General features: G+C 43.0%; 3 protein-coding genes across 3 annotated transcripts in view; all 3 read left to right on the top strand.

Moving 5' to 3' along the window:
* LOC124647971 (F-box/FBD/LRR-repeat protein At1g51370-like) overlaps window positions 1-3,476 on the top strand; it is a 24,630-nt gene extending 21,154 nt beyond the window's left edge. Inside the window, exons 4-8 of the mRNA XM_047187808.1 lie at window positions 628-963; window positions 1,512-2,477; window positions 2,557-2,691; window positions 2,859-3,035; window positions 3,220-3,476. Of these exons, the coding sequence (XP_047043764.1) occupies window positions 628-963; window positions 1,512-2,477; window positions 2,557-2,691; window positions 2,859-3,035; window positions 3,220-3,294 (1,689 nt within the window). The 3' untranslated portion in view covers window positions 3,295-3,476. The remainder of the gene's footprint in view (window positions 1-627; window positions 964-1,511; window positions 2,478-2,556; window positions 2,692-2,858; window positions 3,036-3,219) is intronic.
* Window positions 3,477-17,983: 14,507 nt separating this feature from the next.
* On the top strand, window positions 17,984-21,335 carry LOC124647969 (F-box/FBD/LRR-repeat protein At3g26920-like). The gene is made up of 7 exons (XM_047187807.1): window positions 17,984-18,029; window positions 18,188-18,243; window positions 18,884-19,219; window positions 19,292-19,369; window positions 19,458-20,417; window positions 20,497-20,631; window positions 20,779-21,335. The coding sequence occupies exons 1-7, from the start codon at window positions 17,984-17,986 to the stop codon at window positions 21,241-21,243; spliced, it is 2,076 nt and encodes a 691-aa protein (XP_047043763.1). The 3' UTR covers window positions 21,244-21,335.
* Window positions 21,336-29,543: 8,208 nt separating this feature from the next.
* LOC124706745 (serine/threonine-protein kinase TOR-like) lies at window positions 29,544-55,627 on the top strand. The gene is given in 60 exon segments (XM_047238413.1): window positions 29,544-29,653; window positions 29,782-29,837; window positions 30,432-30,770; window positions 30,845-30,919; window positions 31,731-31,903; window positions 32,388-32,486; window positions 32,727-32,886; window positions 33,038-33,181; window positions 33,257-33,429; window positions 33,507-33,702; window positions 33,772-33,912; window positions 33,914-33,970; window positions 35,467-35,619; window positions 35,959-36,080; window positions 36,184-36,283; window positions 36,360-36,455; window positions 36,624-36,754; window positions 38,059-38,161; window positions 38,244-38,426; window positions 38,505-38,597; window positions 38,698-38,712; window positions 38,714-38,734; window positions 39,354-39,455; window positions 39,561-39,671; window positions 41,011-41,173; window positions 41,259-41,380; window positions 41,500-41,552; window positions 41,765-41,888; window positions 41,963-42,145; window positions 42,996-43,148; window positions 43,218-43,370; window positions 43,458-43,529; window positions 43,626-43,760; window positions 43,837-43,898; window positions 44,129-44,226; window positions 44,527-44,636; window positions 44,714-44,887; window positions 44,972-45,037; window positions 46,657-46,725; window positions 46,798-46,908; window positions 46,995-47,135; window positions 47,234-47,362; window positions 47,457-47,622; window positions 47,696-47,910; window positions 48,232-48,438; window positions 49,205-49,318; window positions 49,395-49,586; window positions 49,835-49,915; window positions 50,104-50,178; window positions 50,256-50,322; window positions 50,780-50,940; window positions 51,498-51,671; window positions 51,768-51,896; window positions 51,999-52,082; window positions 52,162-52,223; window positions 52,314-52,386; window positions 52,542-52,676; window positions 54,587-54,760; window positions 54,844-55,109; window positions 55,434-55,627. Coding segments are annotated over 60 exon segments (7,401 nt in total). The 5' UTR covers window positions 29,544-29,607; the 3' UTR covers window positions 55,453-55,627.
* Window positions 55,628-72,089: the final 16,462 nt, after the last annotated feature.

Here is a 72,089-nt window from a genome sequence, read left to right as displayed (position 1 = left end):
CTCGTGTCGTCCTTGTGCTGCGGTAAAAGGGTGGATTTTTGTGTTGGGGTTGGATGTATGTACGCGATGCCAATCTTGTTGGTTTTCTGTGCGAGTTTAGTCTAATCAGACGAGTGTGGATTTAAAATAGTTGGTTGTTTCTCACTAGGGCACTGCATCATTATGGAATGATGGATGCCGATCAATTGCTTAAGTATACGCTTGCGTTGGTGCTTTTTTTTATACTGGGAACTGGGGTTTGCGAGCTTTATCATGTGTTTTGTTCGTGTCGGTACAAGTACACGAATCAGTACGTTTCGGGTCTGGACTTCTGTAGTTCTCCATCTTCCCGCGCACTATATGTTAGGTTGAACCAGTTCTTGAGTTACTGTTACTGGCTAGCATTAAATGTCTAGGTACAGATGCTCATCTTATGAAGTTGTTACGGGGGAAATAATGTGGAGTGGATATATACTTCACATGTATGCCTTGTGTGTTGATAGTAATTCAGCATAAATGGAAATTATAATTCAGTACATTTGCGGTTTATTGAGAGGTTTAGCTTCCTGGGATGTTAGGCCCCGAACTTTCTAGATTAGCTGCACCTTCGTTTATATTGAACAATATTATTTTCTCGGTTGATAATAGGATGTTATTGCTGCTGCCCTGCGGAAACATGTTGAGGATGAAGCTCGTGATCTCGGCAGTGAAGATCTCCCAAGGGTTATGGATCAGCTCTATGAGCAAATATCTTGTTTACTGCAAAGCAATGATGCTGCTGTAATTTTACTGGCTCTCCATGCTATCGATGCTTTGATTGACTTACCCTTTGGAGGTGCCTCAAATGTTGCCAAGCTCGCTAATTTCTTAAGAAATGTGTTTGAAGTCAAGCGTGACCCTGAAATCCTAGTTTCAGCTAGCACAGTGCTTAGTCATTTAGCAATTGTTGGGGGAGCACTAACTGCACACGAAGTTGAGCGACAGGTATGTTATAATTGGTTCCAGTATACTGGGATGAACATGTGTTTTTCAGTTTTCTAACATGCACTTCTTCTAGATTATTACAACTGCGTTAGGGTGGCTTCATGAGGATCAAGTGGAATATTGTCGCTTTGCAGCTCTCCTCATTCTCAAAGTAAGTTAAACCGATCAGCTTCTGGAGTGTTTAATCAACAATCAAGATTATGATGCTACCGCTTGTTCTCTGCATAGTGTTTGTAGCAAATGTAATGGTAAACTATTAATCGACGACTAATTATGACTGGTCGTGACTGATCTGGTGAGTTGAGTTGAGTTGAGTGTACAACTTAAATAATACTCCTTAGCGCTGGCTGTCTTTTTAGGCCATGATCGAATACCATTTCCTGCACTCCAAGATGCGATGAAAAGAACCCTGTGTGCAACTAGCATCCTGACATTTTGCAGTTTACAAGTTAGTTTATTATGGCATTAGTTTAATTCTATGCCAATATTTTTTTCCATATGAACTGTACTCTATGATTTGTATTAAATTTCACCTTTTCTTGATGTAGGAGATGGCTGAAAATGCATTCACAGTTTTGAAGAACTATATCCCTGAATTTGTTGATGCTATACTGATAGCATCGAGGGACCCCAAATTGGTTATTCGTGAACGTGCAGTTGAAGCCTTGCGTGCTTTTTCACATTCCAACATGAAGGCGGCGGCAGTTTGCACAGCCAAGGAGGCGAAACTGGAGGGAATCGATCTGTTCAGCTTCCTTCCAGATGATATGATCAGCACCATCATCTCCTTCCTCCGTACCGATGATGCTGTGCGCACGTCCGCCCTCTCTCGCCGCTGGCGTCACCTATGGCGCTCTGCCCCGCTCAACCTCGACACTGACCATATCCCTGGCTACTGCCCTGAGCAGATTAAGGTTGTAACCAAGATTCTCTCCCAGCACCGGGGTCCCATACGCCGCCTAAAACTCCACAGCCTCTACTTTGCTGACCTTGATAGCTGGTTCAGGTCCCCGGCCCTTGATACTCTTCAGGAGATCGATATCTATGTCGCTAAATTTGATGATGTACTGCCGCTGTCCGTACTCCGCTTCGCGTCGACCCTCCGTGTGGCTCACTTTGCCCACTGCAGCCTCTTTGAGGATGAGGACCCAGTATTCAGTTTCCCACACCTGAAAACACTCGCCTTGGGCGTACTTTCCATACGGGGAGACACTCTCCACAGCATTCTCTCAGGATGCCCTGTCCTTGAGTGCCTGCTGCTTGACGGTTGCGATGTTTTCGGTCGCTTGGTGATTAACTCACCGACACTTCGAAACCTCGGTGTCTGTAATGTGGACTACATGAAGGAAATAGTCATCCAAAATGCCCCTTGCCTGGAAAGATGCGTCAGGTATAATTTGTCTCATGCTCGTACTGTACCAGTCATCCAGGTAATCAGGGCACCGAAACTGGAGATCTTGGGCTCACTAACAGATAACTTCGATAAACTCAAGCTTGGAACCAGAGTTTCACAGGTAGCTGCGTCTGGTTATCTCAGATTTGGCATTCCACACAGCTTGCACTTATCTTTTCTAATGCTTTTTCTATTAGCAGGAAATGGTTGTTGGAAACTTGAAAATATTAATGCAGAGTGTGAAGATTTTACATCTCACGTCTAGTGGCCCTAATCTTGATGCAGTTGTTGCCTTCCTCAAAGTCTTTCCTTGCTTGGAGAAGCTGTACATCATGGTGAGTTGGTGAATCTCTTCTTCGACAACTTGTATTGTTAAAATCAATTTCACTTCTTTCATCTTTTTTTGCGGTACACTTCTTTCTTTCATCCTTTTACTTGATGTAAACGTTTTTACTATATTGCCTGGCAATACATGTTTTTGAACTGTTTATACTATTTTCAGTCATCTCTACAGAACGATATGAAAAATGTGCACCATCTAGACCCAACAGATCCAATTGAATGTCTTGACCATCTCAGATATGTGGAGTTGAAGTGTTACATGGGAAAGAAGCCAGATGTCGATTTTGCCAGGTTCTTTGTTCTTAATGCTAAGGTACTCGAGTTAATGAAATTCATTGTTAAGGACAGTTGCACTCAGAAATGGAGAACTAATCAGTACAAGCAGCTACAGTTTGATAGCAGGGCTTCTCAAAATGCTCAATTTGAGTTTGGATCTTACTCTGGCACTGCATACCCTACCGGCTGTTTCCGAAGCAGAGGCTTTGAGTTTGGATCTGGTCACATTGGCAAGCGAAGAGTAGTCCATCACCATGATGATCATGTCTTGTCCATGGCTGATCCCTTCGATAGCTCTTCTTGTGGATTGTGCAGAATAGTCCTTCACCATGATGATAACGTCCTATGAATGTTTTTGAAGATCTTGACACCTGTTAATGACCAATCTTAAGAGTTTTGTGTCAGTACTTAAGTTATAGCCAGTTTGGTGTCATGTTTAATGCTACGTACGTCCCTTTGTTATTTATTTAACTTGCATGATGTTATGTTACCAACACACAGAACGTGGGCTGATGGATGTTGAAATGCATGCATTTTTTTTGCTTGTCTCGTTCGGTAACATCTGGAAATCCTCTTGTTAGACTTTTTGCAGCGACCGATTTTTGTTGATTACATGGGTTTGTTCTTGGCATTGATAAAAGGCTACTGCTTTTCTCTGTGATACTTACACTTGTGATCTTTCATTCACTGGTAGTACCGTGTTGGGCCTGGTGCCTCTGGGTAGGCCAAGTGTGTGCTTGATCTGGCTGGTTAGAGCGGTGCATAAACCACTCCTCTCTTTCTCCCATGCGTTGGTATGAGATGACTAGGTTCCAGAACCCTTCCTCTGAAATTGAGTTGGTCTTGCATTTTCTTTTGAATCCGCAATAGAGCCAGTCCTCTGAAAATGATGTCACAAAGAGGGCCTGGTGGAAGGTCAGATGGTATCACATTCCATTCTACACTAGACCATGAAAGCGTGCTTTGCTGCACCCGTTCATCTTATCGAAAGAACAATATAAATATTTTAGAATATTCGAGAGAAATGAATCTTTGAGAAGACATCAGATTACACTTCTTGTTTAGAATGGTTTTAAGTTAGGATTGCATGTATTTGTAAGCGCATGACTATATATAAATTACAACCAATATATACAGGGATGAGCTGATAGAATTCTTTTATTAGAATGACATCAAGAATAATCTATGATAGCAGTGAAGGCATGCGTGAATGTATATTGTCTGAATATCGATGTAACTGAAGTTGGTCAATGATGAAGCGCTGGAAATACCAGCAAAGGGTGGCTTAGTTCTTAGTACCGAAAGTAACATGATTTCAAGTAGAAGGATTTAGGCACTTCAAACTATGATTTTCGGCCCAACAATGACGGCATAGCATCTCTGCTTCTTTATCATTTGGCAATTAATTTACAAGGACCTAGAACTGAAAATTTCTTCATAACCTCTATGTTCTGCTTCAAATGTGATTTTGGGACTGCTTGGAGATTTCGGGAAGCAAGTCCAGCTGATCACACACAACACAAGACCAAGCTATAGTTAAATCTCCAGGGAGAAAGTAGACATAAAGGCTATTTCCGAAATTATTCAAGCAAATAAGCAATGTTCCTTTAACTTTTGGTTCATTAGGAATCTTTGCAAAGCTCCAAAATCCCTCCAACTTCTGGAAGTTTATAACTATCAATATGGCAGATGTATTATGTATATGTCATATGAACTTAGTAGTAGCAAGAAGCAATTCCTCTCTAAGAAAGAATTAAGAATATGCAATTCAGAAATCTAAAAAAAAAAGTTGTCATGCAAGACTTGTTAAACCCTGAAGTGTCAACAAGTCAGACAAGGCAGGTTGATGCAACTGACATTAGTACATATCGGGCCTTCACACATGGTTGAAATGGTCCGTCGCACACGGTAAACCTAACCGTCACAAGGCGAGAGTGGGCGATACGCCAAAACAAAGCACACAGTTTCCAAAACCGTGTGCGAGGGGGTCCAATGTCGAACATGGTTCATTACGTGAAATCATGTGCAATAGGCTGGTCCGTGACACATGGTTCTCCCTATTCGAACGTCAACAGACTGGAAGATCGCAACCGTTATTAATAATTTAGGCGTATGTGTTCCACCGAGATGGCACAGGAGAATTTTTTTAACCATCCATTTTAATTTCTGCCAGAATCGGTGACGTTTTATATATGCAATAGCACATAACTCAATATTCCATTCACAATAAAGTAGCAAAAATCATTTATATTTGATTGTACATTCCATACACCATGTGTACACATGTATTTCGACATAGATTAACTGCTAGCTATAGAAACGAGAGTTCTACAGAATAGTTCTTGTTTATGTTTGTTATCTCCATGCAACAGAAGGTTACAAATGATCAATCTTCATTGAGAACCTTCAGTGTTCTTCTCGTCACCTTTGTGATATTCTGTCAACACTACATAAAACACTTTTAACCAAAAAGGTGTCTTATGTAGTGCATCAAAAAAATGTCAATAGTGACGGTTTGCGATCCTTATGACAAGTGTCCAAAATAAATTGCGCAAATAAATCTTTGGAGTTACAATATAAACATACCAAACACATGATAGCTAGATTTAAAATGGTTAAGAAGAAATGATTTGTTATCATACTGATTCAGACTGAAAAAGGAGACACCATTTTCCCTAATCAGCCAATCAACTTCTTATGTAGTGTCACTAAAATACAATCCCTGTTATAAGATGATAGCTATAGTTAACTATAGGAAACAGATTGAGAAAATAGTAATGTTTAGATCTAACACATGAAATTGTGCTTACACAATGGATCCGGTTAAGCTATACACATGAACATATAGATCAAACAATACATAATAAAATAAGTGGGGAAAATGCTACTATTTAACAAAGTATTTTAATCCAGTTAAAACATGGTGCATCCCCTAGCTAAGAGTAGACCTGGCAATGTATACAACATAACATATAGAACATGGTACCTTGCACATCAGATGACACAACATCCATGCTTAACAATATTCTAATGAAACCGACCTGGCTAACTGTGGCGTGATTAAAAAACCAAAACTCGCTGATCCTAACACAATATTCTAATGGATCTGGCCTTGCTAACTGTGTTATGCATTAGATCCGTGGTCAACTTAAACAAAAAAAAAGCATGAGAAAGAACCTATAGCTCTTTGAGACGATGGAGCTCGCGGGGACGAGACAGCTTGATCGTCGGTATCGGAGTTCAAAGGTGAGGTTCAGCCGGCGCGACCAATGAGGAAGCCCCAGCGACGTCAACTCCATTCCCGCGAGGTAGGATTGCAAAAGCTAGGTGGCAGCTTCCTCCACGCCAACCAGGTGCTCAAGGGTAGCAAGGGGACATGCGTTTTCGTAAATCTGGAGTGGCGGCTGACGTGGAGTCTGTCCGAATGGGAACCCTAGTGGTCCTTATATATCCCAAAAGATGGTAGGGTTTGATGTCTACGTTCCCCCTCCTTTCCTGTAGACAGTGTTGGGCCTCCAAGAGCAGAGGTTTGTAGAACAGCAGCAAGTTTCCCTTAAGTGGATACCCAAGGTTTATCGAACTCAGGGAGGAAGAGGTCAAAGATATCCCTCTCATGCAACCCCGCAACCACAAAGCAAGAAGTCTCTTGTGTCCCCAACACACCTAATAGGTGCACTAGTTCGGCGAAGAGATAGTGAAATACAGGTGGTATGAATAAGTATGAGCAGTAGCAACGGTGCCGTAAAAGTGCTTGGCGTGTAGTTGATGGTGGTGGTATTGCAGACAGTAGTAACGCGGTAAAACAAGAAACAGAGCAGTAGTAACTCAGCGAGTAGTAACGCAGCGAGTAGTAAACAAGCAGTAGTAACTCAGCAGTATTTAGGAACAAGGCCTAGGGATTACACTTTCACTAGTGGACACTCTCAACATCGATCACATAAAAGAACAGATAGATGCATACTCTACACTTTTGTTGGATGATGAACACATTGCGTAGGATTACACGAACCCTCAATGCCGGAGTTAACAAGCTCCACAATAATGCTCATGTTTAAGTAACCTTTAGTGTAAGATAGATCAACGCTACTAAACCAAGTACTAGCATAGCATGCACACTCGTCACCTTCATGCATATGTAGGAGGAATAGATCACATCAATATTATCATAGCAATAGTTAACTCCATAATCTACAAGAGATCATGATCATAGCATAAACCAAGTACTAACACGGTGCACGCACTGTCACCTTTGCACACATGCAGGAGGAATAAACTACTTTAATAACAAATTGCTAGAGTAGCACATAGATAAATTGTGATACAACATCATATGAATCTCAATCATGTAAAGCAGCTCATGAGATTATTGTATTGAACTACATAGGAGAGAGATGAACCACATAGCTACCGGTACAGCCCCGAGCCTCGATGGAGAACTACTCCCTCCTCATGGGAGCGAGCGGCGGTGATGAAGATGGCGGTGGAGATGGCAGCGGTGTCGATGGAGAAGCCTTCCGGGGCACTTCCTGCTCCCGGCGGGTGCCGGAACGGAGATCCCGTCCCCGGATCTTGGCTTCGCGATGGCGGCGGCTCGGCGGGTTCTCGTGGGTTTCGTCAATTCGTTATCGGGTTTTCTGATCCAGGGGCTTTATATAGGCGAAGAGGCGGCGCAGGAAGGTCGAAGGGGGGCCCACACCCTAGGGGGCGCGCCCCCTGGCCGCGCCGGGCTAGGGTTTGGTGGCCCTGGCTCCCTTCTCCGGCGGTTCTCGTGTGTTCGGAGGCTTCCGGTAAAATAGGAACCCGGGCGTTGATTTCGTCCGATTCCGAGAATATTTCGTTACTAGGATTTCGAAACCAAAAACAGCGAGAAACAGAACCGGCACTTCGGCATCTTGTTAATAGGTTAGTTCCGGAAAATGCACGAATATGACATAAAGTGTGCATATAACATGTAGATAACATCAATAATGTGGCATGGAACACAAGAAATTATCGATACGTTGGAGACGTATCGGCATCCCTAAGCTTAGTTCCGCTCGTCCCGAGCGAGGTAAAACGATAACAAAGATAATTTCTGGAGTGACATGCCATCATAAACTTGATCATACTATTTGTAAAGCATATGTAGTGAATGCAGCGATCAAAACAATGTATATGACATGTGTAAACAATCGAATCATAAAGCAAAGACTTTTCATGAATAGCACTTCAAGACAAGCATCAATAAGTCTTGCATAAGAGTTAACTCATAAAGCAATAATTCAAAGTAAAGACATTGAAGCAACACAAAGGAAGATGAAGTTTCAGCGGTTGCTTTCAACTTATAACATGTATATCTCATGGATAATTGTCAATGCAAAGCAATATAACAAATGCAATATGCAAATATGTAAGAATCAATGCACAGTTCACACAAGTGTTTGCTTCTTGAGGTGGAGAGAAATAGGTGAACCGACTCAACAATAAAAGTAAAAGAATGGTCCTTCAAAGAGGAAAGTATCGATTGCTATATTTGTGCTAGAGCTTTGATTTTGAAAACATAAAGAGAGCATAAAAGTAAAGTTTTGAGAGGTGTTTGTTGTTGTCAACGAATGGTAGCGGGTACTCTAACCCCCTTGCCAGACAAACCTTCAAAGAGCGGCTCCCATTTTATTTTATTTTTGGATGGCACTCCTTCCAACCTTTCTTTCACAAACCATGGCTAACCGAATCCTCGGGTGCTCGCCAACAATCTCATACCATGAAGGAGTGCCTTTTTATTTTAGTTTTATTATGATGACACTCCTCCCAACCTTTGCTTACACAAGCCATGGCTAACCGAATCCTTCGGGTGCCGTCCAACAATCACATACCATGGAGGAGTGTCTATTTTTAGTTTGTTAATTTGGGATCGGGAATCCCATTGCCAGCTCTTTTTGCAAAATTATTGGATAAGCGGATGAAGCCACTAGTCCATTGGTGAAAGTTGCCCAACAAGATTGAAAGATAAACACCACATACTTCCTCATGAGCTATAAAACATTGACACAAATAAGAGGTAATAAATTTTGAATTGTTTAAAGGTAGCACTCAAGCAATTTACTTTGGAATGGCGGAGAAATACCATGTAGTAGGTAGGTATGGTGGACACAAATGGCATAGTGTTGGCTCAAGTATTTGGATGCATGAGAAGTATTCCCTCTCGATACAAGGTTTAGGCTAGCAAGGTTGTTTGAGGCAAACACAAGGATGAACTAGTACAGCAAAACTCACATAAAAGACATATTACAAGTATTATAAGACTATACATCGTCTTCCTTGTTGTTCAAACACCTTACTAGAAATTATCTAGACCTTAGAGAGACCAATTATGCAAACCAAATTTTAGCATGCTCTATGTATTTCTTCACTAATGGGTGCAAAGTATATGATGCAAGAGCTTAAACATGAGCACAACAATTGCCAAGTATCACATTACCCAAAACATTTATAGCAATTACTACATGTATCATTTTCCAATTCCAACCATATAACAATTTAACGAAGAGGAAACTTCGCCATGAATATTATGAGCTAAGAACACATGTGTTCATACGAACCAGCGGAGCGTGTCTCTCTCCCACACAAGCATGATGTAATCCAATTTATTCAAACACAAACAAAAACAAAAGCAAACAAACAGACGCTCCAAGAAAAAGCACATAAGATGTGGCCGAATAAAAATGTAGTTTCAAGAGAAGGAACCCGATAATTTGTCGATGAAGAAGGGGATGCCTTGGGCATCCCCAAGCTTAGACGCTTGAGTCTTCTTGATATATGCAGGGGTGAACCACCGGGTGCATCCCCAAGCTTAGAGCTTTCACTCTCCTTGATCGTAGTATATCATCCTCCTCTCTTGACCCTTGAAAACTTCCTCCACACCAAACTCGAAACAACTCATTAGAGGGTTAGTGCACAATTTAAATTGACATATTCAGAGGTGACACAATCATTCTTAACACTTCTGGACATTGCATAATGCTACTGGACATTAGTGGATCAAAGAAATTCATCCAACATAGCGAAAGAGGCAATGCGAAATAAAAGGCAGAATCTGTCAAAACAGAACAGTTCGTATTGACGAATTTTAAAATGGCACCAGACTTGCTCAAATGAAAATGCTCAAATTGAATGAAAGTTGCGTACATATCTGAGGATCATGCTCGTAAATTGGCATAATTTTCTGAGCTTCCTGCAGGGCAGTGGGATCAGATTCGTGACAGAAAAGAAATCTGGAACTGCGCAGTAATCCAAATCTAGTACTTACTTTTCTATCAACGGCTTAACTTGGCACAACAAAACTCAAAACTAAGATAAGGAGAGGTTGCTACAGTAGTAAACAACTTCCAAGACACAAAATAAAAACAAAGTACTGTAGCAAAATAACACATGGGTTATCTCCCAAGAAGTTCTTTCTTTATAGCCGTTAAGATGGGCTCAGCAGTTTTAATGATGCACTCGCAAGAAATAGTATTTGAAGCAAAAGAGAGCATCAAGAGGCAAATTCAAAACACATTTAAGTCTAACATGCTTCCTATGCATAGGAATCTTGTAAATAAACAAGTTCATGAAGAGCAAAGTAACAAGCATAGGAAGATAAAACAAGTGTAGCATCAAAAATTTCAGCACGTAGAGAGGTGTTTTAGTAACATGAAAATTTCTACAACCATATTTTCCTCTCTCATAATAACTTTCAGTAGCATCATGAGCAAACTCAACAATATAACTATCAAATGAAACATTCTTATCATGAGTCTCATGCATAAAATTATTACTACTCCCAACATAAGCATAATCAATTTTATTAGTTGTAGTGGGAGCAAATTCAACAAAGTAGCTATCATTATTATTCTCATCAAGTGTAGGAGGCATAGTATAATCACAACAAAATTTACTCTCCATAGTAGGTGGCACCAAGAGACCACTATCATTATAATCATCATAAATAGGAGGCAAAGTATCATCAAAGAAAATTTTCTCCTCAATGCTTGGGGGACTAAAAATATCATGCAAACCAGACTTCCCCAAGCTTAGAACTTTCTATATCATTATCAACAATGGTGTTCAAAGCGTTCATACTAATATCACTACCGAGCATGCAAATAAGATTTCATAGGTTTTTTAAGTTTCGCATCAAACAATCCATGTTTTAAATCAGGAAATAGAATAAGAAGCTCACTCTTGTACATTATGCCAAACTAGTGTAAACAAGAAACAACAAGATGCAATTGCGGGATCTAAAGGAAATAGCTTTGAGCACACACACGACGGCGCCGGAAAAATACTTTACCCGAGACCGTAGTATGAGAGCCTTTTACCTTTCCTCCCCGACAACGGCGCCGGAAAAGTGCTTGATGTCTACGTTCCCCCTCCTTTCCCGTAGACAGTGTTGGGCCTCCAAGAGCGAGAGGTTTGTAGAACAGCAGCAAGTTTCCCTTAAGTGGATACCCAAGGTTTATCGAACTCGGGGAGGAAGAGGTCAAAGATATCCCTCTCATGCAACCCCTGCAACCACAAAGCAAGAAGTCTCTTGTGTCCCCAACACACCTAATAGGTGCACTAGTTCGGCGAAGAGATAGTGAAATACAGGTGGTATGAATAAGTATGAGCAGTAGCAACGGTGCCAGAAAAGTGCTTGGCGTGTAGTTGATGGTGGTGGTATTGCAGCAGTAGTAACGCGGTAAAACAGTAAACATGCAGTAGTAACTCAGCAGTAGTAACGCAGCAGTAGTAAACAAGCAGTAGTAACTCAGCAGTATTTAGGAACAAGGCCTAGGGATTACACTTTCACTAGTGGACACTCTCAACATCGATCACATAAAAGAACAGATAGATGCATACTCTACACTTTTGTTGGATGATGAACACATTGCGTAGGATTACACGAACCCTCAATGCCGGAGTTAACAAGCTCCACAATAATGCTCATGTTTAAGTAACCTTTAGTGTAAGATAGATCAACGCTACTAAACCAAGTACTAGCATAGCATGCACACTCGTCACCTTCATGCATATGTAGGAGGAATAGATCACATCAATATTATCATAGCAATAGTTAACTCCATAATCTACAAGAGATCATGATCATAGCATAAACCAAGTACTAACACGGTGCACGCACTGTCACCTTTGCACACATGCAGGAGGAATAAACTACTTTAATAACAAATTGCTAGAGTAGCACATAGATAAATTGTGATACAACATCATATGAATCTCAATCATGTAAAGCAGCTCATGAGATTATTGTATTGAACTACATAGGAGAGAGATGAACCACATAGCTACCGGTACAGCCCCGAGCCTCGATGGAGAACTACTCCCTCCTCATGGGAGCAGCAGCGGTGATGAAGATGGCGGTGGAGATGGCAGCGGTGTCGATGGAGAAGCCTTCCGGGGGCACTTCCCTGCTCCGGCGAGGTGCCGGAACAGAGATCCTGTCCCCCGGATCTTGGCTTCGCGATGGCGGCGGCTCGGCGGGTTTACGTGGGTTTCGTCAATTCGTTATCGGGTTTTCTGATCCAGGGGCTTTATATAGGCGAAGAGGCGGCGCAGGAAGGTCGAAGGGGGGCCCACACCCTAGGGGGGCGCGCCCCCCCCCTTGGCCGCGCCGGGCTAGGGTTTGGTGGCCCTGGCTCCCTTCTCTGGCGGTTCTCGTGTGTTCTGGATGCTTCCGGGTAAAATAGGAACTTTGGCGTTGATTTCGTCCGATTCCGAGAATATTTCGTTACTAGGATTTCTGAAACCAAAAACAGCAGAAAACGAGGAACTGGCACTTCGGCATCTTGTTAATAGGTTAGTTCCAGAAAATGCACGAATATGACATAAAGTGTGCATATAACATGTAGATAACATCAATAATGTGGCATGGAACACAAGAAATTATCGATACGTTGGAGACGTATCAGGGTTGCGTTTGATGGGCCCAAATAGGCACCTAATCGCACACGGTTTGCGCAAGAAAAGTCGTGTGCGCTATGCACCTTCGCACACGGCCATATTGTGCAAGGTCATATGGGTTCTTCGCACACGATCGCTTTACACCTACACCTCCACATGCTTCACGCATGATTTATTTAAAGCCCTTCATCTTCAACCTCAAGACCGTGTCGACGGCGTGCCGCCGCTGCCGCTCCTCCCTGAGTCAGCCTGACGTTGTTGGTTGCAGACGGGAAGTCGCCAAACGGGTAAAAAAGACCACATCCTTCCCAGAGATGAAAAAAAACTGCCGATGAAGCTCCTTGAAGATCCGAAGATCCCCACACCCAGACGAAATCCTCAAAGATCACACCACCCCCACAAGCCTCTCGATGTTGCCGCCGAGATGGGGTTGAAGCCGGGAAGATCTTATTGCACGATACGCTGCCCCTACAAACCTTGACCCTAAAAACGAAGAACAAAGCCCTCAAAATAGGGGCGGAGCCCTCCCACCGACGAGGGCCGAGATCCATCGCGCCTCCATGGCCCAAAGGCTACAGAGACGAGGCGATCAGCGGCGGCGCCGGCAGGAGGCAGGAGGCCGAGATCCAATGGCATGCTGCATGTCTTGGGTCTTGTGCATGAGATTTACTTTCAGCCACTAATTAACCGTCCACAACATCACACATTCGTTGGTAGAGGCACTCCCGTGCAGTTATTGTTCATAATATATTTGGGCTTAAACCGTAGGGGAACCAATTAATGAAACATGGTGTCCCTTCCTTTTACAAAAGAACATCAATAATACTTGGACATTGGTTCAGAAGAGGACTAATCAAATATGGTTGCCCTCGATGTTACAAAAAGACCGGCGTTAACTTCACAATACATACATATATAGGGCCTAATAAATCTGGTAATAACTATGTCATGTAATAAACGTCCTCCTCGTCACCAGAGAAGACGTTGAAGATGTCGGTGTCGGCATACTTGCCGCTAGTGCCGAATGCTTCTTCTTCAAAGGCGTCCATAATCCTTGCCAGTGCGGTCATCCACAACTTAGCAAGTTCGTCGGCGGGAAATTACGGAACACGCGCTGCGCGGCCGGCCTTCTTACCTTTCTTCTTGGCGCGCAGCCATGCACGCAGCCGGTCCTCGCGGAGAGTCTTGAAGAAGTCCTCCACCACACGAGGCACAACTTCTTCCTCATGCCGCGCTGACTCGATGGACTGCTCCAGCACAATCTGCTCGAAGACGCGGAGTATGTTTCAATGCATGTTGTTGCAATCGTTCTTCATTGGCTTGGTAAGTAAACTCACAACATACAAATAAAACAAACAAGCATGATAACAATTACGAAAGCGCAATCAAACGAGACAATGAGGAGGAGGTCAAGGCTGGCCTCCCCTAGCTCACCGGCATGGCCAAGGACAGGCCACACGCCGAAGCTGCTGGTGATGGATGTTTGGACAACGACGAGGACGTGCAAGGTGACGACGTCCTGGACATGGCCGGATGCTAGGAGGAGCTCGCCCAGACCGATTTCGACCACCATGATTCCCACCAACCTGAAGGTCCTCTCTTTCCCCCCCTTTTCACACAGTACTATATCCTAGATTTTTTTGCCACGATTGATTACATAGTATCTTTAGTTGACAACTCATCCTTATTGCTAGCCTGAAAAAACAACTCTACCAACATGGCGATCATGTGTTGGTGGGCAAAAATGTTTGAACCAAAATCCTAAAAAACTGAATAAACCCAACGAGAGTTGGTTATTATTATGTTGAGCCATGAAGTGCTAAATAAAGTGAAGTTGAAAAGGTGATTCATAAGTTTGAATTACTGTTAAGGGGCAAAAATCCTGCAGCTTATCCAAGACATGAATCTTAGAACCAAGTGTCTTTCCTATTTCCTTCCTACCTTAAAGTTGTTAACTAAATATACTAGCTACTTACTCATGTACGGATCTGCCATGAGTGTTTAAATGTTGAAAGACTGGAAGAGTACAACATTACTGAGTATTTAGTTTGCAATGCAAGCATGTTAAATATATTGTAAAGAATTGAAAGAATCAAAGGCCTCGAAAACCTTACATATTGTTCAATTAAAAGCGATGTGAGAACTTTGTATGTTGCCGCTATCAAATAGTGCCGCCATATAGTATCTTCCTTGCAACATGTATAAACATTAGAACACCTACATAATGAACATTTGCTATCACGTTGCTACTCATTAAGGAAGCCATGTTGTGGATAATTGTTCTTATTAAACTACCATGCATGCATAGATCGAAGTTCTTGTCAAAGTCTTTTATCTCTTTTGCATTGTGTTTGAGTTGTTTGAGGACAAACAAAGAGCTAAGCTTGGGGAGCTGATACATCCCAAATGTATCCACCTTTTCAATTACTTTGCTCAATGATTTCTCCAGAATCTCACCATATTTGATTAAAATTGTTGAATCTGACGCTATTTTTTTAGCAAAAGTCTTCTTTCTATCTCTTTTCGCAGGAAATAAAATTGGGAAAACTACCGTGCATTTTTTTCACTGGAATAAGGATATTGGGTTTTGGAACGTCACGAGAAGAGCCACGAGGCTCAAAAGATAACAGGTGGTGCGACCAAAGGTGGGGTCCGCACCACCCATGCCAATTTGGCCCTCGGACGTCGTCTCACCGCCTCCTTTTGCGTACCCTTTTATATACACCGAAAACCTATCCTCCCAGGAGTACGGAGATTTTCACGAAATAGAGCATCGCCACCACCACAATCTTTGTTTCAGGGGTTAATGGTCCTGCTCTCCATGCCAGAGAGGGGGATTTCGACGCCATCTTCACCACCATCCCCATCAACACAGTCTCCATCAACCATGTGCGTACTCTCCATCACTATGAGTGAGTAGTTCTCTATATGCATGTGAGGTTGATGGGGATTGGATGAGATTGATCATGTAATAATGCATATGTATCGAGATTTGAGCTGTTTAACTTGAGGATATTCTTGTGTGGTGTTGATACACCTTTTCTATGCTTAATGACTGTTGCTAGGGCCCGAGTGATATGATTTCAGTACTAAAATTTTATTGCCCCATCATATATATGAGTTTGGTGTGTATCTGCAAAGTTTATTGCCTATTATTATGTGGAACCTGAGCCCTAAGGTGATAGTTAGGGAAAAAAGGGGAATATGTTGTAGTTTGGAGATATTGTGTGTTCATGTAGTGCTAATGCATTGTTCCAAGCTACTCAAAAGGATAGAACTTAATTACATGTAATTTCAAGTTGGCCCCGGTGAAATGGACAGGTAGGACAATAGATGTCATGCAAATTCTTTTGGTTAGTACGCATAACTATATTTAGAACACATACCTACACACAACAGAGTTAGCGATGAATACTATGCTATTTGTACTATATTATATGATCAATCTTATTCATGCAACACCCCGCTATCACCTTATGCCTACACTTTTACAGATTCACTACTTCCGCTGAAAGCTAGAAATCTGCTACTATTATTTACTGTTTTGTTTTACTGCTTTGATTCAACTGCTACAATCACCACTTCATTTTTGAAAATATTGATGCATAGGTGTGGTTGAGAGTGGCGCCTCAATTGCTAAAGTCTTACTGGTATCGTCGTGTTCCCCTTGAGTCGAACTATAAATTTAGCTAATACTTCCCATCGAAGATTTCAGCGATCCCCTATACTTGTGGACATCAGCGGCACTCTCCGCTCGATGATCCAGCTTCGTGGTCGTGCTTCATCTTTCCGCACAACCACTACTTTCCCATGGCAGCGCTAGCTCTGAGGTCTATGGAGATGGGCAAGGGGAATGGCAATGGCAATGGCGTGGGTAGAAAATGGGTGTAGCCACACCCCTTAATAAGCATGGGCGCACCTCCCCATCAATGCCTATTATGGAAGCCCAGCGCTTCCCACGCCATCACTGGCGCGCAAAAGGCAAAGCGGTGCCATTAACGCGACGTAGAAGACCAAAAGGACGCGCAGAAGTCAAAGGCCGGAAGTAGTCGATACCAGCTGGGCCCGAGGAAGCAGGGCGTGGATCGCATTGTGTCCGCGGTGACGCATTGCCAACCTAAATTTAGATCGCGAATGGATCACCGCGAATTATTCGTCCCTTTGCGTCGTGCCGTTGGGTAGGGGTTTTGCTCTCCACGTGTCCGAGCATACCAAAACGAACCTCCTAGGTCTGTTTCCATGGGGCCACTAGAGATTCCCTTACCGTAGTGCATGTTGTGCATACAATCAAACAACAGTCTACATTTGCCTTTCATATGAGGTGCAAACCATGTAACCAAACAGTCGCACATGCAGTCTCCCAAGGGCCAAAAATAGTTGCATGCATCCAAATAAACATGACAACATGGTACAGAAACCATTTTTTTGTGTGTCCATACCCGATACATTGCCCCGGAGCCCAAATTTAGCTACAAGCTACTAACCACGCCATTTATCTCCATTCCATGAAAAAACATGCATCTCGGTTCCAATTTTCGCACTCCGGGTGTGCCCCCCTTATCTTCGTCGTCGGTGTGCCACCGCTCCTGCCGTCGTCCGGTCGTTGGTCGTTGGTTCGCATGAGGGTGGTGGTTGCCTCCCCCTGTCTATATATATTCGAATTTGTCACGGTGGCGGGTATCTAGACGTCTTTTAGTGCATAGGTATATGTGAATCTAGATAAATCTTGGACAAATATTTCTAAACGGAGGGAGTAGTTTTTCAAACGAACTTCTATCATCTTAGTGTTGTGTGCAAAACAATTACCCCAAATCGTTGTGGTTTGGGCAAAAAGATGGCAGAGTTGTTGCTCTTGTGAAAAAAGGCCTGCCCAACAAGTAAGTGCGAGAATCTCGGAGGTGGCCAACAGATCGTACGGATTTTATGGCTGGCCCAGGGAATATACCTCCATTCCCTCGGAAATAAAAGATCTCCATTCCAATTTCCACACCACTCCGAGTCGCCGTGCAACTGTGCAAGGGCTTTGCGGGGCAGCCAAACCGCCTCCCGCCGTTCCGCCGGGCGCCGGCTCTGGAGGAGATCGACGTCGACATGAAGCCATCGGCGCTCTCCCCGGAGATCGCGAGGAACGTTGAAGGTACGCCTCCCTTCCTCTGATCCCGCCGCCGGCCCTCGTTTCCTCCCTCGCGTCTCGCGCAGTCGCGCGCGCCCCCCGGGTTGTTAATTTCCCGCCAACTTCACACGGGATCTCTCTTCTACTGGTGGCTAAATTCTTGAATTTGCTTTGCGGCGCAGATTTGGTGGCCAAGGACCAGCCGTTCAGCATCGCCGACTACATCTCATCAGGACCGGTACGTGGCTCTCGTTCCGTTGCTGTCCAGATTGTGAGGTCTCTCTTCGTCGTCGTACCTCGTACGTTGTGGTGCGGTAAGGATGGAGTCTGGATTCAGGTTGGATTTATGTGCGCGATGCTGATTTGGCTGATAAATAGTTGGTTGTTCTTATTAAGTAGTTGTGCATGGGATCAATTGCTTAAGTAGTTGCTTACGCTGGTGCTTTTTGTGTGTATTGGTTATCGGGGCTTGCGATCTTTATCATGTGGTTTGCTTGTGTCAGTACAAGACTACAAGACTACAAGTACACGATCAGTACGTTTGGGGCCTGGAGTTCTGTAGTTCTGTATCTTTGTGCGAACTATATGTTCGGTTGAAGTTGATCTTGAGGTACATGTACGGTAGATAGCATTAATGTCTAGGAACAGATGATGTTCTTATGAAGTTACTGTGAAGTGGATAGTTCACATGTATGCCTTGTGTGTTGATGGTTATTCAGAATCAATGGCATTTATAATTTATGTACATTTGCTGTTTATTGGGAGGTTTAGCTTCCTGGGATGTGATGACCCCCACACTTTCTAGGTTAACTGCACCTTCGTTTATATTGAACAATATTGTCTTCTTGGCTGGTACATTTTGATGCCGTGTATAATAGGATATTCTTGCTGCTGCCCTGCGGAAACATGTTGAGGAGGAAGCTCATGATCTCGGCGGCAAAGATCTCCCAAGGGTTATGGATCAGCTCTATGAGCAGATATCTCGTTTATTGCAAAGCAGTGATTCTACTAAAATTTTGCTGGCCCTTCATGCTATCGTTGCTTTGATTGATTTACCCTTTGGAGGTCCTTCAAAGTTTACCAAGCTCGCTAATTTCTTAAGAAATGTGTTTGAAGTCAAGCGTGACCCTGAAATCCTAGTTCCAGCTAGCACGGTGCTTGGTCATCTTGCAAATGTTGGGGGAGCACTAACTGCACGCCAAGTTGAGCAACAGGTAAGTTATAATAATTGGTTCCAGTTTTTATCAACATATAATTTCCAGTTTTCTAATAAGCACTTCTTTTAGATTATTACAACTGCGTTAGGGTGGCTTGGTGAGGATCGAGTGGAATATCGTCGCTTCGCAGGTCTCCTTATTCTCAAAGTAAGTTGAACCAATCAGCTTCTGGAGCGTTTGATCAATTATATACTCTATGATTTGTATTAAGTCTGTCTTTCTTTTTGCTGTATAGGAGATGGCTGAAAATGCATTCACGGTTTTGAAGAATTATGTCCCTGAATTTTTTGACGCTATGCTGATTGCATCAAGGGACCCAAAATTGGTTATTCGGGAACGAGGAGCTGAAGCCTTGCGTGCTTTTGCGCATTCCAACATGAAGGCGGCGGCGGTTTGCACGTCAAAGAAGGCGAAACTGGATGGAATCGATCTTCTCAGCCTCCTCCCAGATAGTATACTCTGCACCATCATCTCTTTCCTCCGCACGGACGATGCCGTGCGCACTTCTGCCCTTTCTCGCCGCTGGTGTCACCTGTGGCGCTCTGCTCCGCTTAACCTTGACACTGCACATATCCGTGGGTATTGTCCCGAGCAGATTAAAGTTGTAACCAAGATTCTCTCCCAGCACCAGGGCCCGATACGCCGCCTCCACCTCCACAGCCTCTACTTTGCTGACCTTGATCGTTGGTTCAGGTCCCCAGCCCTTGATAATCTTCAGGAGATCGACATCTGGGTCGCTAGGTTTGATGATCCGCTGCCACTGTCTGTGCTCCGCTTTGCTCCGACCCTCCGTGTAGCCCTCATTGCCCACTGCAGCCTCTTCGAGGATGGGGACCCAGTATTTAATTTCCCACACCTGAAAACACTCGCCCTGGGCTCCCTTTCCATATGGGAAGACACTCTCCACAGCATTCTTTCAGGATGCCCTGTCCTGGAGAGCCTGATGCTTAACAATTGTGCTGGTTTCAAACGCTTGGTGATCAACTCACCAACACTTAGAAGCCTCGGTGTCTGTGATGATCGCCATATGAAGGAATTAGTCATCCAGAATGCCCCTTGCCTGGAAAGATGTGTCAGGACTAATTTGTTTCGTACTACACCAGTCATCGAGGTAATCAGGGCACCGAAACTGGAGATCTTGGGCTCACTAGCAGTCAACTTTGATAAGCTCAAGCTTGGAACCACAGTTTCGCAGGTAGCTGCGGCTGGTTATCTCAGATTTGACATTCCATGCAGCTTGCACTTATCATTTCTAATGCCTTTCATATTAGCAGGAAATGGGTCGTTGCAACTTGAAAATGTCAATGCACAGTGTGAAGATTTTACATCTCACGTCTAGTGGCCCTAACCTTGATGCAGTTGTTGCCTTCCTCAAAGTATTTCCTTGCTTGGAGAAGCTATATATCATGGTGAGTTGGAGTATCTCTTCTCCGGTGTTAAAATCAATTTTACTTTACATATTATCCAACGAGTCACCACTTTCTACTTGCCAGGTGGAACTATTTATTTATTTTTTAGCTTGGTAATAACTGATTTGAATCGTATACTCTTATCAGTCAACTCTGCAGATGGATATGGAAAATGTGCACCATCTAGACCCAACAGATCCAGTTGAATGTCTTGACCATCTCAGATACGTGGAGTTGAAGTGTTACATGGGCAAGAAGCCAGATGTCGATTTTGCCAAGTTTTTTGTTCTGAATGCTAAGGTGCTCGAGTTAATGAAATTCGTTGTTAAGGACAAATGCACTCAGAAATGGATAACTAATCAGTACAAGCAGCTACAGTTTGATAGCAGGGCTTCTCAAAATGCTCGATTTGAGTTTGGGTCTTACATTGGCCGTGCATATCCTACCGGTTGTTTCCGAGTCGGAGGCTTTGAGTTTGGATCTGGTCACACTGGCAAGCGAAGAGTAGTCCATCAGCATGATGATCATGTCTTGTCCATGGCTGATCCCTTCGATAGCTCTTCTTGTGGACTGTGCAGAATAGTCCTTCACCATGATGATAACGTCCTATGAATGTTTTTGAAGATCTTAACACCTGTTAGTGACCATCTTAAGAGTTTTGGGTCAACACTTAAGTTGTAGCCAGTTTGGCGTGCCATGTTTAATGCTACGTACATCCCTTTGTTATTTATTTGACTTGCATGATGTTATGTTACCAACACACAGAACGTGGGCTGATGGATGTTGAAATGCATAGGTTTATTTGCTTGTCTCGTTCGGTAACATGTGGAAACCCTCTTGTTAGACTTTTTTTTTTGTATCAATCGATTTTTGTTGATTACATGGGTTTGCTCCCGGCATTGATTTTCGGCTACTGTTTTTTGTCTGCGATACTTAAACTTGTGATGCTTTCATTCACTGTTACTACCCTGTTGGGCCTGGTGCCTCTGCCTAGGTCAAGTGTGTGCTTGATCTGGCTGGTTAGAGGGGTGCATAATCCACTCTTTCTCCCATGCGTTGGTATAAGATGACTATTTTCCAGAACCCTTCCTCTGAAATTGAGTTCGTCTTGCATATTTTCTTTTGAATCCGCAATAGAGCCTGTCCTCTGAACTAACAAAGGAGCATCCGTTTCGGAAAAGACCTAACTAACGAAGTTCACATGAGTTATTTCCAAGGAGTTAATGTAACCATGACAGTTTTTCCTCTATTTAATTTGTATTTATAGAAACGGACTTGACACAATATGCTCAAGGTTAAGCATTAGTAAAAAAAAATAAGTACTGATTGTGCAATGGTGGCTTCTCACCTGCGATGCAATGGTGCGTTGAGGGTCTGCTAGACTGATTGCGTTTCTTACCTGCCAATGGATGGTTTGGGTAGACACTCGGTTTTTAAATGATGTGCGTTGGTGTGAGGTCAGGGTACTGGCTCTGTTCTTGGACACCCCCTTCATCGTTCTTTTAGATTGATCTTTATATTTATCTTGTAAGATTTTGTGAATAATCTAATAAAGAAAAGTTGTGTGGAGAGGCTGGGGTGATGCTCCCATTTCAAAATAAAAATACTTAATCAACTCGGTGTTTGTACAAAAGTATTAAAACATAAATTGTACTCATTAATTGTAGAGTTAAAATATTGTAAGATTCACTTTATATAACAAACCGATATGCATAGCCTTGTCTTGATGTCGTTTTGGCTAGGTTAATTCTTGACCCCAACATGTCCTTGTACTTAAATCTCAACGGACTTTATAGTGCTTCCATCCTTAGGTCGCACTAGCATCGAATATGGGATCTTGGAGGAGATTTGCACTCTGGTTGAAAGGCCACTTGTAGCCACGAGACCGCGAGCACCCGAGAGAGACAAGGGGTGAGAGCATCTCCATCGGCGCCCCTCAAATAGTCACCGGTAGGGGCGCCGGCACTGTCGTATGCGTCAGCATAACATCCTCCATTTAGGGGAGCTGCTCACACACCGGCGTGCCTCATACGACAGTCCCGATAGATAATTTGAATTTAAAATCTCAAACACAACAATAGAAATTCAAATAAGTCTACGAATATGAAGTTTGAGCCAACACACACCACCAAATTCGAATAGGTTTTGGAATAAGAAGTTTGGGCCAACACACGGCCACCAGATCGCCGTTTCCGGCGCAAAAAAGGGCTTCCAAGCCAGATGATCACATGATCACACGAAGGAGGTCACGGGCGGCGCAACCTCGAGGACTTCCTCATCGGCGGCCGGCGGCAGCTCCGTCGCTGCAACAGGATCCACGGTCGCTGGGGGAGGCATGAACGTGGACGGTGCCGGGGGAGACATGAACGTGGACGGTGTCGGGGTAGACATGAACGTGGATGGTGCCGGGGGAGGCGCCGACACAGCTCACGCCGCCATCACCTCTTGGCCGATGCGCTCGCGGTACATCTCGTGCCACGTCCGCACCAACAGGTCCATCTTCTCCATGTCGGCCATCAAGATCTTCGATTCTTGAGACATTTTGGCCAACGATAGCTGCATCGCTTCGTTGGTGACCTTCATGGCAGCGGCGTGAGCTTCCATCTTCGCCGCCTCCACCCTCTCCCTCTCCAACTCGATTTTCATGTATTGCTTGTCGAGGATGGCCTTCCACACGATGACGGCTCTATCGGAAGCTTCCTTGTTCTCCACCGAGAATGAGGTGATCATCTTCTCGATGGAGGCGTCCATGGCTGCCAATACCGGCGCTGCATTCCTGTCGGCCTTGGCCTTCTTGTTGCAAATGGGGCGCCCGGTGGAGGCGCCGGCTGGATCGACCGGCCCATCTTCCCCGTCCTTCAATAGAGTGTGGAGGAGGTCGTCCCATTTCTTGCAATCTTGGAGCTTGTTGTAGCAATGCATGAAGGGAAAGTCTTTGTCCTCGTGTTGGTGCTTGTACATTTAGAGAGTTCGGAGCATCTAACAACATAAGATGCAAAACAATGAAACAAGTTGGATCATCGAATTGACATGTAACAACATGGATCATCAATTCATATGTAACAACATGGATCATCAATTCATATGTAATAACATGGATCATCAATTCATATGTAACAACATGGATCATCAAATAAGATAGGCGTCGATCATACCCAATCCACCATCGTCTTGCCTCTCTCCTTTTGTGCCTTGATCTTCTCATAGTAGCCATGGAACTTGCTACACGCCGCCTTGATCAAGTTCCAACGGTGAGAGAGGGCGCCCTCGTTCCGGTTCATCTCTATGGTGGCGTAATCACCATAGTTCTTCTTCTCGTTCAAACAATCGAGGATGCGCTTGTAGTACTTGCCTCCGGTTTGGTTTGCGCCGGTGATGGGGCAAAAGCTCACTTGCTTCCACGCCTCGATGAGGATTCATCCTCCAAGGACCTCCACCTCGGACCACGAGTGCCGACGGAACGCCTGCGCGTCCTCCTCACGCTCGCGCCGATCTCGGTGTCGATCAGATCCTCCTGGACTTCCTCCTCACCTTCGTCCTCGTCGGCCTCTTCTTCGTAATCGTCGATCGGGGGTTCGTAGGCATGGCCGCGTATGATGCCGTTCAGGATCTCCTCCTCGCCGGCAATCTACGCATAAAGTTACAAATTTTCAGTCCCCGCTGGTGTCTACGATGCACACAACACATAAAAAGTAAGGAAACACACCTCGTCCTGGCCCATGGACACATCGGACGCGCTGCCGAACACCCGGTGGGTGTGCCTGCCGTCGTCGGGGAAGAGGTGGCGGGGAAGACCGGTGCCGTACGTCACGTGGCCCTCGGTGCGGCGCAGGTTAGGCGAATTGTTCAGGTCGGGAAAGCGGAAGGCGCCGCTGCCCCGAGCCGTTGAATCCGGCGAGAACGGCGCGTTGTTTTCGACGGTCATGTCGCTGTCCCCGAACTCGGGGGAGTAGCGGGTGCGGCCGTCCATCTGTGATAGCCGCATTTGCGAGATCGACGACGCGTCCGCGGTGTACCCCGCGTAGTAACCCGGCGACGACGGGGAGCTCGAGATGTTGTTGAGGTCGTCGCCCAAGCTCATGCACGCTTCCGCAGAAGCCTTCGCTTTCTTTGCATCGAGGGCAGCGATGCGGCGCCTCCTGCGGTCGGCCGTGATGAGGGAGCGCCGGTCCATCTCCTTCTCCAAATCCTCCTGCGACATGGTCGCCGGCTTCTCCTTCGGCGTGACGATGCGCGTGTTCGGCGGCGCCTTCGCCGGCGGCTTCGATGCCTTCACCGTAGGCTTTCTCTTCGGTGCCATGGCGCGGCGGTGAGGGGTTTTCGGGTTGGAGGCTGGATGGGAGATGGAGCGGCTGGCGGGAGAAATGAGCGGCGAAGGGGACGGGGTTTTGGGGGAGAAGATGTATATTTTGTCGGCGTGTGACTGACGGGCGGCTCCCACACCCAAAAGTTTTAGCCTCGCGAGGCGCCGGCGCGCCCGATTCGCGCCCTTGGCGAAGGGACCGGCACGGGGTTGCCGACGCTTCTATTGGGCTCGAAAAAGCGCCGGCGCCGTTTGGGACGCGCCGGTACGAGCCCATTTTTGCTCCCGGCCCCCAAATTGCTATCGGGGGCGCTGGTGGAGATGCTCTGACACACATGTAGACTTTCAGCGACGAATCATAGGTGGATTGGATCGACTAGTTAGGTTGACCTACCATTAGTTCACCCTATTTTATAGGAATGCTATCCATTTACTAATTGTTCCGCAAATATTATGAGGTCGATCGAGGCTTTTTTTTTGCGAAAAAGGCCACGGTCTATTCATAAACATCCTAGTAGTGCAAAGAACCCAAAACGAAATAAAAATTACAAATAGATCTTTAGACCAACTAGCGATACCTATCGACATTACCACGAGCCGAAGGCGCATCACGGTCCTCACCCCCATCACCTGAACCGGGCAAAGCTTATCAAAGTAGATCTTGTTGTAGTAGACAAACGAAAAGCCGTCATGCTAAGGCCCCAGAGGAGCACCAGAGCAGCATCCATCACCAAATATGATACCCGTAGATTAGAAGAGCCAGACCTAACACCACATCAACAGACGCGAGGAGATCCGCATGACTCACATCTTCACAAGCCCTCCGCCGACTCTAGACACACTACATGAGCGAGGATACATAGGATGTGAAGAACCTTATTATGACTTCAATATGTAGCCGTCGCCTCATCATTTTGAAGAAAACACTGAAAACCAACCTAAAAGGAAGGGGAAACCTCCAGCCGGCAAGGGGCCATGGTCCGCCACGCCTCCAAGGCCCAACGCCACCGGAGGGCGAGCGGAGTGGCGATGCCGCTGGCGAGGGTTACAAAAACCATAGATGGGTTCTTTTACAATCTCTTTAATTTGGTGCTTCATTTTTGTTTCATCTCTACCTTTTCAGGTAGTTGTCCCATCTAAATTCTCATGTATCGTTGAGCATCCCCATCCAAAGAGGAGTGGGGCAAACGAAAGCCTTAAGATGTGTGGTACATCCCTTTGTGATGATGGTTATTCTTTGATCTATCGATCTATCTATCATTGTTTGGGGAACATATTGATATTGGCATTCATATTGTTGAGTTTGGGAATTCATACGGCTATGGTATGTACACTCCCTAGGCAAATTCTTACGTTATGTAATGTCTTCTTGTTGTGAAAGATATGATTCATATGCTATATCTTTTATCTTGCACATGTCGATCTGTAAAACTAAAGGGCATTGCTGATCCTAGAGTGTTGTGTGCTTGTATTCAAATGAAAATCAGTAATGTGCACCCATCTAGGGCGAGCTCCATCTTTATTTTTGTAAACCTTGTTGTTTTTTTTATCATAATATATTTTTGTGCATTGTAAATTCTTGTGTTGCCAGCAAATACCAAAAGTAGGGAGATTAAGAGCAAATTCTCTACTCCGCTTTATGTGTGTGTGTTTGTTGACAACACGTGAAGAATTTTACCGTATGCTAAGTGTGAAGGATCATCAGAAGAAGCACAGGATGGTTAGTGACCCACGAAAAGCTGGAAGATCGACTTTGAAGACCTTAGTCTATGATAGGCCTTAGTGTGTATGTTCTCAGGTTCCTATGTGTGTCTCCGAGTAATAGCAGAGAAAGAGCCTTAGAATTTTGCTTGTCTTATGGTTTGCAGATGCACAAACTTTGGCCGGAATAGGGACGGAGTACCCAGCTGGGTCAGATTTCTGACTAAACCAGAATTTCCATCCTAGTCTCGATAGAGTGGTCCAACCCAGGTCTAGCCTAGTCCGGCCAAGGACTCCACGCTGTGTTATCCTCTCAGATATTAGGTCGGAGTGGTCCGGCTAGCCAAGGAATATTTTCCCTTGGCCAGACCAACTCGGCTAGAATGGTCCCGGCAAGATGGGAAATAGGGTTGGAATCTCTGGCCCTTTAGGTGCTTATTTGCACAAGAGATCCCCCTCCCCCCACACCCACGTGAAAATATGCCGCCCCACTTACACTGAAATGTTTAACCCCGCGTCCATGCAGCAGTCACCATCTCCCCTTGGCTGCTTTGCGGGAACACCACGTTGTTGATTTTTGGTGAGACGAGGCTAGCTCGCTTGGAAAGGCCAATTTGGCCGTTCCTCCTGGGTTTATCCCGGAGGTACTTTAAGAACCGTGCATGCCATAACGCGGAAGCCTTTCAGGCAACCAAACGGCCATTTGTTGCTTCCTAGATGCGAGCCAAGGGGTATGTGAGGTACCACACCTAAATTTCGTTCTAATTTTTAGTTGAGAAATGGAACATGACGAGGTGGTTTCTCAAAAGAGAATATACCCTCTAGATCCGAAATGCACACGTTCCTTAAAATTTGTGGAATCTCTCTGTTCCTTTATGCTAAAGCCACCCGATGCTTGCTCACCTCATCTACGCACCCCATTGCGTGTTCCCCACAGGAATGGAACGAGCCCATTCTGTTTTTCAACTAAAACCAAACACAAACATAAAATTAACGGATAAAATTAACCCATTCCTCAAGAATGGAACCATCACATTATATTCTACTTTCTTCTTAGAGCATCTCCAAGAGATGATGTAGAGGTAAAATAACTATCGTTTACATCACATTAGAGCAAAAGAACAGCTCCATCAGATGATGTAGGTGCAAAAAACGTCCTAGAATTTTTACACCTTGATGTATAATTTGCACCACCTAATGCAAATTTACATCATCTGGGAGGTGTTGTATCATATAAAAACGGTCACCCACGGCCGCCCAACCGCCACTTTGCCCCCATCCCCACGCGCGTCTGTTCTCCTCCCGCATTGCTGCCGATTCCGTCGCCGCCTAGCACCCCCAGCCACCGCCTTGCACCGCCGTGAGTAGACCAGGACCCGCCAGTCCGTGCCGGGCCTTTCCCCCCCAAAAACCGCCACCTTGCCGCGTCGCGCACGACGATGCTGCCCCGCCACCACCCTCACATCAGCGCCGGTTTCCTCAACGTGGGCATCCGCCCCTCTAGTTGTTGGATCGTCGTGCTCACCCGCGGCGGTGACTGGCTCTGGCTCAACACCTTCGAGATGTCGTAGCTCGCTGCCCGCGCGTACGGCGCCATGGTGTGGCGGCTCGGCGGAGCGGGCGGGTCGATTAACTTCCCCGACGCGCAAAGCCAGGAGGAGGTTGACTTCCTCGTGTCGCCGTTTACCACCGTTCGTGGTGAGGAGGAGCGGTGGGTGCGCCGACAGTGTATGTGTTTGTCGATTCAGCATGCCGACGAGGATGAGATGGCGGAGTTCCGCGCCAAACATCCGTAGCACGTGGCACAAGAACTCGAGTACTACGCCATACTAGTTGCGCATCAAGCTTCTGCCTTGGCCCTCGGTGCATCGTGTTCAGGCGGTGCATCATCTTGAGCAGCTGCTAGCAGACGCTTCGAGCACAGAGATGGACACAAACTGTTGGGATGATCTCGGGCATTCATCCGAAGAGGATGATGGTTTCTGGGACTAGTGTCGAGTATCGAGTTTCTAGCGTGTAATGTTGGAGTGTCGAGTATCGAACTGTCATTGGTATATAGTGTCAATGTCGAGTTATAGGATCAAATTATGTCTAGTATTGATCTATGGATGTATAAACTATATGCGTTGAGCTATGGTTGTTTACTTAAGTTGTCAAGGTTTAAATTGCATTTAAAGTATGCCAAAGTTTGAATTTTTATTTGAAGTTTTGTAACTAAGATGATGTATCTCATTTTCAAGGAAGAGGTGATGTATTTTACATCAATTTTATGAGCAAAATTAAATAATATAAAAATAGAAAAAAGAGTAAAAACAAGCGATATAAAAAACGATGCATCTCTTAGAGAAACACACGAAACAAAATACCCATCTCTCAAAAAAAGAAGAAGAAACAAAATACCCGAAGTTCCAGAAAAACAAACCCGAAACAACAACCTGTTTGCACTCGAAGAAAAGAAAAGGAAGAAAAAAAGTTAAATACCCGTGTTTATATTTTACAGGCGCATGTGGTGATTTCGTCAATCTCAAGACCCGTCAGATAATTTTTTTAAGGAGGTAGGATGTAGGTGTTTGTAGGGTGAGTTTATACCTGTGTAATGTGTTTCGAAAAAAAAAAGTAAATGCCCTGCTCCTCACCCGCGACGCCGCATCCACGCTCCGCTCCGGCCCATCTCCTCCTACTGTCCTGCTCGCCGCCGCCGCCTCCTCCCGCGCGGCGTCGCCTTACCACCTCGCCGAACGAGCACAGCCGCCCCACCCCGCGCAGGGCGCTCCCCGGCGGCCGGCGGCGTGGTGCTCCCTCGCTTCCCCCTGCTGCTCTAAAGCCCTGGCTCTCAGCCCCGTCTCCAGGATTCGATCCCCCGCGCCGCCCTACCCGCCTCTCCAGCCCTCCTCTACCCCCCCGTTTCCGCCCACCCCACCCCTCTCTTCTCGGCTTCCCGCCGCGGCGGCGGCTCTGGAGGCGCCGTCGACATGAAGCCCTCGCCGCACTTCCCGGAGATCGGGAAGAAGTCCAAAGGTACTCCTCCTTTCCCAAAGTATTGCTTCGCCCGCCCCCCCTCGCTCACCCTGACAGCTCGACCCCGATGTCGCCCGGGATTTCCTCTTCTGGGCGTGGCTAAAAATCAAGCTTCGTTTGGCTTGCAGATTTGGTCGCCAAGGACCACAGTTTCAACATCGCGGCCTACATATCGTCTGGAGCGGTTCGTTCCTCGCCTTCTCTTTGTTCAGATTGCGCGTTGCTGTTTGCGTAGTTAGGCTGCTTCTAGGGTTTCGGGCTGGGATGGATGAACAGTCATTAGGTCTTATATCGTCTTGCTGGAAGCTACCTGGATCAATTGTTTGCTGGTATTCATATTGATATACTGGGAATGGGGATTTACCTGATCGAGATATTTTGCTTATGTTAGTACTAGTGTATGGATTAACTTGATCATGGAATGGAATACTGCGTTGGTTTTATAGCTTCCCAATATGTATTTTGTTGAGTTGGTGTTTCGCCCGTCCACAAAGCTGTTGAGCTGTCAGATGTAGCATGAAGCCTAGGAACAAATATTGGTCATATGGTGAAAATACTGTGAAGTTAGTACTCCCCATATATGGTTCTCATGTTGATGGTAATGCAACATAGATGGCATTCCTAATTTGGCGCCTTTGGAGATTTCGAGGTTTGTGGGATTGTTAACCACAACACTCTGGTAGTTGACATTGTATATCCCTTATGTTGACTGGCCCTTATGTTCACATCGCAATTTACTTTTCTAGTTTGATAAGTTTTCTAGTCAACTCTCCAATAGGATGTTATTGCTGATGCCCTGCGGAAGCATGTTGAGGAGGAAGCTCGAGATCTCAGCGGTGAAGCTTTCCTACGGTTTATGGATCAGCTCTATGACCAGATATATGCTTTATTGCAAAGTACCGACGTTTCTGAGAATTTGCTGGCTCTTCGTGCTATCGATGCGTTGATTGATATGCCCTTCGGGGAAGGTGCCTCAAAGGTCTCTAAGTTCGCCAGTTTCTTGAGAAATGTGTTTGAAGTAAAGCGTGACCCCGAAATCCTAGTTCCAGCGAGCACAGTGCTTGGTCATTTAGCGAAAGCTGGGGGAGCAATGACTGCAGATGAAGTTGAGCGACAGGTAAGTTTTAATTGATTCCCTTTTTCTTGAATATATGATTTTCAGTTTGCTTAACAAGCAGTTCTTTCGTACAGATTAAAACTGCTTTAGGGTGGCTTGGTGGGGATCGAGTGGAGTACCGTCGCTTTGCAGCTGTTCTTATTCTCAAAGTAAGTCGAACTTGTCAGCTTCTGGTGGACACATTCCTCCATGCAATACTTCTCGTGAATATATTTTCCTTATTCTGAACTTGGTACCGTGTTGCATTTTAAATATTATTTACTTCAGTGGATATGGGTAAGTCATATGACTTCTTTGTTTCCCCCTTTGCTGATCAAATATCAATGGAGGATCTGGGCTCCTAAACCCTGCTCCATGGGCTTACAGTGAGTCTTTGTATGGGATGGTACAGTCGTGTAGAAGATTCACAAGTAACAAACTCAGCAATTACGTAACCTTAAGTTCGCTCTCAATAACTACTCTTAGGGGGATCTATGTGTGCTCCTTTTTGCATATCACGCAGCAGAATATCTATCTAGTTCTACATTTAGTGTATTCTGCATCTTTTGGACTGATATACTCTCAGTGTGACTGAGTTGGCTCACTGTTATCTGTGAGGTTGGGTGGTGGCTAGGGATGGCTGAAACTGACACCGTTTTAAACCTTTTGAGACTGGTTAGTTGAAGTAGTTCATTTTCGTTCGCAAATCTAATCTCCACTTCCAGTTTATCACAAAAAATGAACTAAGCTGAAACCAGCTATACCGTTTTTGCCCACCCCTAGTGGTGGCTCTCTCCTATTGCCCTGCAAGGTATCCAGGAAGGGAATCCATGTACCAGTACCACTAGTATTCTGGGGTGTTGTGCTCTAAATATTTGTTTATTATGTGATTGCATTAGTTTAACTTAATTCTATTTTATCTATCTAGATGTAGTACAATATGATTTGTATAAAATGTGTCCTTTTCCTCTATGTTTGTAGGAGATGGCTGAGAATGGTTCTACAACCTTTAATGTTCATGTTCCTGAATTTGTTGATGCTATATGGGTAGCACTGAGAGACCCCAAGCAAGCTGTACGCGAACGAGCAGTAGAAGCCTTGCGTGCTTGTCTTCATGTTATTGAGAAGCGGGAGACGCGGTGGCGCGTACAGTGGTAAACATATGCATTTGGTTACGTACAAATCGCGCGCGGTCAGGCGTCAGCAACCTATTTATGGTAGTTTGTTAGGGCTTTTTTTCAAGAAAACGCAATGACATTGCGTTTCTTTTCATTGAATAGAAGAAGAAAACAGCCCTCCTAAGAGGTCGGAATAATGTCCAAAGCACATCCTGCTCATTTTTTTAGCAAATCACTTTTCATGTATTTCTAGGATACCAATTTGCAATGTGACTAAACTGCATGTGGGGCCTTGGTCTCTTGAGCCGAGGACTCAACCAATTTGCAATGTGACTAACTCTGATTCGTTTGTGTACCACACTACCACTGATTTCAGTATGCGTACAATTGTATCTTTGCTCTGTATTTGTAGCAAATAGTAGTCAATCACTAGTTGCGACTAACTGGCATGTCGGTACCCTCTATATGAGCTAATAACACTTCCATTTTATCTATCTTATTACTTTTGTTTCATGACCAGGTATTACCGCATGTGTGAAGCAGCGCAAGTTGGACTTGGCAAAAATGCTTCTGTTCATAGCATTCATGGCTCGTTATTGGCTGTTGGAGAATTGTTGAGGTAACTTAAAGTTCAGTTTGCAGTGATTTTCCCTACAAGTTCGTTATTCATATGCTGCAAATTGTTCTCTTGGCTGTTTGCTCGTGTACCATTTTCGCATTCCTTCTACTATGGAACACATTCTAACTCTTGTCATTTATGAAATTTGATATAGCAAAACAGCATCAACCATTTTTTTCTTGTGGCAGCAATACACTGTTTCCCATATTCTAATTCTATTGTTGCACGAAAATATTGCAGGAATACTGGGGAATTTATGATGTCTAGGTACAGAGAAGTGGCTGATATAGTCCTCACGTACTTAAAACACCGGGATCAGCTTGTTCGTCGTAGTATAACATCTCTTCTTCCTCGAATTGCGCACTTCCTGCGAGACAGATTTGTGACCAACTACCTAAAGGTTTTCTAGCTACAACAATTATTGAACTAAACCATTTTGTATTCTTTTGCACCTTATATGTTTCCATTTCTTAGATCATGCTTTTTTATTTACTTGAAGTTGTAATATAAAGATAGAGCAATAGCTTGACATATGTTGTTTTCGTTCCCAGATATGCATGGAGCATATCCTGTTCGTTCTAAAAACCCCAGATGAGCGTGCTAGTGGGTTTGTTGCTCTTGGAGAGATGGCTGGTGCTTTGGGTGCAGAACTTGTCCCCAGTTTGCCCTCAATTACCCCACTTTTGCATGAAGCGGTATGCTTCAGAACCCATTTTATACTATGGTGTTCACTTTATCTTTATTTTCCTTAATGGCGTTTCTGTTTGCAGATTGCTCCTCGCAAAGGACGGCCATCTCTTGAAGCTATTACTTGTGTTGGAAGCTTTGCAAAAGCTATGGGTGTTGCAATGGAACGGCATATTCGTGGTGGATTGCTAGATGCAATGTTTTCTGCCGGCCTTTCTGATAAACTTGTAGATGCACTTGAGTCTATAAGTACTAGGTACTGTTTCTTGATTTGAATTCTCTTGCTTTATTATGTCGTTGGCATGAAAGCGTCAACTTCCCTGTTTCCTGCAGCATCCCGTCTCTACTGCCAACAATACAGGAGCGCTTGTTGGATTGTATATCTCAAGCACTTCCAAAGTCATCCACAAGGCCTGGTGCTACTGTTAATCGGGCAACCAGATCCAGCAGTATGCAGCAGTTTGTGGATTCTAGTGGTCCAGTCCTTGTCCAACTTGCTCTGCGTACTCTAGCAAACTTCAACTTTAAGGTTCGAAATGGTCCACATAGCTTTGTGATTGTCATCATCTTCGGGCTTTAAATTATGCAGTGGTTTCAGGGTCATGAGCTCCTGGAATTGGCAAGAGAGAGTGTCATCCTTTATCTGGAAGACGAGGATAGCAGTACCCGAAAAGCTGCTGCGATATGCTGTTGCAGATTAGTCGCACACTCTCTTTCTGCTTCATCTACTACACAGTTGCAGTTCAAATCGGTCAAATCGTATGGGAGGAGCTAAGCGCCGTCGCCTTGTAGAAGAGGTCTGTCTCAAACTTCATCATGTGCTCAATAATTCTGTGACATGCGTATGTGAGCTATCCTGCTCGACGCTTATTACTACTTACTAGAGACACCTACTATAACATGTCTTTTTGGGAATAGCTGAGGTAAACACTTTGAAATGAGGTATTATTAGCTGAAATAACTGAAGCAACCATATTGTTTTTGACACAGTTAAGCCGAAATTAATCAGTCCATTAAGGAATTTCTTAATTTTGTACTGTCCAGTTTGAAAAACATAAGTTGACAAGGTAATATTGTTATGAAGAACCGTATAAAAGATAGCTAATAATACTACGGGGTTATTATATGAGAGTGTTGAGCAAGGCATATGATGAGGTTCTTTACCAACCACACTATAGATGTTGACATGTTTTCTTAGAGGGACAACGGACAGGTACTCAATAGTTTACTACTTTGAAGCAACATTGATTGACATATGGTTGCTGAACGCTTAGCTCCTCCCATACGATTTTATTAGCTATCTTTTAATACTGCCTGAGTTAAGTTTCATGTGGAACAGTAGAATTTAAAAACAATGGTTTGGAATCAAATTTTGTATGAGAAAAGGATAAGAAAAATTGTAGAAGGGTAGAGGAGGTAGTTCGCATCATACTATCTGGTACATTTGGAGTTAAGATATTTATGCCTGTCAACATAGTTCATGATTGTTTAAGTTGCCCCAATACACGATATGGGTGTGATGTTTCTGGTATTTCCAGAAACATGGTTAAGTGGATAGGACGATGCACTGGGTATCTTCTATGGAGAAAAGGGAAATACACCACGTAGGCAACGTATGAGGATCAGAAGAGCAGCAGACTTGGTACTACAGTGACATCAGGATGGAGAGCCTCTACTCACCATTCCCATAACAAGTCACAATGTACTTAGTAACAGGTTACTGTCTTTGCTAACAGTTCACCAAATGTACTTAGCTACTGCCTACTAAACAACAGCAAATTAATAGGCTAGGCAATCATTAAATTTACAAGATAACCACAAGGAAATCATTGGACTGGCAACCTAAATTAACCAGAGATTAAAGCTCGCCTAACTAGATGAGGCAGTGGGCTCATAGGGTGGATTTGAGCGGTTGCATCAAACTCGGGAGAGCAGGAGGTGGCATAATGGCTGGTGGCGCAATGGCTGATGGCGGTGAAGGTGCTAAGTGCATCTGATGCTGATGGAGGCAAGGGGTGAGTTTGTTGGGCTGATCCAGAATGATTTGACCTACACACAGAAAGGACCTGGAAACAGGAGGGTTGTCATCAACCGACTAGCTGTGCGATAGTCGATCATGCTTAAATCTGATCTTTGACAGTTGACACATTATTTTTTTCAAACTTGGACTTGGTTCCTGGAAGTTGCACACTTTATATTCTTATGCCATAGGCACTGTTATAAGAACTCCTCTGATATATTTTCTTTGACATAATATAATCATGTTGACGTTCCTGTATGTATGCCTCTGCAGATAGTGGAGAAACTTCTTATTGCTGCCGTTGCTGATGCTGATGTTGGTGTTAGGAGTTCAGTCTTCAAGGCTCTGTATCGAAATCCAACTTTTGATGACTTCTTGGCTCAAGCTGACATCCTGACTTCAATTTTTGTTGCCTTAAACGATGAGGTACGCTATATAGCATGTTTATCAATTATCATATAGAGTGGGCTATTGGATGCTTATAGATATGTTACCAGATGCTTTCACCGCATTTAGTTGTAAAAGTATTGTTTTGGAACAGGGCCCTTAGGAAAGTAGTGTTTTAGTACAACATCTTTGCAAGGAAAAAAAGGAATAGTCCTTGGCTATTATCCATGCTTGGAAATTCGAACCCAGAAGTTTGTTGTTCTCTTTGCACTCTTCCAGTTCATGTTCCCTTTATGTAGTTGTTGGTAGAAAGTACTTTTCTGAACATTATGTCCCCTTGCTATCATTGACAATTCTCTTCTTCTTTTCCATGATTAGGAGTATGGTGTAAGAGAACTGGCAATATTAGTAGCAGGCAGATTGTCTGAAAAAAATCCTGCATATGTACTGCCTGCCCTTCGTCGCTATCTTATACAGTTGCTCACTTATCTTGATCAAAGGTTTGGGGCACTAAAATTCTTGTGCTAATGATCAGTGCTGGTTTCAAATTCATATTGTGTTACTCCAACATCATGCTTCTAAAAGATCTTATGTTGTCTGCAGTATGGATAGCAAATGCAGAGAGGAAAGTGCTAGATTATTGGGCTGCTTAATTAGGAGCTGTCCACGGCTAATACTTCCTTATATTGCTCCAATCCACAAGGTTAGTAAGAATTGAGATCATTGCTAGTGTTTCTTGTGCTAGTATTATATCCTTGTTCCATGTTGTTTTCTTTCAGGCGCTGGTGGCTAGGCTTTGTGAAGGAACAGGACCAACGGCCAACATTGTGCTTGCTGCAGGAGTACTTGCAACTGTTGGAGAACTGGCCAAAGTGGTATATCTTTCTCTATCATGTGATGTTTATTTCATGTAGCGGGTCCAATCAGGACTTTTCTGAAAGTAGAGGTGTAGGGGGTAAATTGGACTTTCTCTTGATGTTTATGGTTGATTTTCTTGAAATTTGCATGATTTGACTTGTGATAGTTTATGCTTTGCATGATAGGGTGGTTTTGCAATGAGGCAATATCTTCCGGAGCTAATGCCTCTGGTTGTGGATTCTCTTTTGGATGGAGGTGCTGTGAGTAAAAGGGAAGTTGCAGTAGCAACCCTTGGACAAGTTATTCAAAGCACAGGGTACATGCGTTTTTCTTCTCTCATCTCTTCACATATTGAGTGCACATTTTTTGTTCTCTCATCTCTGTACCTACTGAGTGCATGCATCGATTTTACAACAGGGCTTCAATTCTATATCCCGTAGCTGTAGTTCTTTTTGGTTTCTCTCTTCTCGCTTTGATAGTTTTGGGGTTTGGCTGGCTTAGTTTTTTTTTGTTTGGCTAGCTTCATCTAACTTTTGTGCCATCTTGGCGTTGTCCTTCTTTTTGAAGTTATCTTTCTAATGCAAAACATACACATTTGGGCACGCTTTTGAGAAAAAAAATCGCTGTCAAATTGATCTGTCTGCCAGTGAAAGTTTGTTATCTCTTTGTTTTTCTTATTAGTGTTAGCATATTGAGCATTATTTCCTACTCCAAACTTGAGGTTTAGAGAAAAGTAAATGTGAGTATTCACAGTATTTTGTTGACAATAGAGTATAGTGCAACAGTTCAAGAGTCATATGCCAAATGGGGAACCACCTCTTCTTTAGCAGCCTCATTACTGCACCTTAGCACATTTCGAAATATCAGAACTTTGTATTTTTTAACATTCCCCTAGTATCGCTGGAAACACGAATTTAGCAGAGCTAAGCTTGTTGTCCTTTAGATTTAAGGAGTGTAGAGCCCTTCTCGATAGCTGGGTTGTTTCTGTTTCTTAACTCTGTAAATATCTTGATGTATATTCCCCTCTCCTCTTGTAAATATTTTCCCTATTATGTGATAAAATATATACTACCAAGGCCTTCCCTACATATTTTTTTTGGTAAAATAGAAGTCATAGGCCAATCCTAAGATTAATGGGCTCATTGGCCAAGCCGTTCTATAAACATTTCATGGCCAATCCTAGGTTTGAGTCTTTGAGAGTCTTCCTTTCTTAATATTTCACTTTCTTGGGTGGTATCTTATCCTTTGTGTTTGGAACAGTTACATGTTTCATTTCCTGCCTTGCCAGCACAAATGGCTCTCGAGTCTTTACCCTTGATAATAGTCTAATAGGTAAAAAAAGTTAGACCGCAGGGTCCCTGTGGCCTTTTAAATTAAGAAGAAACAACCAAGGCGCACACCATGCGGAGCACATGGCTTGAATGTGGGTGGTGGGCTTCACGCACACCTGGGCGCATGCCACGAGCCAACATGTCGCCGCCCAGTCACTAATGTGCAAAATAGCTGCATTATTACGTCGAACTACTTGTTTCCATATATGCAGACTTTTTTTTACTACACATGTATTGATGTGGCTTGGTCATCTCTTATATTCTCTGATTTTACATGGATGGCCATCAGCTATGTTATTGCTCCGTATAACGAGTATCCCCCATTGCTTGGCTTATTGTTGAAGTTGCTAAATGGTGAATTGGAATGGTCGACTAGACTGGAAGTGCTGAAGGTATTTATTTGATTGATGCTTTGCTGTTTCATGAAACTTTATGCAATGCCCTTGTCAAGAAATAATGCAATATGTTTTCCAGGTTTTGGGGATTATGGGCGCGTTGGATCCTCATGCACATAAGCGTAATCAACATAATTTACCTGGTCAGCATAGAGAGGTTCTGCGGCCAACAATTGAGACTGCACAGCATATTGTTTCCATGGAAGAAATACCTACTGATTTCTGGCCATCTTTTTCGGCATCTGAAGACTACTATTCAACAGTATGATTTTATGTTACTTTTATTGGAAAGGTGAACGCTCCTGTGTTAGCCCCTTTAACCTTAATCCTCAATTGCTAGGTTGCAATTAGTTCTCTCATGCGAATTCTTCGAGATCCTTCCCTTGCAAGTTACCATCAGATGGTTGTTGGCTCCCTTATCTTTGTTTTTAAGGTAATATTTCTATTTTAAACATTTTTTTCCTTCAACTATATAATTTTTGCAGGACCACTTTAATATTTCTTTGTTTTCTCTGTGATACATTTGGATCTAGTCAATGGGCCTTGGCTAGTGTTCTTTATTTACCAAAGGTGAGAGAGTCAATCTCCTCAATTGTACATCGTCCTGTCCTATGCATTTATAGTAGTCATGTTTCATTTGACTCTATTCGCATTTCACCACAATATAATCCAGATGTGATCCACTGTCTGTAACTGACTGCAATGCTCATGCATGAAACATTCTAGCTGATACCCAGGGCATGACCTTGAGTTGTTTTAGCTTTCTAACTGATACATGTTACTTCTGGAATTGCGACTGATCTGGGTCAACAACCAGTTTGTTGCATTAACTGAAGTCCTTTTCATGAAACCAATTCATGATTTATGTGACAGGGTTGTTTTGAGTTTAAATTGCTGGAGAACCTTTTTTTTTTATCTCATGAAAACGTTGCACCTATGAAGTTTCACCAAACAGTCAGTTGTTTTTTCCAAGAATATCTGTGATCTCCATTTATCTAAAATCTTGGTTCCCCTTGGTTTAGTGAATCATGATCACAAGTTAAGCCCCCGTAGTTCCAAGCTTTCAAATACATTAGGGTTGGATATAAGGCAAACAATTTGGCACATGTATGTCTTTGTGGGAAAAGAGAGTAAGGTGCTACAAGGTACACGAAGAAATGTCTGAAATACTTCCTCTTTTGATTGGAAGGTTCTTCCTGAGTTATTCCGTGCTGTTCGTATGTGCGAGGATGGTGGTTTGAAAGAGTTCATAACCTGGAAACTCGGGACATTAGTATCAATTGTTCGGCAGGTAAGATGGTCCTTCTAGTGTTGCCCTTTTGGTTCATTCCATTTTTCGAATGTTCTTTCTGTTGCAGTTGTTATCCAGCTTACTGATCAAATTTTCCTATTTCAGCACATTCGGAAGTATTTACAGGACATGCTCTCTCTCGTCTCCGAATTATGGACTTCCTCATTCAGCTTGCCTGCACCAAAGCGGACCATACAGGGTCCGCAGGGTTCTCCAGTAATAATACTTGAATTTCTCTGTTATCTGTTGTTACTTTCTGTTGGCAGTATAATACTGCTGTGCACCTGCAGTTTCTAACTTTCCTATATGGGGCATACCGACATGTTTGCATGGGTTAGAAAAGAGAGAGAGATCAGTAAACTGCAAATGTATTATCAATCTTACCTTAGGCTTGATGCTCAACTTCAGTTATCCCACTTATTTTAATCGCCAAATGGTTGGTATGTTGATAATTGTATTCCATGCCTAGTATCATCTTTTGTCGCCACATGCTTCTGTGATGTGAGTTTGAGAATGGAGGGTTCGGGGTTTAGAAAATTACATAGAGACAGAATACTCCTTTTCACAGATGATGCTAGCGTGTTCTGTGGAGAGAAACTGAAAGAGTTGTTTCATTCCTTGTGCAAACTCTGAGCTGATATTGTACATGAGAGCTTAACGAAATAAGATGAGTGTTTCCAATTTTCCATATATCTTACTGACAATAACTATAAGAGTGCAAAGTTGGTGCCAAGATAGCCGTCGCAGTCCCTCTCCCTACTCTCACCCACACATCTCAAAATTATTATCTCAACTGGTAATAATTGAATTTTCAGACATTTCTAGATAATATTTGACACTTCCCAACACCACGTATTTCTGGGCAGGTAGCAACTAGTGTAGTCGCTTCGGAGATGCTAGAAAAAACTATGTTGAGTTCCTAAAAGTTGAAGTTGAATTGTTAAGTTTCTAAAAGTTATAGTTGGTAGTATTAATAAAACATATCAGGTAATAAGACAGCAAATTACATATTAATCTGCTAGATAATAACATGTAGAATTGCTAGCGAATGAAGGTAGGGCTATTCTTGTTACGACGAAGTATGCTGCCATCAAGTAATATGTATCCCCTTCATTCGAAAATGATGGCATTCTAGTCATCTATTTATGCTCAACAATACATGCCTTTTTACACTTTGAAGGAGAATATTTGACAGTATTTCCTACTATACCCCTGTCACCATAAAGTTTCATGGTTTCCCAATCCACACCAAATACCATTGCGTAACTATCCACTGAAGTTGATAGTTATTAATTCCTATGAAATCCAGGATTGTGAGTTCTGTCTAGTTAGCTTGTCTTGCTGAACTGCTGACAATGATCAGTTGCACCCAAACTGATTCTTTGGCTGGGCGAGGGACTATGTTTTCAGACCATGTCTGTGAGAAGTCCAGTTTAAATGATATAATTTTAATGTATTCCTATAACTATGTCACGACCCACCGAAAATTGTTGAGTAATAGTTTTGTGATTCTGCTGTTTTCATGATTTTTGCAATTACCATCTTGCCTCTCCAGGTTCTACATCTTGTCGAGCAGCTATGCTTAGCATTGAATGATGAGTTCAGGGTGTATTTACTCCATATTTTACCAAGTTGTATTCAAGTCTTGGGTGATGCTGAACGCTGCAATGATTATTACTATGTTCCTGACATATTGCACACACTTGAAGTGTTTGGCGGTATGTATCCATTTCTTATTTTCATGTCCTTAATATATGTTTGGTGAAACTTTAACATATGTTAACTTCAATGGCACCTTTGTAGGAAATTTGGATGAGCACATGCATTTGGTTGCTCCAGTGCTTGTTCGTTTATTTAAAGTGGAGCTAGTTGATATTAGACGGCATGCCATTGTCACTTTGACTAAGCTTATACCAAAGGTGCAGGTGGGTTGACATTCTGATCCAGTTTGATGTATCATATGATTTGCACCAAAATGATCTAAGTTAAAGAAGCTTCTGTACTTCTGTATTGCACTTCATGCATCTTGATATATCTTGTCCAGGTTGGTACTCATGTATCAGCGTTAGTGCATCATCTGAAGCTCGTCTTGGATGGGTAAGGCTTATGGTTAGAAATAACTTATTATTTATAGCGCATTGTTGGTTTCTTGAGATTTTGTTATAAGTTGCTGTTTTCATAGCATATTTATGATCATCATCTTATTTCTGCTTTTTTTTTTAACTGAATTCTACTTTTATCAATTTAATACTTTTTGTTTTGTGCATCACTTTTCTTAATTTGGGTGTTATTTCCCCTCCCATGAGTAGAAACAACGATGATTTACGGAAAGATGCTGCAGAGGCGCTCTGCTCGCTCGCACATGCTCTCGGAGAGGAATTTACAATTTTCATACCATCGATTCGTAAACTTCTTGTGAAGCACCATTTGCGGGTACTCCTATTTTGATTTTATCCATGTACCCTTTTGATGTCGTGGCTTAATTCTTCATATTTTACTTGTTACAGTACAGAAAATGGGATGAGATTGAAAATCGACTACTCAGGCGAGCGCCGCTCATCTCCGATAACTTGTCAGTACAAAAGTATACACAGTGTCCACCTGATGTCATTAGTGACCCTCTTGAGGACTTTGACGGTGTTCCTTCGGAGGAATCTGATGAAACACAGCGGCAACCAAGAAGTCATCAAGTAACGTCCTTTGTTGTTTCAAATGAAATGTTATAGATTTCCCTGTATTCTGCTTCTAACTAATTGAGTTTTGAGACACCAGAGCTCACTCTTGCCCTCGAAATCTTTCGACTGTGTTCAAAACTGTTATCACAATTAAGAGGACCTTGGTTTTTGTTAAAATCGTGAAGTACTATTTGTTCAGTGTTCTTAAGTAGGAACTGCAACAACCATATATACGCACCCACTTAAATATTCACGGTGGTCACACATATCAATGCAACTAACCTGCATATGCACTTAAAGGTGATGTGACCACTTTGCTGACCATTTTCTGTTATATAGAAAAAAAACACTGTAATCTATGTCGAGATGATGCTCATATTCTTCCTATACTGTGCCTTTGCTGAGATGGATGCTCATATTCTCATCAAAATATCAGGTGTCCTTCCCAATCTCTTTCAGTTTTTCCTTCCCAACATTTATTTATGAGAGATTCTGGTAAATTGTGAGAAAAAATAAAGATCACCAATGCTATTTTGTGTTACTACTCAATTCCTGTACCCACAGCTAAAACCACTTACGTTTTGAATCGGTTGGAGTGTTTGTTGGAAGGATTTTGGGATGCTTGTTTTACATAGTTATTCTTGATTAAAGCAACTTTGAACCTCGTGAGAGTTTTCTATTCCGAGGGCTGTGTTGCTTGCTATGTAGCAGGCTGCCATCTGTGTGTTTCTCTCTTCTTTCGCTGTTTGTAGCCACTGGGTAGCAGATTATTGTAATTTATTGTTTCGCTTCTCTTGTAAAATATGATTAAGGTAACCCCTCTAGTTTCTTGCTTATACTTAATTTAGAGTTTTGGCTGCTGCAGGTCAACGATGTTCGCTTGAGAAGTGCTGGCGAGGCTTCCCAGAGAAGTACTAGAGAAGATTGGGCTGAATGGATGAGGCACTTCAGTATTGCGCTTCTTAAAGAGTCACCATCTCCAGCTCTACGCACCTGCGCAAGACTAGCACAGCTCCAGGTGAAGCCGTTGTAGCTCTTTATAATGTGTTAGTCATGCTGTGAAGTATTTTCTGACATAAATGTCCAGCCTTCTGTTGGACGCGAGTTGTTTGCTGCGGGTTTTGCAAGTTGCTGGGCCCAAATGACTGAATCATCACAAGAGCAACTAGTGAGAAGTCTCAAGACAGCATTCTCATCTCAAAATATACCTCCAGAAATTCTTGCAACGCTGCTGAACTTGGTAATTATGCTCTTAAGATTATTTTTTACAAAATTCACCATTTGTTTGTAATGTTTTCTTTTATTAATTGTTTGCTCCTGTAAATAGGCTGAGTTTATGGAACACGACGAGAAGCCTCTTCCGATTGATACTAGGCTACTTGGTGCGCTTGCTGAGAAGGTTAGCTTTTTTATTGCTGTTTCTGCGTCTTTGGCAAATTTTGGCGATCTTCATGACCGTGTGTTTTTATTGAAACTTCTGAACTATCCTTTTCAGTGTCGAGCATATGCAAAAGCCCTCCATTATAAAGAAATGGAATTTGAAGCTGTATGTTCCAAGAAGATGGGTGCAAATCCTGTTACGGTGGTTGAATCCCTTATTCATATTAACAATCAACTACACCAGCATGAGGTTTGTTCTTGTGTCACATGAGAGGATAAAAGAGTTATCTGTCTATAGTTTTAAATCCCTTTTGTTATTTATACAGGCAGCTATTGGAATATTGACTTACTCGCAAGAGCATCTAGAAGTTCAGTTGAAGGAATCCTGGTATATTCCCTGTTACGATGACACCTATGATCCATTGCTGCTTTATTTAGTTGGACAAAGGATTCCTTCTTTCACATATTTTATGATCCCTATCTGGCATTTGTATCTACTGCATTGTAACTAATGGCTCGTAATGATAACATGGATGAGAACTTCGCCGAAATACGATTATCATTTGTGATGCTTCAAGCTTCTTGTTTTATAATCTGTTTATATTTTGTGCAATGTAGGTATGAGAAATTGCACCGATGGGATGAGGCTCTAAGGGCATATACCATGAAGTCATCTCAAGCGTCTGGCCCATTGCAAAACTTAGATGCTACATTGGGTAGGGCCATTACTTCTTTTTTTGTTGCATAGTATACTCCATTCGCAAAGCTTGTCACTTACCAATCATGAGAAATATTTTCCCTGAATATTAAAGTATCCAGAACCCCGACTTGAGCATCTTGTTAATTAGCTAATCGTGGAAGCCATTTTGGTCATTTCTGTGCAAAGCATGATTGTGTGGTGTTTAAAAAACGCAAAGAAAAAATCACGTATAGTTATTTTGCCTTTTAATTTGTATAGAAATCTTTCTTTAGTATGTTATACGGATGTAGCTAACTGAAAATCATGCTTATGTTAGGGCGGATGAGGTGCCTAGCATCCTTGGCTCGTTGGGAAGATTTAAGCACATTATGCAGGGAGCAATGGACCGGTTCAGAACCATCTGCTCGTCTGGAAATGGCTCCAATGGTTGTGGATATTTCTTATATCTGTTTATAGGTAACTTGTAACATGTAAATTCATATTTTTTTTTTTTGTTTCTATAGGCTGCAAATGCTGCCTGGCATATGGGTGAGTGGGACCAGATGTCTGAATATGTTTCTCGTCTGGATGATGGGGACGAAAACAAGCTCCGCTTGTTGGGTAATACAACCGCTAGTGGTGATGGAAGCAGTAATGGTGCTTTCTTTAGGGCTGTTCTTTCAGTTCGTTGCAAAAAGGTAGAGTATTTTCCTGTTTTGAACTCTGATTATATTCTTTAAAAATTTGATCATATTTTGCGAAATTTTGTGTTCTGTTTACAGTATGAAGAAGCCCGTGTATATGTTGAGAGAGCTCGGCGTTGTTTGGCAACTGAACTTGCTGCATTGGTATGACATAGACATTATATACTCTTTCGTTATGATTTAAACGATTTAAATTTTGTCTGAATTTCCTTTCCATTATGTTATTCATTTTTTGAGAATATGTCCAACTTGGGTTAGCAAGCCTATTGTATGCAAGGGAGCCTGAAATCATGCTCTTACGTAGTTCCACTGTGTTGCTACATGTTGCTTCTGCCCTGTCTTCTGCTGTGTCTACTTGTCTTCATGCCTGCGAGCGGGCCACCCGTCTTGGCACAGAGTTCACCTTGGGTCCATTAGTCATGTCTAGTTCATTGTTCATTTGTTCTACATCTGCATTGGTCAAAAGCACTGATTTTGCTTCTTTTTGTCCATTGGTGAATGGAGAGTTGATCATCAAAATTTGGGTAGGCTAGTTTTACCCTTTCATAGCTGGGCAAAGGAACTGTACATCTAAACATACCCAAAGCTGATGTTCTCTGTCCCTAATGACAATAGCTATGTAATGGATTTACAGTAGACTCAATGAAATACTGTATAAAAACCCTAGGCATGTATATCAGGGCTGCATACGCCAAAGAAAATGTAAGACCTGAAGGTGCATCATTTGGTACCTTGAAGGGCCCAAAATGGAACTTTCGAATATAGTAGCACTCCCTCCGTTTTTATATATAAGGCCACTAAGTATTCCGAGCCAAAACTTTGATTAACAATTTGATCGATAAAAAATAAGTTATATAACACCAAAAACATATCGTTGGAAACATCTTTATGAATCCAATGATGTACTTTTGGTGACATATAAGTATAACTCATATTATGTTGGTCAAAGCTCCACTTTGAAATGTGTGGTGGCCTTATATATATAAACGGAGGGAGTAAGAGATTGTATGTTGCATTGCCTAAGATCAGGCATTGATTTGGGAATCAGAGGAAATTACTGTACGCTGGACAGATGCATGATAACAGGGGTTAAATTTGCTAGTGGATACAAATTATACCATTAAATTATCATACACAGTTCAAATAGGGAGTGCATTGCTTAGTCTGTTTCGATTTGTTCTGTGGTTGTGGTACTCAAATGGTATTCACTGTTTGGGTGATCGCAGCAATTCTGAACTTTGAAGTTCAAAACAGTAAACCCTGCTTGTATTTTGTTCAAAGTTGAGCTAAATGCCGTTGGCCACACTAATTTTACGCCCATTCCAAGCAGCGCCTCACCTTACATCTTAAAGTGGACGTATGGCTAAGACTAGTAGTATCTGTAGCAATCAGAGAGAAACTTTTGGAACTCGTACATTCAATAAAATACAAGGATATAGTATAGACGCAATAACCAGTCTTTATACTTACTGCAGTGAATTATTGTTAGCACTTAGAATGCGCTTTCTGCTCTCAGATGTGTATCTAATTCTGTTCAAGAATTTAATTGTTTTACATACCTTAGTGCCGTGTTTTTCTACATGAAAGTAAAGGGGGATATTTTGGTCGTTTTGACCAAAAATTTGTGGGAGGCTTTCTTGTGATGAACTGTCTGCACTTTAATAGGTTTATTAACCGTGTTTTCCATCAAAAAGGCTTATAAACTGTTTGCAAATTCCTTTGCCCTTCAGTATACCAATAATTATCTGTTGCTCATTTGTTAGGTACTTGAGAGTTATGAGCGTGCTTATAATAACATGGTGCGGGTTCAGCAGCTTTCAGAACTGGAAGAGGTATTCTAATTTTGGTTTTATGCTCTGAAGAAAGTTAGTCACTGTTTTACTAACAAAAGGTGTGTGATTCAGGTGATTGATTACTGTACTCTTCCTATGGAAAGTCCAATTGCTGATGGGCGAAGGGAACTTATCCGTAATATGTGGAACGAGCGCATTAAAGGAACAAAACGGAATGTCGAGGTCATATGATTTCTTTGCTAATGAATGCTGTGTTGTATAGCCTGCATGATTCTTGTTCTCCATATTGACTTCAGAAAATTCCTCAGGTGTGGCAAGCCCTACTTGCTGTTAGAGAGTTGGTTCTTCCTCCTAATGAAGACAGAGATACCTGGATAAAATTTGCGAAACTTTGCTGGAAGAGTGGACGTATTAGTCAGGCTAAATCTACTTTAATCAAACTCTTACAGGTGAAAATAGTACTAATTGACTCAATGTTAATCAGGGTGTTCCTGTTTAACTTCGCAATCCTCCTTATAAAGCAAATAATTTCTTCTAACACATGCAGTTTGATCCGGAATCTTCTCCTGAATTGACACTGTATCATGGGCATCCTCAAGTAGTCCTGGCTTACCTGAAGTACCAGTATGCTGTTGGAGACGAGCTTAAACGAAAGGACGCATTTTCTAGGCTACAGGTAACTTTGTTTTGTCCTTTTACTCTGACAATACATCGCAGCGCCCATATATTCATATGTTCATACTGATGCACCCTTGTTTTCGGTGGGATAGGATTTGTCTATGCAGATTGGTACTGCCACAAATACTTACTCTGGAATGTTAGTAAGTCAAGGTGCTGTATCTAATGCTGAAGTACCACTTATTGCTCGTGTCTATTTGACACTTGCTAGCTGGAAGAGAGCACTGTCTCCCGGGTTAGATGATGATGCCATTCAAGGTCTGAAAAACAGTTTTTTCACTCATTCTTCGCCTTTCTTTAATTTCCAATAATTCTGAATATTTTTTGCCAGAAATATTGGTTTCATACAAAAATGCCACACTAAGTGCCAAGGAGTGGGGCAAGGCATGGCACTCTTGGGCTTTGTTTAACACTGAAGTCATGTCCCGATATACTCTGAGAGGCCGTCCAGATTTAGCTGGAAAATATGTTGTTGCAGCAGTAACTGGATATTTCTACTCTATTGCGTGTGCATCTACAACTAAAGGTGTCGATGATAGCTTACAGGTAAAACTACATTTTCTACTATTTTTTGTTCTGCAAAGTAGATTTTGAGCAAAGACTTTATATAATATCTAATCCCATCGCATTTCTGAATGCTTTTTAACGCCCTTCCTAGTGTCAGACTGGCAAAAGTTCAATATCTGGTCTGTTAGTCATTTTCACACTATATTTACAAGTCTAGAAAGGTGATCTATTAAATTAGTCTTCTACATCTCCTTGGTAGCATGAGAAAATACTATTGTACTACAAGATTACTGAATACAAAATAGTTTTCCACAATACCTGGCTTCTTGAATACTATATTTCAATGATTATCTTTTGTAGGATATTCTCCGTCTCTTGACTCTTTGGTTCAACCATGGGGCTACCTCAGAGGTTCAAATGGCATTGGAGAATGGCTTTTCACTTGTGAAGATTGAAATGTGGTTGGTTGTGCTGCCCCAGATAATTGCAAGGATTCATTCAAATAATAGAATAGTTAGAGAACTGATACAGGAATTGCTAGTTCGAATTGGAAAGGGGCATCCACAGGTTTGCATTTTTCTTTGCCTGAGAAACTATGCTTATGATTCTTATGCATTGCTATAGTGAATCCTAGAATCCCAGTTGCTGCTTTAAGAGCCAACTGACAAAACGACCTGTCTTCCTATCCAATGATCTAAAGAAACAAGTATTTTTTTTAATGAAATGGAGTTATAGTAGAGGAAAGAACAAGGAGGAGGCCTGCCAGGCACTAGCACAGTCACATTGTTTTAAAAAACTACCAAGACTCAAGTAAATGGTTTGCTCCATGAAATAAATCCTGCTTCATTGGGTCAAGCTCTAGCGGGCGACTAGCCACCAGCACACCCTAGACTGAGTGATGCTTGGTTCTTGTTGTATCACTCATTTTTAGTTCCATCCATGCTCACCGCAAGTCCGCAAGTTTTGCTGACTTCTTAAATTTAAACTATGCTTCCTTTGCTTTTCCTGATATTTTGAACAGAGTTATAGTGGAGGATAATTGGAATAATGTTCTAAATGGGAAGAGAGATTTCAAAATTAATATATAAGCCTTGTTGTTTGACAATCTTGTTTGTCTTACCGTACTACTTTTTTTCTAGTGTAGGTTTGTTATTTCATGCTTTACTTCTGCTCAGGAAACCTATGTACCAGAATACTGGTGCTCAGTAGCCATACTGACCAGTATGGCTGGTAACTGTCCAGTATCCAATCGAAAGTTAGACCCTGTTTTTGTGAACCTGTGTTGGGATAATTCTTATTTTAACTTTGGCCACTCCTTTGACATTTCAACCAGGCATTGATGTATCCTCTTTTGGTTGCTTGCAAATCAATAAGTATATTAAGGCAACGCGCAGCACAGGAGGTTGTTGATAAGATCCGGCAGCATAGTGGAGGCCTTGTTGATCAGGTTAGCACCATAACCTTCTAAGCTTCTGTGAAGACACATAGCACTCCTGACTCTGTTGATGTTTGTTGCTCTCTAGGCACAGCTCGTTTCAAAGGAACTGATACGAGTTGCCATTTTGTGGCATGAGATGTGGCACGAAGCTCTTGAGGAAGCTAGCAGGATGTACTTTGGTGAGCACAATATCGATGGAATGCTTGCAGTACTTGAGCCATTGCATGCAATGCTTGAGAAGGGGGCTGAGACAATAAAGGAGAATACTTTCATTCAGGTAGCGTCTTCGCCAAAACTTTACTCCAGTCCCCATCAAAGTATATCTTAGCATAAATCCATTTCTCTTGCCTAATGTTTGAGCTACTTTTCATGAGAGATTTCATTTATCCTTACATCATGGTCTATTTTGAACAGTAGATCATTTGGTGCCTTGACCTCATTGAATTAGCAAAGCCTAGTATTGGTTTTGACTTTGAATTTGTTTTGTTAAATGTTTGATAGTTTAAGTTATGAAAACTTATCCAGGCTTATGGACATGAATTACTTGAAGCTCATGAATGCTGCTTAAAATATCGTGCTACTGGGGAGGATGCTGAGCTAACCAAGGTATATATAAGAGTGTCAATACACCAACTTTTGTACTACTCCCTCCGGTTCAAAATAATTGCCCAAAAATGGATGTATCCAGAAATGTTTTAGTGTGTAGATACATCTACTTTTGGGCAATTATTTTGAACCGGACGGATTATTGTTTTTCATTGAGTAGTGCTGAGGATGACTTCTGTGTTCTGTAGGCATGGGATTTGTATTACCATGTTTTCAGAAGAATCGACAAACAACTCCCAAGTCTTACAACTCTTGATTTGCATGTAAGCATGTTATATTATGTTTGTCCTGCAGTTTGTTTCGTTTAGCTCCCTGATTGATCATGTGATGTTTCTTTCAGTCTGTTTCACCTGAGCTTCTCAAATGTCGAAAGTTGGAGCTGGCTGTACCAGGAACTTATTCCGCAGGTACTCAACCAGGGTTATACCATTTGTTGTAGTTATCTAGTTCTTTCAGTAACTCTTACTCTTCACTTTTGCCTTGCTGGCTCTACAAAAATCTAAAAACTCTCAATTGTGGGATGGATTATCTGTAGCATGCATGGGCTATCAGTACCAACATTTTGATTATCCACTACTTTATCTTATATTCTGTGTCATCAACACCCCTTATTTGTATATATTGGGTCTCTGCTGGAACCATGCAATACATGATTTGTATATGTTAAGTGATGGCAACAATAAAGCATTTTGTTTAGATTCTCTAAACAAATGTATCTTTTTTTTGTTCAAATTAGATTTTTGACATTGTGAATCAAGCTTTGGTTCCAGATTCACCCCTTGAACTATCGAGTATTTTGTACATCAATTGATTGTTATATATCGACTTAGAATTCTGACATTACGAATTGAACTTCTCTTCCAGATTCACCACTTGTGACTATCGAGTATTTTGTTCCACAATTGATTGTTATAACATCCAAACAAAGACCGAGGAAACTGACAATTCATGGAAGTGATGGCAATGATTATGCATTCTTGCTTAAAGGTCATGAAGATTTAAGGCAAGATGAACGTGTTATGCAGGTTTGTATTTGGATTACAAGTTCTTTTTTGCACTGTTTTGGCTGGTCCATGTAGCAATAGGGCACGGAGTAGCAAGCATATCTTTACATCTTGTGCCCATAAATAGTTTTGTCCTACACATTCATCTGAGGCCAGCTCTTTCTTTTGCCTGCGCCCTTGTGGTTTATCATCTGACAGAGAACAATTCCTTATCATTATGACTCTTTGTTCCATATCTGATCTGAAATAGGCATCTTGGGAAATACCATTAATCCAAAACAATAACTTTTCTCATGCCCATGACTAATAAACTAGCCTGATCTTACATAGTGATACACAGGTTAAATTTGGATGAACAATTGCTTAGTGAATTAACTGTTCTTTGAAGCCCTGATGGTAAAGTATTGTAGAGAAGCTGGAGCCTATCTGTAGTATTCAAACAATCAACACTTGGGGCATAATCTGTTAGTATGGTGTCCTCATAAGCTACACAGAAACGACCTTAGATATTTGAAGCTACCATTTTCTTGTGTAATTCAATTTTTTTATTTATCTAATTAGCTTTCCCCTTCATTTAGCTTTTTGGTCTGGTGAATACTCTCCTGGAGAACTCTAGGAAAACATCAGAGAAAGATTTGTCAATCCAAAGATATGCTGTTATTCCTTTGTCTCCTAACAGTGGATTAATTGGATGGGTTCCAAATTGTGACACGCTTCATGCTCTGATCCGTGAATACAGAGATGCAAGGAAGGTTAGTCTGCCTCAGTAGTTGGTTCCCTTTTGAAAGAAGACAAACATGCTCTACTTTAGTCATCTGGCAATTAATTTTCCTATTTTTCTTGTCCAGATTTTCTTAAATCAGGAGCACAGACTTATGTTAGCGTTTGCACCCGATTATGACCACTTGCCCCTCATCGCGAAGGTGGAAGTATTTCAGCATGCCCTGCAGAACACCGAAGGAAATGACCTTGCAAAGGTACTATGCTGTCTCTTGTCTCTGTGCGTTATAAAATAGAGCATGTCAATTTTGATGCCTTCTTTAGAATATGTTTAATCTGCTTCAACAAAATTGTGATAGGTTCTCTGGCTGAAAAGTCGAACTTCTGAAATATGGCTAGAGCGGCGTACAAATTATACAAGAAGCCTGGCTGTTATGAGCATGGTATGAGTTACTGCTATAAAATGTTATGCATATGAGATGCTCCTTTCAACTTAAGATGCTGAAAAGGTAATTTTTCCAGGCTGGCTATTTGCTTGGTTTAGGAGATCGGCATCCAAGCAATCTTATGTTAGATCGCTATAGGTATGTCTACGAAGCTATTGAAGTAGCCTTACCTACTGTGAATTTGTCATTGTTGTCTTGAATTCTAATAAAATGATTTTCTTGCTTCAGCGGGAAAATTTTACATATTGATTTTGGTGATTGCTTTGAGGCATCAATGAATCGAGAAAAGTTCCCTGAAAAAGTAAGTGGGCTGTGTTCTGGGCTTTATCCCTTGCAAATTACCTGTTAACTTGATGCTATAGTTTTGTTCAGTCTTGTCTTGTATTGTAAGACTGTTGTTGAATTCACGACTTTTTTTTTTGTTATGGAACTTACTTTTTTTTATGTATGGTGTAGGTACCATTCCGTTTGACTAGAATGCTCGTGAAAGCTATGGAAGTTAGTGGTATTGAGGGTACTTTCAGAACAACTTGTGAAAATGTGATGCAAGTTCTTCGAACAAACAAGCACAGCGTCATGGCTATGATGGAGGTAAGTAATTCAATTCTTGTATAGTACATAGCAACTTGCCTGACCAATATTGTACATTTGAAAATAGATTGCAGAAATAAATTTTCACTTGTTTAGACCCTAAGCTGGCCCCAAGTCCACATTTTGTCCTAAAACTTAAAACCATCTAAAATAAACCCTGAACTTCCAAACAGTTCACTTTGCCCCCTTACCTGATTTTAGAAGGGTTTTCATCATATGGGGCGCCGAAGTGTCAAATACTACGTCTATCCATAAATAGACGTCTGAGATTTTGTCTAAATCTGGATATATCAAGCCGCTATTTGGCGTCTAGATACATCCTGATTTAGACAAACCTCAGACATCTATTTATAGACGGAGGGAGTAATTCTTTTTAGCGTATGATCTTATTTTATTTACTCCCTCCGATCCGAAAAAAGTGTCCGATGGTTAGTGTAATTACGTTTTACAATTAAACCCTTATATAATCAGAAAAAGACCCTGTGGATTGTCTGCTCAGGGAAGATGCCAGAAACCCGTCGATATGCGCTCAGATCGGGAGGAGACTGGGTTAGGGACTCAGGGTGGCTCTCCATCGCCGGCCAGGCACTTGGGCTGCCACCAGTATCCGGCAGCAGGTTGAAGGACGGCGTGGATCGTGGAGCGTGGGGATAATCGAAGGACGGAGACGCGGCCATGCGAGCTCGATGGAGTGCCGCGCGGGATGCACGCGCAGGTCGGCGAGCAAGCCCGGCGCCGACGCGGTTCAAGTGGGGCGCCTCCACCGGCGTGGTTCATGTGGGGCGCCGCCGCCGGCGCTATTGTGAGGGTTTGGTTGGGTGGAGGAGAAAGGAGCACGATGGAGTGGTCTGCTTGCGTTCCGGGAAGTTTGACCAAGAGGATAAGGTGGAGTGCGGGTTAAGATACAAACAAATGCAAGGATGCTTCTGCAAAATATCCCTTCCGACTCTTTTTTAGGACCGGAGGGAGTATTAATCACACAAAATACGTCAGGTGGAAAAACACATAAGTAAATACTACAACAAAGATCCCTGATAAAACAAAAGTTACATCAAGGTATTTCGAAACAGGGTGGTTGTTTGGGTTTGTTTCTTGGGTATTTAATTATTTTGGTTTTCTGAAATTAACAACCAAATTGACGTACGAATTAATGGAAACTAAAAGTTCGGTTAACTGAAGATTTCAGTTCAGTTTCTGATTCGACAAAATGAACCAACAAGATTAAGAAATGAGAGAAGTGAATGTGGTATCGCAGAACCATGATCTCTGCCATGGAGGAAGCAGGACCGGAAGACTACACAAAAGAATGATGCAGGAGAACCACTAGCAAAAAATACTTCACGCCATCGCAGCCACCACCGCTAAACTAGGTCAAAGCATCAAGAATTGTGGATCCATGAGACAGAAATACTGCTGTTTGCCACTTGGCTGAAATACTAGCATCGTTTTCGTGGTCCAAACTGCATAGAAACAAAGGGCCATACTAACAGAGATTCATCATGTGCAATGTGTATCTGGTTAGCATTTTGGGAACTGAGAACACTCAAGGAAGTCAATTGCAAGTCTGCCATAGGCCCTTGGGAGGAAGTCGGTTCACTTATTTCACGCACATTCTGTAGAGAAAGTTCACGAAATGATAATACCCGTGGATTAGGCGAGGACTTGAAGCTTTTGCCTGGGCAAAGCAAAATGCACATGCACATGCACATGTCTAGCTAGGTGGATCGTTGCTGCTTAAAGGCAAACACCCCCGTGTTCCTGGCAGCTGCCAAGTGTCGCTGGGTGCTAGATCAGCCCATGGCCACTTATTTTTTCATAGCCTATCCTGCTCTGTTATGCTTCATCTTGTACCTAACCAGTATGTTTTGTGATATTTATTGCTATACAATCTCTAATCTATATTTATTCAGGCATTTGTACATGACCCGCTAATCAATTGGCGGTTGTTCAATTTCAATGAAGTTCCTCAAGTTTCAAACCATGGAAATGCCCATACTCATACAGTGGTGAGTAGCGAAGAAGCTGCTCCTAATGAAGAGCTCATGCAACCTCCTCGTGGAGCCCGTGAGAAGGAACTGCAACAGGTTTCCTCCTTTTCTCATGCTTGCTTGTATTATAGTTTCTTGACCACATCCCCATAGTGGTGACCGTTATGTTGTCCATGCAGGCGGTCAATCAACTCGGTGACGCTAATGAAGTTTTAAATGAGCGTGCTGTAGCTGTCATGTCTCGGATGAGTCACAAGCTAACAGGGCGTGACTTTTCTTCTGGGTCAGCAATAGCAGGAGCTGGCAGCTCCATCCAACATGGTAGTGAACATTTAGCCTCGGTAGATGCTCGGGAGGTAGAACCTGGATTATCTGTGAAGGTTCAGGTTCAGAAGCTTATACTTCAAGCGACTTCTCATGAAAATTTGTGTCAGAACTATGTCGGGTATGTATTGTTATTTTACCATTGATAATCTTAGGCATGGATGTTATGCTCATAGGATAATATACACCTACTATTGAGATAGTGCACTTCATAAACATTACAGAGAATTTGCATTACACTATAATATGTTAGAATGTTAAAAATAAAAAATCAGAAATATCATAACCATGTGTGCAAACAAGACAAGGTTATTATAATAGGTGCATAAGAACGGACCTAAGATTATATTTGTATGGTCATTTAGTTTTAGCAACTTTGTTAGTTGACCATTGAATTTTGCCACCGCTCACTGTTACTTTGCTTGTTTCATATTCTGTTTGACAGGTGGTGTCCCTTTTGGTGAGCTCTGCTAACCAAATCTCATGTACATACTGTAAATACCGTGTACATAGGTAGTAGGCATGTTGTATCGTCTTCTTATTTTGGATGAATGTGGTATATCCTGTATCCTAACGTGTGCAGTGCTGTAAGTAATCACATATGTTAATAGAACCAATTATTGGCCCTATTTTCCCCTATGTTCATGGAATTACCGGGCGCTACTCAGTCCGCTCTGTAAGTCGGGTTTGTGTTCCTTTTCCGTCGCTGGAAAACAGGGTGCTGACTTGTTCCCATTTTTCTATTTTTACCGTATGCAAAATCGATACCCTTCTGCCGTTTGCCTTCCCGTTTTGGCTCCTTCTGCTTCCAATAGGTACTTTTTCACGTCCTTGCCTCTCCTGGACCTGGACTACTTGAAGGCATGCCGACCGGGTGAGGACACCATTTTGCCATGGATGTGCAACTTCTGACTTAGTTTATGTGTACGAAAATAAGTATTAACTTGCGTATGGTATATACTTGAACTCAAATTTTGTTTCATTTCATCTCCAAAAAGAAAAAGAAAAAGTTGTTTCATTTGGGTTTGATTGGGACAATTCTACAGTAGGAATTTGGTTTATTGTTGGATAAACAGCAAAGCCAAAAAGAGTGAGCATGACAAGTAAATCCCAACAGCTACACTTGTCACTTTATTTTATTGAAAAATAGAGAAAACATGGAAAGCAGTTAAGTAAAAAAAGATTTAACTAAACACGGAAATCTAAGTTGGCTAGTTACAACAAAGAAAAACTAAACAAAGATATTAGGATAACACTACCGGTGGTGCTGCACCAAGCCTCGTGCCTGCGGACGGATTCTCTCTGCCTAATTATGCATGCATGCAGTGATATGCACGATGAGATCATTTAGATTCCTCTTAATGCTTAAATAAAAAAATATTTATCTCTTAAACCAATAATTAGTTTTAAAAATCTGTTTTCACTGTGGGCTTAGTTGCGAAGAGACCTTCGAAACTAGATTCCACGTTAAACTTTTTTCGTAAGTAGTTGCTAGATTGTTGTCACTAACTTATCAGATTATTTACTACTTAGTTACCACACTGTATTAAGTTGGTTGGTAGGCCACGTATATGTCATTCTGCATCAATGTAAAGTTTCATGATACCAAATTTGTGTGGAATGATATCATTGCAGATAACCATGTACATTTCACAAGCCTCAAGATTGTATCTTGCTCAACACATGCCCTTAAGATAGAAAGGAACAAAACTAGGGGAAATCTTGAAAAAATCTAGGAGAAGAACTTATCTCCGCAAACATTTCAAAAACACTGACAATTTTGATCCAACAAGAAGAAAATACACAACTCGTAGAAGCTTTCAAGAACTTATCGAGTCCAACAATAGGTTGAACTTGGTTTTTACACCCCCGTTACACTAGATGCAAGAAAATTCGGCCACCGCTACAAGCATCTCGCATAACCGTCCTGGAGTCGTTGTCCTGGCATGCCACACTGTATCGCCTATCGGCTGGACTAGGCGACACCACTGCATGTCTGGAAACATACGCTGCCGAGCGCCGCCATCACAAGTCACCGCTTGCATCTTCCACCGTTTGCGTATCTTAGCCCTCCAACGGGGGCACCGCGGCTAGATAGGACGTTGCACACACGCCTCACAACTCCCATTGCCGACATTTTAAGGCTACCACTAACTAGCGGCTTCAGCACCCACCAGGCCATTTGAAAGAGCATGGAGCCCCATGTCTGGTTTTGGTAAATAATGATAGTCCCTATGGACTAATATTAACATTGATTTATACTTGAAGGGTTTATCCATAGATAATGAAGTGATAACCAAGGTGAGTGATGCGAAAATTGGTCACGGGAGAGGTGAGCCGTGTGGCAAGTATGTCTTGAAGAAGAAGATTGAGTGAGCTCTGATGTGTACCTTGAAGACTTCATCATTATGATGAAAGAATAAATTATTTAAGGTTGATCAAGTCGAAGCGCAAGATCAATATGATCTATCTTGGAGAAGAACATATATGCTTTAAGCTTGTCGTCCATTTTGGGATAATGCACATGTAAAGATGTGCCGAAGAAGAGGCTATCACATAGTGGAGTATGGGGGAGAAATTAACAAGACTTCACCACGAAAGTGCAATGAATAAAAGATGGTTCAACTTGAGGATGTCAAGATCATCATCTGAATATGGTACGGTATAAACCAACTCGGGTATTTCCTATAGATATACTAGCCTAATGTGGGTGGTCTAAATTTCTACATAATTGGATCTAAGAGCTGTTGGATAAACCGAGAGAGAGGCCTCTCGGGTCAACCAATGAACTGGTGGATGTATTCTTGAGTCTTGCTTCGATGGAGGATTGTGTTGAACTTTGGAGTTTGTTGTGGAACTTCGATCACTTGAGTTGCTTCTTGGATGAGTTGGTCTTTAATAGGAGTGGCAACCGCCTCTTTGCAACCATCTATGATGGCCACCGCCAATGGATGAATGGCCTTGTGATAAGGGGTGGCCCGATCTTCTCAGTAAGCAATGGTGGTGATGATGATCACGGGATGAACACAGCGGAGATAACACGACGATGAAGTGGATGATAACTTGCATGACGCAACGAAGTCTCTCGATTGGTCTCTGTCGCCAATGCAACAGCTCTCAACCCTGCAAAATATTCGCAACTTGCGCACGTAGCCGCCGACCACGAAGCGGTAAGTTGCAACCATCTAATTCCCAATGGAACAGCAGATCACACAAGACTTTTAGGGGTAAACACCAAATCGATGCAATATGGTGTAGAGATTCAATAGAGTTGCAAAACAATCAACTATGAACTAGGGTTTATCTTAAACGTGGTCTAAAACTATTATGGGGGCATCCTGGGCACTTATATAGGGGTTCAGGATGACCTCAGGTCAAAAAGATACATAGAAAACCGACCCAGATCGGGATCTGGTCGAGACAGACTCGGACACGGCCGGCTCAGGAGCCGGTCGACCGGAATCTGGGGCCAGGTCGGCCGGTTCAAACCGGGCCTGGCGCCGGGTGGTGACCGGGGGCGGGTCGTGTCCTGCAGTACACCCGCCGGTTGGCACGAGCGTAGAATCTGGTCGGAACCGGGCACTCTCGGCGTGGGAGCCGGTTGGACCGGGCCTGGCGCCGGGTCGGCCGGCGTGGTGGCCGGTCAGACCGGGCCTGGCACCGGGCTGGACTGCTTCTTCTTCTTCTTCCCTTGCGCATGCCTCCCGCTCCTCCCTCGCACGTCCATGGAATGTCATCATGTCCAGCTTTATGTCCAGCTCCATGTCCAGCTTCACGTCCAGCTGCTCCTCTTCTCCTCGTGCGATGCTTGCTCCCTCTTCATACCTGATCATACATAAGTAATAGGACTTAGGCAGTATAAAGTTCTCATCGATCAAAGTATCACTTAGGAACAAGTTCACCTGTTGTTTGAGTAGCTTCGCACGAGCCCTTGTAATAGGTCCAATCCTGACTTCATTGGACTTGAGCTTCACCGCAGCATCATCTTCATCTTGCAATGACGGAGGTAGTACTGTAGTAGGGATGTCCTCATCATCTCCCCCTTTTAAAAGGCGTCGACCTCGACGCTCCAAGGTCTTCACCGTCTTATGGTGTCAAATCAGCAACATTGAAAGAATTACTGACACCAAACTCATCAGTTGGAAGATCTACCGAGTATGCATTATCGTTGATCTTGGCAAGCACTTTGTAAGGACCAGCACCACGAGTAAGCAACTTGGACTTCCGCAGCTTCGGGAACCTATCCTTGCAAAAATGTACCCATACCATATCACCAGGCTTGAACAACATCTCCTTGCGCTTCTTGTTCACCCGTGCAGCATTGTTCTTGCCTTTCTTCTCTATCAACTCTTTAGTCTTCACATGTATCTTCCGTACAAAATCTGCCCTCTTGGATGCCTCCATATTGACTCTCATGTATGGGCAAAGGCAACAAGTCAAGTGGAGTAATGGGTTTGAAACCATACACCACCTCAAAGGGACACAACTCTGTGGTAGAATGTACCGCCCTGTTGCAAGCAAACTCCACATGCGGCAAACAATCTTCCCACTCCTTCAGGTTCTTCTTGGTCATGGTCCTCAACAGTTGTGACAATGTTCTATTCACCACCTCAGTTTGACCATCAGTTTGGGGATGACAAGTAGTACTGAAAAGTAGCTTTGTCCCCAGCTTTCCCCAAAGTGTCTTCCAGAAGTAGCTCATAAAATTCACGTCACGATCAGAAATAATAGTCTTCGGGACTCCATGTAGACGTACAATCTCCCTGAAAAACAGGTTAGCAATATGCGACGCATCGTCGCTCTTGTGGCAGGCAATAAAATGTATCATTTTAGAGAATCTATCCACTACCACAAATATAGAATCATGGCCCCTCTTAGTCCGCGGCAAACCCAACACAAAATCCATACTAATATCCTCCCATGGTGTGGTAGGTGCCGGTAACGGAGTATACAAACCGTGAGGCTTCAGCTTGGAGTTGGAATTGTTGCAAGTAATGCACCTCTTCCCATACCTTTCCACATCCCGCCTCATCTTTGGCCAATAGAAGTGATCAGCGAGCATGAGTAGTGTCTTCTCACGCCCAAAGTGACCCATCAAACCTCCAACATGTGATTCCTGCAATAAGAGCAAACGCACAGACGATTCTTTGTCGACTAACGCTTGTACTTGCTTCTGTATCTCCTTCCTTTCTTCGGGGTTTGTCCTATAAGATGCCCTATTGGGCAACGAAGCTCCGAGGATCAAGTCAATTTGATGCTCAATACCACGCAATGGTGGCAATCCTGCGGGTACCTTCTCCGGAAACACATCGTTGAATTCCTGCAAAACATTAGAAACACCAAGAGAAATAGGGGTCATATCGATAGAAACCAAAACCTCACCCTTGTACATGAGCACAAGAGGCATGGCTATAGGATCCTCACTAAATTCTCTCATGTCCTCTTTGGTGGCTAATAGCACTAAGGAATTCACTCTCTCACTTTTCGTTATATCACTCACGGCATTACAATTCTCTCGCCTATCTAAAAGTGCATCCTCCAAGTTTACTTCAACTTTTTGACGAGATTCATTGACAATTTTCTGTGGTGACATAGGCTGCAAGTTGATTTTCTTGCCCTTGAACTCCAAGTGATATGTATTTCCGCGGCCATTGTGTTGCACATAACGGTCATAGAGCCATGGCCGACCCAATAGTAGATGACACACCATCATAGGAACCACATCAAAATCAATGGAATCCTTATACGGTCTAATCTCAAAGTCAACACGCACCATGTGGTTTACCTTCATCTCACCATTATCACTCAACCACTGAATATAGTATGGATGCGGGTGCGGTAGATACTTCAATTTCAGCTTGGTACACAACTTCTTACTTGCTAAATTGCGGCAACTCCCGCCATCAATAATAACCTTGCAATCTTTATTAGGACCAACTAGTGCCTTTGTTTGGAACAAATTGCAGCGCTGAGTAGATGCACTTGGCAACACATTAAGAGCATGCTGAGACACAACAATAGTGCGAGCTTCAGACGGATAAGCATCTACACCATCACTGTCATAGTCATAATCTTCTGGAGCATATGGATCAGCATCATCTCCAGTCTCATACTCGTTGCCCTCATTGATAAACATGACCTTGCGGTTAGGACAATCTCTCTTGAAGTGACCCTTGCCACCACATGCATGACAAGCCATATCGCAATTACGCGTCGTAGACATGCTAGAACCACTTGTACTTGCAGCAGGTTCGGGCTTCTTTGTGTTGGACACATTGGAGACCGGTTTGCTAGATGAAGTAGGTAAATGTGCAGGGCGCGAAGATGGCGTCGGCGCCATAGATGGGGGCGCCCTAGGCATGTAGCGCCCAACTCCGGTAGCACGTCCTTTGACTTGCACCTCATCAGCCAACTGTGCTTCAGCTTCTCTTGCATGATGTAACAACAGATTCATAGTAGTGTAACTTTGATAACGAACAATGCCTTTAACCCTATATGTCAGTCCATGTAGAAAGCGTTGCATCGTCATCTCAAGTGACTCACGGACACGGCCACGTTGCATAAGCATCTCCATCTCCATGTAATAAGCATCAACTATCATAACACCTTGCCTCAAAAGGGTCAACTTATCACATATCGAGCGCAAATAATTAGTGGGAACGAAACGAGCTTGCATAATTGCCTTCATCTCACGCCAAGTACGAACTGGCAATTCTTCATATTCTTGACGAGCACGTATAACTCCATCCCACCAACGCAATGCATAACCATCAAATTCTGAGGAAGCAAGCTTAACCTTCCTATCTTCAGTATAGTCATGTAGACGCCACAACTTCTCAATTTTCATCTCCCAAGTGAGGTATTCTTCAACATCAGCTCCTCCTTAAAATTTGGGTATTGAGAACTTTGGCTTACCCAAACCATCGTCTTGATGTTGTGGAGGAACCCGACGAGCTCCAGGTTCAACAAAGCCACGACCACGGTTACCACATCCAACACCACGACCAACACTAGGTGCTTCGTCTTGAAGCTCAGCATCCTCATCTTCCTGTTGTTGTTGTAGGGTCAGATTATCAACAACTAGAGTCAACGCTTGAATACTGCGCTGAATATCTATCATTTGATCTTGCATAGCATTGACAACCTCATTAGTAGTATCCAGTTCTTGGAAACCCCGCCAATGGTCTCCTTTAGTTCTTCGTCCTGAACGCGGAATTCACGTCACATTTCATTACGAAGAGCCTCATACTCCCTCCATGTCATCACATCAGCGGCATCCTTGTTTTTCTGGTTAACAATTTTCTCATCACTAGAAGACAAGGTTAGTAGATTAGTGCACGAAAACAAATATATATGGTGGTGCTCTCACAACTCACTCAAAACTGATAAGAAAAGGAATCTGACCGCTCCAAAGTGAATTAGTATTGCTTACCACTTGTAGTGATGACTAGTGCACAGATGTAGCGAAGCGAATATCAAGGGTATAAGAACAATCACACGACAAAGCAGGATATATGTGGGGCTGTAGGTGGGCTACCTATTTGCACCAATAACAAACTCTAGCGCTGACCGTAGACAACCAAAGATAGTCACACAAGGCAATAGATGGGGCAATGCAACTATAAGGATGAAAAGGTTGCAAATCACTCGAGAGACGCTAGCAAAGCTCAACGAGACAGGCACAAGATTGCTCAACTACAGGTGTAGTAAATAAAACTTAGGTCTTCACTTGATTCTACTAGCACTTCACTTTTTTTTTGGATTTTCTTTTTGTATAACACGCAGCTATGTAGCTCTTTTTGCTTCTTTTCTCTTTGCACTTATTTATTTATTTTATGACTCAACTCCTTGAACACGGCCAACAGATAATTGCAAAGCACCAAAACCCTAACGAGCAGCCTGTCGAGCGGTAAAACTAGTCTCTTCTGGGGAAGTTCCTAGTCACTTATATCGAAAGGCTGTGTATATGGTTGGGAACAAGCACACTGTACGCTATGTGGACTCGGAGAAACAAAACTGAAACTAGATGATAGCGGAAACACAAACCCTAACAATACTAGATGGAAGAAAAAGATACGCAAAAACAACTACGAAAAGCAACTAAAACTCGAAATTAGTGCAATCTAAGGCTATGGCAAACCCTAACCCTAACTTTTTATGGCTTTTTCTGGATAGGAAAACACTCACAACTCAACTATGGGGTGGATTGTGGATGGCTTACCGAGGAACACTAAAATCTGATATCAAGATGATAAGGGGTGGCCCGATCTTCTCAGTAAGCAATGGTGATGATGATGATCACGGGATGAACACAACGGATATAACACGACGATGAAGTATATGATAACTTGTATGACGCAATGAAGTCTCTCGATTGGTCCCTGTCGCCAATGCAACAACTCTCAACCCTGCAAGATATTCGCAACTCCACACACTTGCGCACGTAGCTGCCGACCATGAAGCGGTAAGTTGCAACCGTCTGATTCCCAATGGAACAGCAGATCACACAAAACTTTCATGGGTAAACACCAAATCGATGCAATATGGTGTAGAGATTCAATAGAGTTGCAAAGAAATCAACTATGAACTAGGGTTTATCTTAAACGTGGTCTAAAACTATTATGGGGGCGTCCTGGGCACTTATATAGCGGTTCAGGACAACCTCAGGTCGAAAAAATACATAGAAAACTGACCCAGATCGGGATCTGGTCGAGACAGACTCGGACACGGCCGGCTCAGGAGCCGGTCGACCGGGCCTGGGACCGGGTCAGGCCGGTTCAAACCGGGCCTGGCGCCGGGTGGGGACCGGGGGCGGGTCGTGTCCTGCAGTACACCCGCCGGTTGGCACGAGCGTAGAATCCGGTCGGAACCGGGCACTCCCGGCGTGGGAGCCGGTTGGACCGGGACTGGCGTCGGGTCGGCCGGCGTGGTGGCCGGTCAGATCGGGCCTGGCGTCGGGCTGGACTGCTTCTTCTTCTTCCCTTGCGCATGCCTCCCGCTCCCCCCTCGCGCGTCCATGGAATGTTGATGGCGTGTATTTCACACGTTCGTTGGGCAACCCCAAGAGGAAGGTATGATGCGCACAGCAGCAAGTTTTCCCTCAGAAAGAAACCAAGGTTTATCGAACCAGGAGGAGCCAAGAAGCACGTTGAAGGTTGATGGCGGCGGGATGTAGTGCGGCGCAACACCGGAGATTCCGGCGCCAACGTGGAACCTGCACAACACAACCAAAGTACTTTGCCCCAACGAAACAGATGAGGTTGTCAATCTCACCGGCTTGTCTGTAACAAAGGATTAACCGTATTGTGTGGAAGATGATTGTTTGCGAGAAAACAAGTAAAAACAAGTATTGCAGCTAGATTTGTATTTCAAGTACTAAAGAATGGACCGGGGTCCACAGCTCACTAGAGGTGTCTCTCCCATAAGATAAAAGCATGTTGGGTGAACAAATTACGGTCGGGCAATTGACAAATAGAGAGGGCATAACAATGCACATACATGACATGATAAGTATAGTGAGATTTAATTGGGCATTACGACAAAGTACATAGACCGCCATCCAACCGCATCTATGCCTAAAAAGTCCACCTTCAGGTTATCATCCGAACCCCTCCAGTATTAAGTTGCTAACAACGGACAATTGCATTAAGTATGGTGCGTAATGTAATCAACAACTACATCCTCGGACATAGCGCCAATGTTTTATCCCTAGTGGCAACAACACAACACAACCTTAGAACTTTCTGTCACTCGTCCAGGTGTCAATGCAGGCATGAACCCACTATCGAGCATAAGTACTCCCTCTTGGAGTTAAAAGTAAAAACTTGGCCAGAGCCTCTACTAGAAACGGAGAGCATGCAAGATCATAAACAACACATATGTAATAACTTGATAATTAACATGACATGGTATTCTCTATCCATCGGATCCCGACAAACACAACATATAGAATTACGGATAGATGATCTTGATCATGTTAGGCAGCTCACAAGATCCAACAATGAAGCACAATGAGGAGAAGACAACCATCTAGCTATCTGCCATGGACCCATAGTCCAGGGGTGAACTACTCACTCATCACTCCGGAGGCGACCATGGCGGTGTAGAGTCCTCCGGGAGATGAATCCCTCTCCGGCGGGGTGCCGGAGGAGATCTCCAGTAATCCCCCGAGATGGGATCCGGCGGCGGCGGCGTCTCGCATGAGGTTTTCCGTATCGTGGTTTTTCGCATCGGGGGTTTCGCGACGGAGGCTTTAAGTAGGCGGAAGGGCGAGTCGGGGGCCGGACGAGGGGCCACACCATAGGGCGGCGCGGGCCCCCCGGGCCGCGCCGCCTTGTGGTGTCGCCACCTAGTGGCCCCACTTCGTGTGTTCTTCGGTCTTCTCGGAAGCTCCGTGGAAAAATAGGCCCCTGGGTCTTTGTTTCGTCCAATTCGAGAATATTTCGTTACTAGGATTTACGAAACCAAAAACAAGCAGAAAACGAGAACTGGCACTTCGGCATCTTGTTAATAGGTTAGTTCCAGAAAATGCACGAATATGACATAAAGTGTGCATAAAACATGTAGGTATCATCAATAATATGGCATAGAACATAAGAAATTATCGATACGTCGGAGACGTATCAAGCATCCCCAAGCTTAGTTCTGCTCGTCCGAGCAGGTAAAACGATAACAAAGATAATTTCTGAAGTGATATGCCATCATAATCTTGATCATACTATTTGTAAACATATGTAGTGAATGCAGCGATCAAAACAATGGTAATGACATGAGTAAACAAGTGAATCATAAAGCAAAGACTTTTCATGAATAGTACTTCAAGACAAGCATTAATAAGTCTTGCATAAGAGTTAACTCATAAAGCAATAAATCAAAGTAAAGGTATTGAAGCAACACAAAGGAAGATTAAGTTTCAGCGGTTGCTTTCAACTTGTAACATGTATATCTCATGGATAGTTGTCAACATAGAGTAATATAACAAGTACAATATGCAAGTATGTAGGAATCAATGCACAGTTCACACAAGTGTTTGCTTCTTGAGGTGGAGAGAAATAGGTGAACAGACTCAACATAAAAGTAAAGAGAATGGTCCTTCAAAGAGGAAAGCATCGATTGCTATATTTGTGCTAGAGCTTTTATTTTGAAAACATGAAACAATTTTGTCAACGGTAGTAATAAAGCATATGAGTTATGTACATTATATCTTACAAGTTGCAAGTCTCATGCATAGTATACTAATAGTGCCCGCACCTTGTCCTAATTAACTTGGACTACCGGATCTTTGCTATGCACATGTTTTGACCAAGTGTCACAATGGGGTACCTCCATGTCGCCTGTACAAAGGTCTAAGGAGAAAGCTCGCATTTTGGATTTCTCGCTTTTGATTATTCTCAACTTAGACATCCATACCGGGACAACATGGACAACAGATAATGGACTCCTCTTTAATGCATAAGCATGTGGCAACAATTATTATTCTCATATGAGATTGAGGATATATGTCCAAACTGAAACTTCCACCATGAATCATGGCTTTAGTTAGCGGCCCAAAGTTCTTCTCTAACAATATGCATGCTCCAACCATTAAGGTGGTAGATCTCTCTTGCTTCAGACAAGACGGACATGCATAGAAACTCACATGATATCCAACAAAGAATAGTTGATGGCGTCCCCGTAAGCATGGTTATCGCACAACAAGCAACTTAATAAGAGATAAAGTGCATAAGTACATATTCAATACCACAATAGTTTTTAAGCTATTTGTCCCATGAGCTATATATTGAAAAGGTGAATGACGGAATTTTAAAGGTAGCACTCAAGCAATTTACTTTGGAATGGCGGATAAATACCATGTAGTAGGTAGGTATGGTGGACACAAATGGCATAGTGGTTGGCTCAAGGATTTTGGATGCATGAGAAGTATTCCCTCTCGATACAAGGTTTAGGCTAGCAAGGTTATTTGAAACAAACACAAGGATGAACGGTACAGCAAAACTCACATAAAAGACATATGGTAAACATTATAAGACTCCATACCGTCTTCCTTGTTGTTCAAAACTCAATACTAGATGTTATCTTGACTCTAGAGAAACCAAATATGCAAACCAAATTAGCAAGCTCTAAGTATTTCTTCATTAATGGGTGCAAAGTATATGATGCAAGAGCTTAAACATGAGCACAACAATTGCCAAGTATCAAATTATCCAAGACATTATAGCAATTTACTACATGTATCATTTTCCAATTCCAACCATATAACAATTTAACGAAGAAGAAACTTCGCCATGAATACTATGAGTAGAGCCTAAGGACATATTTGTCCATATGCAACAGCGGAGCGTGTCTCTCTCCATAAAGTGAATGCTAGGATCCATTTTATTCAAACAAAACAAAAAACAAAAACAAACCGACGCTCCAAGCAAAGTGCATAAGATGTGACGGAATAAAAATATAGTTTCGGGGGAGGAACCCGATAATGTTGTCGATGAAGAAGGGGATGCCTTGGGCATCCCCAAGCTTAGATGCTTGAGTCTTCTTATAATATGCAGGGGTGAACCACCGGGGCATCCCCAAGCTTAGAGCTTTCACTCTCCTTGATCATATTGCATCATACTCCTCTCTTGATCCTTGAAAACTTCCTCCACACCAAACTCGAAACAACTCATTAGAGGGTTAGTGCATAATAAAAATTCACATGTTCAGAGGTGACACAATCATTCTTAACACTTCTGGACATTGCATAAAGCTACTGGACATTAGTGGATCAAAGAAATTCATCCAACATAGCAAAAGAGGCAATGCGAAATAAAGACAGAATCTGTCAAAACAGAACAGTCCGTAAAGATGGATTTTATTAGGCCACCAGACTTGCTCAAACGAAAATGCTCAAATTGAATGAAAGTTGCGTACATATCTGAGGATCATGCTCGTAAATTGGCGTAATTTTCTGAGCTACCTACAGGGAGATAGACCCGGATTCGTGACAACAAAGAAATCTGGAACTGCGCAGTAATCCAAATCTAGTACTTACTTTTCTATCAAAGACTTTACTTGGCACAACAAAACTTAAAACTAAGATAAGGAGCGGTTGCTACAGTAGTAAACAACTTCCAAGACACAAATATAAAACAAAAATACTCGTAGTAAAAACATGGGTTGTCTCCCATAAGCGTTTCTTTAACGCCTTTCAGCCTAGGCGCGTAAAGTGTAACTCAAGTGTTATCGCGAGATGAAGCATTGATATCATAAGCTCCCCCATTTGTAGTGGTACTAGGGGCTTTGTCAATTTTAGGCCTATAATAATATTTCTTTGGTTTAGGCACTTTAGAGACATACATAAACTTTTGCTCCTTTCCCACATAAGCTTTCTCTCTAAACTGTAAAGATGAAAGGTTGAACCCAAGGTTCCCATAGCTTTTTCAAGTTCGCCAATCCTATTAATTTGATTATCATGGTCAACACAAGTTCCTAGGACACTAATTCTTTCATCAATTCCTCCTAAGGATTTATCAAGTTCATCAGTTTTATCAAGTAATATCTCCAACTTTGTTTCAACACTCGAAATTTTTTTCTCTATGGTTCCCAATTTTTTCATAACATCCTCAAGGGAGGTTTCAATTTTAGTTTCATTAACAGGTGGTGTTCCAAATAAACTCTCAATAATGCAGCTAGCTTCTAAAGCGGGAGCGCCTAGGAAATTACCTACCGCGAGACAATCAAGAACATATCTATTCCAGCTAGAGATACCAACATAAAAATTCCTGAGTAGGATAGTGGTGGAGTGTTTCTTAGTGCACCTATTATGGGCATCACTAATTCTATACCAAGCATCTTTTAAACATTCTCCCACTTGTTGCTTAAATGAACGAACTTCAACTTCGGGATTACTCATTTTAGCGGTAGTAAATAAAGCAAACTAGATAAAGTAAATGCAAGTAAACTAATTTTTTTGTGTTTTTGATATAGCAAACAAGACAAGTAAATAAAGTAAAGCTAGCAACTAATTTTTTTGTGTTTTGATATAATGCAGCAAACAAAGTAGTAAATAAAATAAAGCAAGACAAAAACAAAGTAAAGAGATTGGAGAAGTGGAGACTCCCCTTGCAGCGTGTCTTGATCTCCCGGCAACGGCGCCGTAAAAGAGCATGATGGCGTGTATTTCACACGTCCGTTGGGCAACCCCAAGAGGAAGGTATGATGCGCACAGCAGCAAGTTTTCCCTCGTAAAGAAACCAAGGTTTATCGAACCAGGAGGAGCCAAGAAGCACGTTGAAGGTTGATGGCGGCGGGATGTAGTGCGGCGGAACACCAGTAGATTCCGGCGCCAACGTGGAACCCGCACAACACAACCAAAGTACTTTTCCCCAACGAAACAATGGAGGTTGTCAATCTCACCGGCTTGTCTGTAACAAAGGATTAACCGTATTGTGTGGAAGATGATTGTTTGCAGAGAAAACAGTAAAAAACAAGTATTGCAGCAGATTTGTATTTCAGTACTAAAGAATGGACCGGGGTCCACAGCTCACTAGAGGTGTCTCTCCCATAAGATAAAAGCATGTTGGGTGAACAAATTACAGTCGGGCAATTGACAAATAGAGAGGGCATAACAATGCACATACATGACATGATAAGTATAGTGAGATTTAATTGGGCATTACGACAAAGTACATAGACCGCCATCCAACCGCATCTATGCCTAAAAAGTCCACCTTCAGGTTATCATCCGAACCCCTCCGGCATTAAGTTGCTAACAACGGACAATTGCATTAAGTATGGTGCGTAATGTAATCAACAACTACATCCTCGGACATAGCGCCAATGTTTTATCCCTAGTGGCAACAACGACAACACAACCTTAGAACTTTCGTCATCGTCCCGTGTGTCAATGCGTGGCATGAACCCACTATCGAGCATAAGTACTCCCTCTTGGAGTTAAAAGTAAAAACTTGGCCAGAGCCTCTACTAGAAACGGAGAGCATGCAAGATCATAAACAACACATATGTAATAACTTGATAATTAACATGACATGGTATTCTCTATCCATCGGATCCCGACAAACACAACATATAGAATTACAGTATAGATGATCTTGATCATGTTAGGCAGCTCACAAGATCCAACAATGAAGCACAATGAGGAGAAGACAACCATCTAGCTACCGCGATGGACCCATAGTCCAGGGGTGAACTACTCACTCATCACTCCGGAGGCGACCATGGCGGTGTAGAGTCCTCCGGGAGATGAATCCCCTCTCCGGCAGGGTGCCGGAGGAGATCTCCGTGAATCCCCCGAGATGGGATCGGCGGCGGCGGCGTCTCGCATAGGTTTTCCGTATCGTGGTTTTTCGCATCAGGGGTTTCGCGACGGAGGCTTTGAGTAGGCGGAAGGGCAGAGTCGGGGGCCAGACGAGGGGGCCACACCATAGGGCGGCGCGGGCCCCCCCTGGGCCGCGCCGCCTTGTGGTGTCGCCACCTCGTGGCCCCACTTCGTGTGTTCTTCGGTCTTCTGGAAGCTCCGTGGAAAAATAGGCCCCTGGGTCTTTGTTTCGTCCAATTCCGAGAATATTTCGTTACTAGGATTTCTGAAACCAAAAACAGCAGAAAACGGAACTGGCACTTCGGCATCTTGTTAATAGGTTAGTTCCAGAAAATGCACGAATATGACATAAAGTGTGCATAAAACATGTAGGTATCATCAATAATATGGCATAGAACATAAGAAATTATCGATACGTCGGAGACGTATCAAATGTCTTCATGTCCAGCTTTATGTCCAGCTGCACGTCCAGCTGCTCCTCTTCTCCTCGTGCGATGCTTGCTCCCTCTTCATACCCGATCATACATAAGTAATAAAGTTCTCATCGATCAAAGTATCACTTAGGAACAAGTTCACCTGTTGTTTGAGTAGCTTCGCACGACCCCTTGTAATAGGTCCAATCCTGACTTCATTGGTCTTGAGGTTCACCGCAGCATCGTCTTCATCTTGCAATGATGGAGGTAGTAGTGTAGTAGGGATGTCCTCATCACCTTGGAGTCTTTTCCTACTCCGACTAGACTTACACGGGCCGCGACACTGTGGGGCACACGAGGTGGTGTGGCCGTGCACCGACAGGACGCCGGGGAACTATTCTTGTGGTCATTGATGACCCTAGCGGCATTGGGAATGATCCCCGAGGATGATTGCACGGGATCTCGCGGTATGATCTCTGGCTAACGGGGGCAAGAGGCCATGTCGACATGTACGCTTTCTACGACTTAAGTCCCTCAAAGTGAACTTTGGGACTTCTCATATGCTTGTGCTTGTCTTAGCAGTGTTCTAAGCGAAGCCGGCTATAGAAACAACACGTGCTCCTAGCCAACCAACTAAAGTTAGCCGACATGTGGGTACAATGTATCCCATGAACCTGTCAGGCTAGTTGCCTCTTGATACGTTACAAATGTATCTATAATTTTTGATGCTCTATGCTTATTTTACACCAATTTCTATATGTTTTGTTTACACTTCGTGACACTTTTATGCATTTTTCGGAACTAACCTATTGACAAGATGCCACAGTGCCAGTTCCCTGTTCTCTGCTATTTTGTATTTCAGAAAAGTTACAACAAATATTCTCGGAATTGGACGAAACAAAAGCCAAAGTTCCTATTTTCCCGGAGCGAAGACGGAGTCCAGAGAAGAGACGGAGGAGGGCCACAGGGTGGCCAGACCATGCCTAGGCGTGGCCTGGCCCTAGCCCGCGCCTAGTGGTGGTCTAGGGCCACCAGGCCTCCACCGACCTAGCCCTTCTGCCTATATAAAGCTCCCGACGCAAAAACCCTAAATATACAAGCCTCCATCCACAAAAAGTTCCGTAGCTCCGCAACCGTCGCAGACAAGATCCGGGGAACTGAAGTCTCTATTCCGGCACCCTGCTGGGACGGGGAATTGCCCCCGGAGCCATCTACATCAACTCCACTGCCATCTCCATCGCCGTTGCTGGCTCCCATGATGAGGAGGGAGTAGTTCTCCCCCGGGGCTGAGGGTTCTACCGGTAGCTATGTGGTTTATCTCCCTCTCCCATGGTGTGATCTTTATGTGACCATGAGCTTTGTAATATAGATG

Source organism: Lolium rigidum, chromosome 4 (assembly GCF_022539505.1).
Source record: "Lolium rigidum isolate FL_2022 chromosome 4, APGP_CSIRO_Lrig_0.1, whole genome shotgun sequence".
In the NCBI taxonomy this organism is placed as follows: Eukaryota; Viridiplantae; Streptophyta; class Magnoliopsida; order Poales; family Poaceae; genus Lolium; species Lolium rigidum.
The sequence above is the reverse complement of the archived record's forward strand: the minus strand, read 5'-3'. Positions and strand labels throughout refer to the sequence as shown.

Coding starts and splice junctions, on each gene's coding strand:
- LOC124647969 (XM_047187807.1), top strand. CDS start 17,984: ATGAAGCCATCGGCGCTCTCCCCGGAGATCGCGAGGAACGTTGAAG. Junction 18,244..18,883: donor ACTACATCTCATCAGGACCG/GTACGTGGCTCT, acceptor CGTGTATAATAG/GATATTCTTGCTGCTGCCCT. Junction 20,632..20,778: donor TGGAGAAGCTATATATCATG/GTGAGTTGGAGT, acceptor TACTCTTATCAG/TCAACTCTGCAGATGGATAT.